The sequence below is a fragment of the Triticum aestivum genome, chromosome 5D, assembly GCF_018294505.1.
Source record: "Triticum aestivum cultivar Chinese Spring chromosome 5D, IWGSC CS RefSeq v2.1, whole genome shotgun sequence".
NCBI lineage: Eukaryota > Viridiplantae > Streptophyta > Magnoliopsida > Poales > Poaceae > Triticum > Triticum aestivum.
The window spans coordinates 402,120,060-402,192,148 of NC_057808.1; the positions used below are offsets into that span (position 1 = coordinate 402,120,060).

The 72,089-nt window shown below is 44.6% G+C and overlaps 2 protein-coding genes across 2 annotated transcripts; one reads left to right on the top strand and one right to left on the bottom strand.

Annotated features, from left to right (window-relative positions):
- The first annotated feature begins 21,246 nt into the window (after window positions 1-21,246).
- Window positions 21,247-23,954, top strand: LOC123122156 (dolichol-phosphate mannose synthase subunit 3). Its single transcript, XM_044542295.1, has 4 exons — window positions 21,247-21,543; window positions 22,723-22,844; window positions 22,986-23,093; window positions 23,477-23,954. Exons 2-4 carry the CDS (start codon window positions 22,743-22,745, stop codon window positions 23,534-23,536), a joined length of 270 nt encoding a protein of 89 aa, XP_044398230.1. The 5' UTR covers window positions 21,247-21,543; window positions 22,723-22,742; the 3' UTR covers window positions 23,537-23,954.
- Window positions 23,955-24,057: 103 nt separating this feature from the next.
- LOC123122155 (solute carrier family 35 member F1) lies at window positions 24,058-27,502 on the bottom strand. Its single transcript, XM_044542294.1, has 11 exons — window positions 27,225-27,502; window positions 26,731-26,825; window positions 26,283-26,340; window positions 25,963-26,160; window positions 25,770-25,846; window positions 25,603-25,685; window positions 25,302-25,353; window positions 24,881-24,949; window positions 24,704-24,790; window positions 24,497-24,561; window positions 24,058-24,383 (listed from the first exon to the last, which is right to left on the bottom strand). Exons 1-11 carry the CDS (start codon window positions 27,343-27,345, stop codon window positions 24,224-24,226), a joined length of 1,065 nt encoding a protein of 354 aa, XP_044398229.1. The 5' UTR covers window positions 27,346-27,502; the 3' UTR covers window positions 24,058-24,223.
- Between the last annotated feature and the right edge of the window lie 44,587 nt (window positions 27,503-72,089).

Here is a 72,089-nt window from a genome sequence, read left to right on the forward strand (position 1 = left end):
CGCGAGCCTCAACGCTCATTGGACCGCACACATCAGTATGTATGATTTCTAATAAGTTGGTTGCTCGCTCCACTGTTCCGGAGAACGGAGTCTTGGTCATTTTCCCATGACGCATGGTTCGCACGTGTCAAATGATTCATAATCAAGAGACTCCAAAAGTCCATCTGCATGGAGTTTCTTCATGCGTTTGACACTAATGTGACCAAGGCGGCAGTGCCACAAGTATGTGGGACTATCATTATCAACCTTACATTTCTTAGCATTCACACTATGAATATGTGTAACATCACGTTCGAGATTCATTAAGAATAAACCATTGACCAGCGGGGCATGACCATAAAACATATCTCTCATATAAATAGAACAACCATTATTCTCGGATTTAAATGAGTAGCCATCTCGCATTAAACGAGATCCAGATACAATGTTCATGCTCAAAGCTGGCACTAAATAACAATTATTGAGGTTTAAAACTAGTCCCGTAGGTAAATGTACAGGTAGCATGCCGACGGCGATCACATCGATCTTGGAACCATTCCCGACGCGCATCGTCACCTCGTCCTTCGCCAGTCTCCGCTTATTCCGCAGCTCCTGCTTTGAATTACAAATATGAGCAACCGCACCTGTATCAAATACCCAGGAGCTACTACGAGCGTTGGTTAGGTACACATCTATAACATGTATATCACATATACCTTTGGTATTGCCGGCCTTCTTATCCGCTAAGTACTTGGGGCAGTTCCGCTTCCAGTGACCGTTTCCCTTGCAATAAAAGCACTCAGTCTCAGGCTTGGGTCCATTCTTTGTCTTCTTCCCGGCAGCTTGCTTACCGGGCGCGGCAACTCCCTTGCCGTCTTTCTTGAAGTTCTTCTTACCCTTGCCTTTCTTGAACTTAGTGGTTTTATTCACCATCAACACTTGATGTTCCTTTTTGATCTCCACCTCCGCTGATTTCAGCATTGAATATACCTCAGGAATGGTCTTTTCCATCCCCTGCATATTGAAGTTCATCACAAAGCTCTTGTAGCTAGGTGGGAGCGACTGAAGGATTCTGTCAACGACCGCGTCATCCGGGAGATTAACTCCCAGCTGAGACAAGCGGTTGTGCAACCTAGACATTTTGAGTATGTGTTCGCTGACGGAACTATTCTCCTCCATCTTCCAACTGTAGAACTTGTCGGAGACTTCATATCTCTCGACCCGGGCATGAGCTTGGAAAACCATTTTCAGCTCTTGGAACATCTCATATGCTCCGTGCTGCTCAAAACGCTTTTGGAGCTCCGGTTCTAAGCTGTAAAGCATGCCGCACTGAACCAGGGAGTAATCATCACTACGTGACTGCCAGGCGTTTAGAACGTCTTGAGTTGCTGGGAAAACAGGTGCATCACCTAGCGGTGCTTCAAGGACATATGCTTTCTTGGCAGCTATGAGGATAATCCTCAGGTTATGGACCCAGTCCGTGTAGTTGCTACCATCGTCTTTCAGCTTGGTTTTCTCTAGGAACGCGTTGAAGTTGAGGGCAACATTAGCGTGGGCCATTTGATCTACAAGACATATTGTAAAGGTTTTTTTAGACTAAGTTCATGATAATTATGTTCATCTAATCAAATTATTAACGAACTCCCACTCAGACAGACATCCCTCTAGTCATCTAAGTGATACATGATCCGAGTCAACTAGGCCGTGTCCGATCATCACGTGAGACGGACTAGTCATCATCGGTGAACATCTTCATGTTGATCGTATCTGCTATACGACTCATGTTCGACCTTTCGGTCTCTTGTGTTCCGAGGCCATGTCTGTACATGCTAGGCTCGTCAAGTCAACCTAAGTGTATTGCGTGTGTAAATCTGGCTTACACCCGTTGTATGCGAACGTTAGAACCTATCACACCCGATTATCATGTGGTGCTTCGGAACAACGAACCTTCGCAACGGTGCACAGTTAGGGGGAACACTTTCTTGAAATTTTAGCGAGGGATCATCTTATTTATGCTACCGTCGTTCTAAGCAAATAAGATGTAAAACATGATAAACATCACATGCAATTAAATAGTGACATGATATGGCCAATATCATTTGCTCCTTTTGATCTCCATCTTCGGGGCGCCATGTTCATCATCGTCACCGGCATGACACCATGATCTCCATCATCGTGTCTTCATGAAGTTGTCTCGCCAACTATTACTTCTACTACTATGGCTAACGGTTAGCAATAAAGTAAAGTAATTACATGACATTCCAGTTGACACGCAGGTCATAAATAAATTAAGACAACTCCTATGGCTCCTGCCGGTTGTCATACTCATCGACATGCAAGTCGTGATTCCTATTACAAGAACATGATCAATCTCATACATCACATATATCATTTATCACATCCTTCTGGCCATATCACATCACATGACACGTGCTGCAAAAACAAGTTAGACGTCCTCTAATTGTTGTTGCAAACTTTTACGTGGCTGCTATAGGTTTCTAGCAAGAACGATTCTTACCTACGCCAAAACCACAACGTGATATGCCAATTTCTATTTACCCTTCATAAGGACCCTTTTCATCGAAACCGATCCGACTAAAGTGGGAGAGACAGACACCCACTAGCCACCTTATGCAACTAGTGCATGTCAGTCGGTGGAACCTGTCTCACGTAAGCGTACGTGTAAGGTCGGTCCGGGCCGCTTCATCCCACGATGCCGCCGAATCAAGATAAGACTAGTAACGGCAAGTAAATTGACAAAATCGACGCCCACAACAACTTGTGTTCTACTCGTGCATAGAAACTACGCATAGACCTAGCTCATGATGCCACTGTTGGGGATCGTAGCAGAAATTAAAATTTTCTACGCATCACCAAGATCAATCTATGGAGTTTACTAGCAATGAGAGGGGAGGAGTGCATCTACATACCCTTGTAGATCGCGAGCGGAAGCGTTCAAGAGAACGGGGTTGATGGAGTCGTACTCGTCGTGATCCAAATCACCGATGATCCAAGCGCCGAACGGACGGCACCTCCGCGTTCAACACACGTACGGAGCGGTGACGCCTCCCACGCCTTGATCCAGCAAGGAGGAGGGAGAGGTTGAGGAAGAAGGCTCCAACAACAGCACGACGGCGTGGTGGTGGTGGAGTGAAAGTTCTCCGGCAGGGCTTCGCCAAGCACACGCGGAGGAGGAGAGGTGTTGGGGAGGGGAGGGGCTGCGCCTTGGATGTCATGCTGCAGCCCTCCCCTCACCCTTCTATTTGTAGGGAGAAGGGGGAAGGGGGCCGGCCCCTCTAGATGAGATCTAGAGGGGGGGGGGGCGGCCAAGGGGGGAGGGAGCTTGCCCCCCAAGCAAGGGGGGCGCCCCCCTTTAGGGTTCCCCCCAAACCCTAGGCGCATGGGCCCTAGGGGGGTTAGCGCCCAGCCCACTAAGGGCTGGTTCCCTTCCACCTACAGCCCATAAGGCCCTCCGGGGCAGGTGGACCCTCCCGGTGGACCCCCGGAACCCCTCCGGTGGTCTCGGTACAATACCGGTATACCCCCGAATATTTCCGGTGACCGTATGGTGACTTCCATATATAAATCTTTACCTCCGGACCATTCCGGAACTCCTCGTGACGTCTGGGATCTCATCTGGGACTCCGAACAACATTCGGTAATCACATACAAACCTTCCTTATAACCCTAGCGTCATCGAACCTTAAGTGTGTAGACCCTACGTGTTCGGGAATCATGCAGACATGACCGAGACACCTCTCTAGCCAATAACCAACAGCGGGATCTGGATACCCATGTTGGCTCCCACATGTTCCACGATGATCTCATCGTATGAACCACGAAGTCGAGGATTCAAGCAATCCCGTATACAATTCCCTTTGTCAATCGGTACTTTACTTGCCCGAGATTCGATTGTCGGTATCCCAATACCTCGTTCAATCTCGTTACCGGCAAGTCACTTTACTCGCTCCGTAATGCATGATCCCGTGACTAACTACTTAGTCACATTGAGCTCATTATGATGATGCAATACCGAGTGGGCCCAGAGATACCTCTCCGTCATACGGAGTGAAAAATCCCAGTCTCGATCCGGGCCAACCCAACAGACACTTTCGGAGATACCTGTAGTGCACCTTTATAGCCACCCAGTTACGTTGTGACGTTTGGTACACCCAAAGCATTCCTACGGTATCCGGGAGTTGCACGATCTCATGGTCTAAGGAAATGATACTTGACATTAGAAAAGCTTTAGCAAACGAACTACACGATCTAGTGCTATGCTTAGGATTGGGTCTTGTCCATCACATCATTCTCCTAATGATGTGATCCTGTTATCAATGACATCCAATGTCCATGGTCAGGAAACCGTAACCATCTATTGATCAACGAGCTAGTCAACTAGAGGCTCACTAGGGACATGTTATGGTCTATGTATTCACACATGTATTACGATTTTCGGATAACACAATTAAAGCATGAACAATAGACAATTATCATGAATAAGGAAATATAATAATAACCATTTTATTATTGCCTTTAGGGCATATTTCCAACACCCCCTCCCCGTATATAAAGGAGTGGAGGAGGGGGAGGGCCGGCCCTCTCTATGGCGCGCCCTAGGAGGAGTCCTACTCCCACCGGGAGTAGGATTCTCCCCCTTCCAAGTAGTAGGAGTAGGAGTCAAGGAAAGGGAAGAGGGAAGAGAAGGAAGGAGGGGGCGCCGCCCCTTCCCCTAGTCCAATTCGGACTAGTCAATGGGGGGGGGGGGGCGGCCTGCCTCTCCCTCTCCCCTAAAGCCCAATAAGGCCCATATACTTCTTCCCCCGTATTCCCATAACTCCCCGGTACTCCGAAAAATAGCCGAACCACTCGGAACCTTTCCGATGTCCGAATATAGTCGTCCAATATATCGATCTTTACGTCTCGACCATTTCGAGACTCCTCGTCATGTCCCCGATCTCATCCGGGACTCCGAACTACCTTCGGTACATCAAAACACATAAACTCATAATATAACCGTCATCGAACTTTAAGCGTGCGGACCCTACGGGTTCGAGAACAATGTAGACATGACCGAGACACGTCTCCGGTCAATAACCAATAGCGGAACCTGGATGCTCATATTGGCTCCACATATTCTACGAAGATCTTTATCGGTCAAACCGCATAACAACATACGTTGTTCCCTTTGTCATCGGTATGTTACTTGCCCAAGATTCGATCGTCGGTATCTCAATACCTAGTTCAATCTCGTTACCGGCAAGTCTCTTTACTCGTTCCGTAATGCATCATCCCGCAACTAACTCATTAGTCACATTGCTTGCAAGGCTTATAGTGATGTGTATTACCGAGAGGGCCCAGAGATACCTCTCCGACAATCGGAGTGACAAATGCTAATCTCGAAATACGCCAACCCAAAAAGTACCTTTGGAAGCACCTGTAGAGCACCTTTATAATCACCCAGTTACGTTGTGACGTTTGGTAGCACACAAAGTGTTCCCTCGGTAAACGGGAGTTGCATAATCTCATAGTCATAGGAACATGTATAAGTCATGAAGAAAGCAGTAGCAACATACTAAACAATCGAGTGCTAAGCTAACGGAATGGGTCAAGTCAATCACATCATTCTCCTAATGATGTGATCCCGTTAATCAAATGACAACTCATGTCTATGGCTAGGAAACATAACCATCTTTGATCAACGAGCTAGTCAAGTAGAGGCATACTAGTGACACTCTGTTTGTCTATGTACTCACACATGTATTATGCTTCCGGTTAATACAATTCTAGCATGAATAATAAACATTCATCATGAAATAAGGAAATAAATAATAACTTTATTATTGCCTCTAGGGCATATTTCCTTCAGTCTCCCACTTGCACTAGAGTCAATAATCTAGTTCACATCGCCATGTGATTTAACACCAATAATTCACATCACCATGTGATTAACACCCATAGTTCACATCGTCATGTGACCAAAACCCAAAGGGTTTACTAGAGTCATTAATCTAGTTCACATCGCTATGTGATTAACACCCAAAGAGTACTAAGGTGTGATCATGTTTTGCTTGTGAGATAATTTTAGTCAACGGGTCTGTCACATTCAGATCCGTAAGTATTTTGCAAATTCTATGTCTACAATGCTCTGCATGGAGCTACTCTAGCTAATAGCTCCCACTTTCAATATGTATCCAGATTGAGACTTAGAGTCATCTGGATCAGTGTCAAAAACTTGCATCGACGTAACCCTTTACGATGAACCTTTTGTCACCTCCATAATCGAGAAACATATCCTTATTCCATTAAGAATAATTTTGACCGCTGTCCAGTGATCTACTCCTAGATCACTATTGTACTCCCTTGCCAAACTCAGTGGTAGGGTATATGATAGATCTAGTACAAAGCATGGCATACTTTGTAGAACCTATGGCTGAGGCATAGGAAATGACTTTCATTCTCTTTCTATCTTCTGCCGTGGTCGGGCTTTGAGTCTTACTCAATTTCACACCTTGTAACACAGGCAACAACTCTTTCTTTGACTGTTCCATTTTGAACTACTTCAAAATCTTGTCAAGGTATGCACTCATTGAAAAAACTTATCAAGCGTCTTGATCTATCTCTATAGATCTTGATGCTCAATATGTAAGCAGCTTCACCGAGGTCTTTCTTTGAAAAACTCCTTTCAAACACTCCTTTATGCTTTGCAGAATAATTCTACATTATTTCCGATCAACAATATGTCATTCACATATACTTATCAGAAATGTTGTAGTGCTCCCACTCACTTTCTTGTAAATACAGGCTTCACCGCAAGTCTACATAAAACTATATGCTTTGATCAACTTATCAAAGCGTATATTCCAACTCCGAGATGCTTGCACCAGTCCATAGATGGATCGCTGGAGCTTGCATATTTTGTTAGCACCTTTAGGGTCAACAAAACCTTCTGGTTGCATCATATACAACTCTTCTTTAATAAATCCATTAAGGAATGCAGTTTTGTTTATCCATTTGCCAGATTTCATAAAATGCAGCAATTGCTAATATGATTCGGACAGACTTAAGCATAGATACAAGTGAGAAACTCTCATCGTAGTCAACACCTTGAACTTGTCGAAAACCTTTTGCGACAATTCTAGCTTTGTAGATAGTAACACTACTATCAGCGTCCGTCTTCCTCTTGAAGATCCATTTAATCTCAATGGCTCGCCGATCATTTGGGCAAGTCAATCAAAGTCCATACTTTGTTCTCATACATGGATCCCATCTCAGATTTCATGGCCTCAAACCATTTCGCGGAATCTGGGCTCATCATCGCTTCCTCATAGTTCGTAGGTTCGACATTAGAGATTTGGCTAGTTCATAAAGAAAAGGATATCCACCATTTATTTGTTCGAGCCAAGTCATGTGGATTATCTTCATATTATCTATCCAATGTTCCTCTTTGCGGTAACTTGTATTTACATTGCTTACATTGGAAGTTGCTCGCCCCGTGCATGCTTAGGTTTTGTATCTAGCATGTGCATCTATATGTTGTGTTTCTTAGTATGCTTGATTTGTGTTATCTAGCATGTGTAGGTTGCATTGCACATTATATAGTGGTGTTTGCTGTTTTGAGCCTGTATTGTATCTTGATTGGCTCTTGCAAGATATTAGTGGATCATCACATTATGGGGGAGTGTTTTGTTGTGTGCACATCACAAACCCAAAATGTGAATATGAGAAATGCCACATAGTATTGATATTCAATCTTATCTAGTCACTATGTGGTATGTCAAGCTCATTCGAAATTCAAATTCTCAGAGTATCCACTAATTATCTCTTGTTGGTTGTTATTTACCTTTGTTGCGTGCTTCGTCGCGGTGTCCTGTGAGGTTCTTCAGTAAGTTTCTGGACACCCCGTGTGCACGGGGTCTCTGACCCCCGTGCGCACGGGGTACCACGAAACTTACTGGACACCCCGTGCGCACGGGGTCCTGGACCCCCGTGCGCACGGGGTGGGTGAAAATAACTGGACACCCCGTGCACACGGGGGCCTAGACCCCCGTGCGCACGGGGAGGTGGTTTTTCTCTGGACACAGCGTGCGCACGGGGCTGACCTAGCCCGTGCGCACGGGGTCCTATGGGCAGAAATGTCCACCCGGCCAAGTACGCTTTATTTATCTTTCTTTGCTTTGGAGTTGTTGATGATCCTGTGCATCTTCGTAATCTACCCCCGAGTGTTAATTCCAAATACCATTTGTATTCTCTTACAATTAGTATTCCCTCATGTGGTAGAACCTTATGATCATCTTCTTCTCGGCTTGTGCTTCAACTTGCCTTATCTCACTGCTTGTGCTATCTTTTATCTACTTGAGTAAGATAAGCCTTTGAGCATGTGTGTATTGTATATCCTATATGCTCTTTGGTTTTTGCTTAGTTCATATGTTGTACTTTGTGTGCGGTCCTGTGTGGATTCGTCACTTTGATATAATTTGGACAACTTGAATACTTTGTGATATTATCGGAGTATTCTTCGGTTAAGTGTTCTTTTGTCCAAATCGTATCTCTCTGGATCTTGGTAGGCATGAGCATGCATATTTATTTATATTCTTCTTCATGCCTTGCTTGCTACTTGATCCTCTATGTAGGGTAAACTCCATAAAATCATTAATGGTTAAAAGTGTGCATGAACTTCAAGTTCATATCCTTTTGCACATATTTAATGTGGAGTTTGCCCTATATATTGTGGTTGTCCTAACTACTTCGGACCCAATATGTTTGGGGACCAAATTGTACCTTAATGTGCTTTAGGTACTGTGGAGAAGCATTGGATGCTTGGCTTATTCACAAGGAAGGTGGAGACACCATGGAAAATTATTAGAGCCAAGCTTGGTTGATTCTTTGATTTGAGGGAGAAGATAAATGAAAACCCGATTCGGTTGTAAGTGTTTCATTCTCATCAATTCAACCCGGTTAACATAATTTGGGTCTTTTTGTTGGATATGCATCAAACTCCCACACTTACTGTATTCTCAATAAATCCACGGGATGTATTGAGGAAATGGTGAATGTGGAGTGTGATGAGAATAACAGCTTCCATGTGGAGCAATTTGTTTCAAGTGTTGTAGGTGATGAGGCTCCTTCCCAAGCTACAAGTACAATGGGGATTGGTCATATTCTTCCACAAGAAACACCCTTTGTCCATGTAGAAGAAGGAGTAAGAGCCCCTCTTGTGGATCCACCACAAGGGAAGTCATCACCCCCAACACAAGAACAAGATGCTATGGGAGATCATTTACCTATCCAAGAACAAAATCAAGTCCCTCATGTTCATGGGCTAGATCAAGGGCCCCTTGAACCAATGCTCTCTCGGTAACAAGTACTTACTTCATGCGTTTGTTTAAATTAGAGTCAACATTGTGTATGTTGCATCATGGCATGTTTAGTACTTGTTGAGTTTGTGTTTCTTGCAACAGCTTAAACCTCCTTATTGCATCTATGAGACTTTTGAGAAGAAGCATATCATGGGGATCTATAAAACCATGCTCATGGTTCACTTATCCCAAATATGCCAATTAAGCAATTTATTGCATACCAATTCCTCAAAGTGCTCTTATGTGCAATATTGATAAAATTGCAAGAAACAATCTTTTTGGTTGTGGTATTTGCTCTCATGCTTAGTAATTCATTTTTATGCAAATGAGATCAGTTTGCGCCATGTGCCTTGTGCCATGTGCCATGTGACAAAGCCCTATGCTAAGATCAAGTTTGTATAAATAATGGATTCATTCTTGGATATCATGTTCTTATCTTTTGTATCTTTTTGTGTGTGCAAGTTTCTTTGTGGATGCTCATCTTGATGATTATTGGCCACGTAAGAAACTTATACACATGAGAAAGTGCATATCCCTCTTTGATATCCTTTCGTTTCCTTGTCGGTCCTTGGAATTGTCTCTTTTTATTCTTTGGTGGATCCGGTAAGAGGTTGAGTAGTGAGTGCTTGTATGTATTGCATATATCATTGCACTCATGAGTTGTTGGATATATTTTGGACCCTTGCTTAGTCAAGTGATGATCCTATTTTGTGCACGTTGTATCCAAGTAGAAAACTAAATAATGCACAAATAATGGGGAGCTTCTCTATGTTCTTTAGAACACTCCTATGCTCATATCATAATATCTTTTTGGTGCATTTTATGGATCCTCAATATAGTGTGAATTTCTTCTTTTGTTCGTAACTGGATATGTGCATTTGATTCCACTCACAATATGAGAAATGCACAAGTTAAGGAGGAACTCATACTATATTGGTCTTCTAGATTTTTTCTCCATTTTGGCACTTGTTGCCAATGGGGGAGAAGTTTAGAGGGTTTAGGTGAAGTAGGTTGGTTCATGCATATCTACATTTGTTGTGGTTGTTGCATGGATGTGTATATAGAGGAAACTCCACCAAGTTCTTCCATGCATATATTGTGGGGGAGTTTGTTCTATATAGTGTGGTTCTACTAGCATCAAATTCTTGTGTAGTATTTCGATGCTAGTACAACCGGTTTTGATAACATCAACTATCTTTGTGATATTTGAGGCTATCAAAACCACCTCAAGTATTCAATTTATTCTCGGATAGATTGCATACTTGTTTTAAATTCATTATATAAACCCTCTTGTTGAGATTGTCATCAATTACCAAAATGGGGGAGATTGAAAGGGCATGTAGCCCCTAAGTGTGGTTTTGGTAATTGAATGACAATCTCTATGGACTAATGTTTTCAGTGAGATATATTTGAAGGTTTTGTCCATAGATGGTGCCTCAAGGATATTGGATGGAATCAAGGATGAAGTCCATATATATGAAGATAATGCCTCAAGGATATTGGATGGAATCAAGGATGAAGTCCATATATATGAAGATAATGCCTCAAGGATATTGGATGGAATCAAGGATGAAGTCCATATAGATGAAGTTATATTTGCTCTAAGCTTTGGTATTAAATGACAATTCCTATGGAGCATCAAGTGCATTGGATCTTATATGAAGATATGTTCCATAGTGATGCTTGAAGTTCTTTGGGTTGTTATGTGAAGATTGCCATCAAAGCATCCGAAGAAGTCCTCATGGTATCCCTCTCTGGATACCCCATGCACACGGGCTTATACCGTGCGCACGGGGTCGAGTGTCAACTCTCTGGATACCCCGTGCTCATGGGGCCTAGGTGTTGGCTCTCGAGATCCCATATCCAGTGAGGTTTCAAGTTGGTCTTCGGGTACTTCTATTGAAGCCATCAAGATTTGTTTCAATGCCTAATCTAATTATGTTCATGATGGAGTTCATTGGAGGATCTCAAAGACTGATATATTTGGGCTTCTGAGGATCAAGGCTTGAGAGAGTAATCAAAGAGAAGAATTCAAGTTATGGTTTCAAGACAAGATCATGGTGTGCTCATGTGTTGGCTTTAGGTTGATCAAGTCTTGAAGCAAACAACTAGAGTGAAGAATTCATTGTGCCTCTCAAGATATTATGATGGAGGGCTTTTAAGGATCAAGGGCTTGAGAGAATAATCAAAGAGAAGAATTCAAGTTATGGTCTCAAGACAAGATCATGGTGAGCTCATGTGTTGGGTTTTGGTTGATCAAGTCTTGAAGCAAGCAACTAGAGTGACGAATTCATTATGCCTCTCAAGAGTTTGGGATGGAGTTTTTAGAAGGGCAAGTGGTGACCAAGATGATATTCATAGTGGAACTTGATATGGTCATGAAAGAGTCTTTGGTGATATTGTCTTGAAGCAATGAAGTGAAATGAAGAGTTCATTGTGGCTTTCAAGAAACCAAGATGGAGCTTGAAGTAAAGATGTTGGTTGACCAAGATGAAGCTCGAAGAGTATATCTAAGTGGTCAACTCACAAAGCACAAACAATGTACCACGTGAGATCAAGTGATCTAGTGGTATGGTAAGTAATTGTGAATTGTGCTTTGTTACCTAACCCATGCTATATGTTTGTTATGTCTATGTGTGTTAGGTGTTTCTCATAGGCTTGCATCAAAAGGAAAGATTTCAAGTAGCCTATGTGAGGATGACATCAAGTGGTGATGGTCATCGGGTTCGAGGTGTCCAAGTGCAAGATGAGAAGCCGGAGGTTATATGCTTTGAAGCTTGTGGTCCACATCATGATAATGCACATGTGAAGATGGGCTTAAGTTAAGGCTTCCCTCATTGCATCATGAGGAAGCAATTCGAGTATCTTCACCAAGTGGTCATGGACAAGAAAGGGATTCCAACTTGAGGCAAGCATTAAAGTCATCATCAAGCTCAAGTTGAATGTGCAAGGCAAAGGTATTCCTTAGCTAGGTTTTCCTAGTTTTGCCGGTCTCATAGTGCTTGGTGGGAGACCGGATTATAGGTTTGATAGCCGTACTATCAAGAGGGACTCTCGGGCAAGTAGCTTGATCACGTCGCATGTAGAGAGCTCAAACCTTTGCATTACTTGCATCATTCTTTCTTGTTAATCTTGGGTGGTTCTCTATGTGAGGACCTTGGGCTTTTCCATAGCTTCAAAATGAGCCCAAGATCATCGAATTCGGAGTCCGTATGCCAAAGTTATCAACGTTTTAGTGGGCTGCTGCTGGCTGTCCTGGGGACTCCGTGTGCACGGGGTATTTGACCCCCGTGGGCACGGGGCCCCATGTGCACGGGGCTTGTACCGTGCGCACGGGACCCCGTGGGCATGGGGTCTAAACCCCCGTGCACACGGGGTGCCCAGGAAATGCCCGTTGGAGCCCCAACGGCTAGTTTCTGAGTTTGGCTATTTAAGGGCCCTTTCCTCCCACCGGTTGGGGGTTGGTTCTTACACTTTCAAAACACCATTTTGAGCCTCTCTACACCTCTCCCAAAGCCCTTTCTCCCCTCTATGTGAAGGGGGATTTGTGGATGGATTTGTGAGCCATTTGTTGATCATATCCATTGCATCCCCTCTCCTCAATCTCCTACTTTCAAAAGTGCATCTTGTGAGATTGAGAGTGTGTGTTGAGCATTTGTTGCTTGGCATTGCATTGCATTTGTTGCATTGGTTTGAGCTCCCCACATCGATTAGTTCGAGTGAGAGTCCGTGAGTTTATTACTCTTGGAGGTTTCGGCCTCCTAGACGGTTTGGTGATATTCATTGTGAAGATTGTGAAGAGGCCTATGTGGCCAAGGTTCCCCCGGAAGCTTCCTCTTGTGGTGTGCTCCGGGGAAGGGTGTTGAAGTGGCCTAGGTGGTCAAGTTCCTCCGGAAGCTTCCTTGCTTGTGGTGTGCTCCGGAGAAGTTTGTAAAGGTGTGGTGGTCGCCTTCAAGACCAACCCCGAGTGAATCGAGGCTCATCCGTTGGGGGTGACTCGAAAAGGAGAATACGGTGAGTCACTTGGTGACGCCCCGGAGATTTGGCTTCGGCACCGCTCTAACGGAGATTAGCACTCTCACGAGTGTGAACTTCGGGATAAATCCGCGTCTCCGACTCACTTGTGGTTATCTCTTACCCACACCCTTTACTTACCGCAATTCATACTTGCTCATATTGATATATCTTGTGCTAGTTGAATTGTTTAGTTGTTCCTACATTTCCATATCTTGTGATATAGTTTGTGCTTGCTAGCTTCCTTAAGTGCCTATCTTGTTTAGCATAGGTTGTTGGTGCACTTAGTTGAGCCTAGCATATTTAGGATTTGTGCTTGAAAGGTATCCGTTTAGTTTAATTCCGCATTAGGATAAAGCCAAATCCGTAACAGTTTTAAAATGCCTATTCACCCCCCCTCTAGTCGTCATCTAGATCCTTTCAATTAGCTTCCTCACTAATTGGTGTAGTAGTCACAGGAACAGATTTCTGTGATGAACTAATTTCCAATAAGGGAGCAGGTACAGTTACCTCATCAAGTTCTACTTTCCTCCCACTCACTTCTTTCGAGAGAAACTTCTTCTCTAGAAAGGATCCATTCTTAGCAACGAATATCTTGCCTTCGGATCTGTGATAGAAGGTGTACCCAACTATCTCCTTTGGGTTTCCTATGAAGACACATTTCTCCGATTTGGGTTTGAGCTTATCAGCATGAAACCTTTTCTTATAAGCATAGCAACCCCAAATTTTAAGAAACGACAACTTTGGTTTCTTGCCAAACCACATTTCATAAGGTGTCATCTCAACGGATTTAGATGGTGCCCTTTTAAACATGAATGCAGCTGTCTCTAATGCATAACCCCAAAACGATAGTGGTAGATTGGTAAGAAACATCATAGATCGCACCGTATCTAATAAAGTACGGTTATGACGTCCGGACACACCATTACGCTGTGGTGTTCCAGGTGGCGTGAGTTGCGAAACTATTCCGCATTGTTTCAAATGAAGACCAAACTCGTAACTCAAATATTTTACCTCTGCGATCATATCGTAGAAACTTTTATTTTCTTGTTACGATGATTCTCCACTTCACTCTAAAATTCTTTGAACTTTTCAAATGTTTCAGACTTGTGTTTCATCAAGTAGATATACCCATATCTGCTCAAATCATCTGTGAAGGTCAGAAAATAACAATACCTACCGCGAGCCTCAATATTCATCGGACCACATACATCAGTATGTATGATTTCCAACAAATCTGTTGCTCGCTTCATTGTTCCGGAGAACGGCGTTTTAGTCATCTTGCCCAAGAGGCATGGTTCGCAAGCATCAAGTGATTCATAATCAAGTGATTCCAAAATCCCATCAGCATGGAGTTTCTTCATGTGTTTTACACCAATATGACCTAAACGGCAGTGCCACAAATAAGTTGCACTATCATTATTAACTTTGCATATTTTTGGCTTCAATATTATGAATATGTGTATCACTACGATCGAGATCCAACAAACCATTTTCGTTGGTGTGTATGACCATAGAAGGTTTTATTCATGTAAACAGAACAACAATTGTTCTCTAACTTAAATGAATAACCGTATTGCAATAAATATGATCAAATCATATTCATGCCCAACGCAAACACCAAATAACACTTATTTAGGTTCAACACTAATCCCGAAAGTATAGGGAGTCTGCGATGATGATCATATCAATCTTGGAACCACTTCCAACACACATCGTCACTTCACCCTTAACTAGTCTCTGTTTATTCTGCAACTCCCGTTTCGAGTTACTAATCATAGCAACTGAACTAGTATCAAATACTTAGGGGTTGCTATAAACACTAGTAAAGTACACATCAATTACATGTATATCAAATATACCTTTGTTCACTTTGCCATCCTTCTTATCCGCCAAATACTTGGGGCAGTTCCGCTTCCAGTGACCAGTTCCTTTGCAGTAGAAGTACTTAGTCTCAGGCTTAGGTCCAGAATTGGGCTTCTTCACTTGAGCAGCAACTTGCTTGCCGTTCTTCTTGAAGTTCCCCTTCTATCCCTTTGCCCTTTTCTTGAAACTAGTGGTCTTGTTAACCATCAACACTTGATGCTCTTTCTTGATTTCTACCTTCGTCGATTTCAGCATCGCGAAGAGCTCGGGAATTACTTTCGTCATCCCTTGCATACTATAGTTCATCACGAAGTTCTACTAACTTGGTGATGGTGACTAGAGAATTCTGTCAATCACTATTTTATCTGGAAGATTAACTCCCACTTGATTCAAGCGATTATAGTACCCAGACAATCTGAGCATATGCTCACTGCTTGAGCTATTCTCCTCCATCTTTTAGCTATAGAACTTGTTGGAGACTTCATATCTCTCAACTCGGGTATTTGCTTGAAATATTAACTTCAACTCCTGGAACATCTCATATGGTCCATGAAGTTCAAAACGTCTTTGAAGTCCCGATTCTAAGCCGTTAAGCATGGTGCACTAAACTATCAAGTAGTCATCATATTGAGCTAGCCAAATGTTCATAACGTCTGCATCTGCTCCTGCAATAGGTCTGTCACCTAGCGGTGCATCAAGGACATAATTCTTCTGTGCAGCAATGAGGATAATCCTCAGATCACGGATCCATCTTTCAACATAATTTTTCTCTAGGAACATATCAAAATAAACACAGGGAAGCAACAACGCGAGCTATTGATCTACAACATAATTTGCAAAATACTATCAGGACTAAGTTCATGATAAATTTAAGTTCAATTAATCATATTACTTAAAACTCCCACTTAGATAGACATCCCTCTAATCTTCTAAGTGATCACGTGATCCATATCAACTAAACCATGTCCGATCATCACGTGAGATGGAGTAGTTTCAACGGTGAACATCACTATGTTGATCATATCTACTATATGATTCACGCTCGACCTTTCGGTCTCCGTGTTCCGAGGCCATATCTGTTATATGCTAGGCTCGTCAAGCTTAACCTGAGTATTCCGCGTGTGCAACTATTTTGCACCCGTTGTATTTGAACGTAGAGCCTATCACACCCGATCATCACGTGGTGTCTCAGCACGAAGAACTTTCGCAACGGTGCATACTCAGGGAGAACACTTATACTTTGATAATTTAGTGAGGGATCATCTTATAATGCTACCGTCAATCAAAGCAAGATAAGATGCATAAAAGATAAACATCACATGCAATCAATATAAGTGGTATGATATGGCCATCATCATCTTGTGCTTGTGATCTCCATCTCCGAAGCACCGTCATGATCACCATCGTCACCGGCGCGACACCTTGATCTTCATCGTAGCATCGTTGTCGTCTCGCCAATCTTATGCTTCTACGATTATCGCTACCGCTTAGTGATAAAGTAAAGCATTACAGGGCGATTGCATTGCATACAATAAAGCGACAACCATATGGCTCCTGCCAGTTGCCGATAACTCGGTTACAAAACATGATCATCTCATACAATAAAATTTAGCATCATGTCTTGACCATATCACATCACAACATGCCCTGCAAAAACAAGTTAGACGTCCTCTACTTTGTTGTTGCAAGTTTTACGTGGCTGCTACGGGCTGAGCAAGAACCGTTCTTACCTACACATCAAAACCACAACGATAGTTCGTCAAGTTAGTGTTGTTTTAACCTTCTCAAGGACCGGGCGTAGCCACACTCGGTTCAACTAAAGTTGGAGAAACTGACACCCGCCAGCCACCTGTGTGCAAAGCACGTCGGTAGAACCAGTCTCGCGTAAGCGTACGCGTAATGTCGGTCCGGGCCGCTTCATCCAACAATACTGCCGAACCAAAGTATGACATGCTGGTAAGCAATATGACTTATATCGCCCACAACTCACTTGTGTTCTACTCGTGCATATGACATCTACGCATAAAACCAGGCTCGGATGCCACTGTTGGGGAACGCAGTAATTTCAAAAAATTTCCTACGCACACGCAAGATCATGGTGATGCATAGCAACGAGAGGGGAGAGTGTTGTCTACGTACCCTCGTAGACCGAAAGCGGAAGCGTTAGCACAACGCGGTTGATGTAGTCGTACGTCTTCACGATCCGACCGATCAAGTACCGAACGCACGGCATCTCCGAGTTCTGCACACGTTCAACTCGATGACGTCCCTCGAACTCCGATCCAGCCGAGCTTTGAGGGAGAGTTCCGTCAGCACGACGGCGTGGTGACGATGATGATGTTCTACCGACGCAGGGCTTCGCCTAAGCACCGCTACGATATAATCGAGGTGGATTATGGTGGAGGGGGGCACCGCACACGGCTAAGAGATCAAGAGATCAATTGCTGTGTCTCCAAGGGGTGCCCCCTCCCCGTATATAAAGGAGTGGAGGAGGGGGAGGGCCGGCCCTCTCTATGGCGCGCCCTAGGAGGAGTCCTACTCTCACCGGGAGTAGGATTCCCCCCTTCCAAGTAGTAGGAGTAGGAGTCAAGGAAAGGGAAGAGGGAAGAGAAGGAAGGAGGGGGCGCTGCCCCTCCCCCTAGTCCAATTCGGACTAGTCAATGGGGGGGGGATTACCTCTCCCTCTCCCCTAAAGCCCAATAAGGCCCATATACTTCTTCCCCCGTATTCCCGTAACTCCCCGGTATTCCGAAAAATACCCGAACCACTAGGAACCTTTCCGATGTCCGAATATAGTCGTCCAATATATCAATCTTTACGTCTCAACCATTTCGAGACTCCTCGTCATGTCCCCTATCTCATCCGGGACTCCGAACTACTTTCGATACATCAAAACACATAAACTCATAATATAACCGTCATCGAACTTTAAGCGTGCGGACCCTACGGGTTCGAGAACAATGTAGACATGACCGAGACACGTCTCCGGTCAATAACCAATAGCGAAACCTGGATGCTCATATTGGCTCCCACATATTCTACAAAGATCTTTATCGGTCAAACCGCATAACAACATACGTTGTTCCCTTTGTCATCGGTATGTTACTTGCCCGAGATTCGATCGTCGGTATCTCAATACCTAGTTCAATCTCGTTAGTGGCAAGTCTCTTTACTCGTTCCGTAATACATCATCCCGCAACTAACTCATTAGTTATAATGCTTGTAAGGCTTATAGTGATGTGCATTACTGAGTGGGCCCAGAGATACCTCTCCGACAATCGGAGTGACAAATCCTAATCTCGAAATACGCCAACCCAACAAGTACCTTTGGAAGCACCTGTAGAGCACCTTTATAATCACCCAGTTACGTTGAGACGTTTGGTAGCACACATAGTGTTCCTCCGGTAAACGGGAGTTGCATAATCTCATAGTCATAGGAACATGTATAAGTCATGAAGAAAGCAGTAGCAACATACTAAACGATCGAGTGCTAAGCTAACGGAATGGGTCAAGTCAATCACATCATTCTCCTAATGATGTGATCCCGTTAATCAAATGCCAACTCATGTCTATGGTAGGAAACATAACCATCTTTGATCAACGAGCTAGTCAAGTAGAGGCATACTAGTGACACTCTGTTTGTCTATGTACTCACACATGTATTATGCTTCCGGTTAATACAATTCTAGCATGAATAATAAACATTTATCATGAAATAAGGAAATAAATAATAACTTTATTATTGCCTCTAGGGCATATTTCCTTCAGGGGGGCTGGCCCCTGCTCATCCTCCCTTGGCTCCGCCACTGCCTCCGGTGGAATACTTCAACTTCTAAATACCACATAATTTCTCGGTTTGCTTTAGAAAAGAAGAAGTCATGACCTCTTTCAAATACTATATTAAAAAACACGGATTGATGATACTATGGTTTATAAATTTTTACTAGTATTTGTTCATGTCAAACACATTAAAATTCTAAAAAGTTAATTGTTGAACTACTCTTTTTTGCTACTGTTTTGAATGACTCGGAAGTCGTCGCGCCACAATTTTCGTCGACCGTTCACACTAAGCAAGAAGTGGGGCACGATGTGGGCTGATGATGCGCACGCGGCCGCTTTGTGCTGATTCCTGCATCAACAAAGATTAAGTATTGGGTGCTAGAATAAAACTCCAGACCTCAAGGATTGTGAGAAGGGGTAGCAACCACTCGGACTAAGCCACTTGTTGCGATGAAGTGATGGGGTGTGTTGTACTTGTATCCATGTCCAACGTTGAATGGTTATCGAGAGAAACGAATACTATGCCACCTATAGAATTTGAACTTCGGTCTTTTTCTTTTTGTCTCATGTGTTCCATGTGATGAGATTTAGTTGCAAGAGGATATTTTACATGATGACTTGGGGACAAGGTGGATGTCGGTGATTCTCACCAAATTCAATGGTTGGGGTCTACTATTCGTTGTGGTTCCTTAGTTGAACAAAAACAACCAAACTAGACAAACAATGATTTTGTTTGTTGTTTTTATAATCGAGACTTGAACTTTGACCCCAGAAAGTTGTTGAAACATAGCTCCGGTAACTTCTCTGTGAATAGCATAATAATTTACGCATTACAAACCAGATAACTTAAGTACAAACATAGTGGTAATTTTGATCCTGGGAGTAAAAAATGTTGTTTGAAACTCGAATTCTAGAGGAGGTATTGTATATTCTCACTGTGACGCTCAAGAGATGAAATAAACAACAACACAAAGCTCTGACAAAACCATGAGGTTAGCCCAGGTGGTTAGACTACTCACAGTGGAGAGTAACTTCGAGCAGTAACATGCATATGTTACTAGTCTATGTTACTACCTCCATAGTGGGAGTAACATATGTGTGGTGTCATGCAACACTTAATATATTAGATTGTAGATTCATCTTGTCTTAGTATGTGCGATATTAGTCATAGTATGAGTAACTAGCTCGGTTACTCGATTCATCTCTCTCCCCATTAAATCATTGCCACATAAGCAAATGTGGTGAGTTGGAGTTTATGTTACTGCTGAAGTTACTTTCACTGTGGGTAGTCTTACTCGAAGCTGAGGTTTGAAGTTCAGACTCCATGTTCCAAGCGTCATATAAATAGAACGTTAGACAATTATGAACTCCATTGAGCTTTTAAATGTATATATATACATTTTAAAGTCTAGATCTGCATAGTTTGCTTCGTATGTACTAGTTTGTATTGAAATCTCTAAAGAGTCTTATATTTGGAAACAAAGAAAATAAATAGTGTACATCATTCTTCAAACATTCAAATCAATTGGTTGTCCCAGCTGGTCAGGTCAGGCTTGAAAACGCATGAATCTCAAGTCTTAATTCCATAAACACCTTCAATAATCAAACTCAGTTTCCCTTTCACTTGATTGATCACAAACATTCGAATATTGGACCTCAGTTTTCCCAAGGGATTCATCATCTGTACCTTCTGCAGCCGCGAGGTCAGGCTTTGTGATGTGTTACAGGGACGCGAAGGAGGACCAGGTCGGCGTCCGTGCTGACGACCTTGGGTGCCAGGGACAGGCCGTCGGGCTCCGGGCACGCGGCGGAGTCGACGAAGAAGTGCGAGAGGACCGGCGGGCGCGCGCCGCAGAGGGTCACCGCGATGGGATGGCCGGTGCTGGTCGTGGACGTGGCGGTGGTGGCGTTGCGGGCGGGGCCGAGGCGGCCGAAGAGGTCAAGCAGGACGGAGCTCGGGATGGCGTCGCCCTCGCGGACCTCGAGGAAGGCGGCGGCGGCGGCCATGGGGTCCGATCGATCAGTCCACGATCCAATGGCGGTGGATTTTGGGGGACTGGGGAGGGTTATGATTTTTCCTGTCCGAACTAAATAAGTTTTTTTTCTCACCCGCAGAAAAAAGAACTAAATAAGTTTTTTTTCTTCTTTTCCTTTTTTTAGGGAAATTTTCTTCTTTTCCTGCTGGGCTGATGGGCTCAATCCGAACGACTCTGCAACGGTCTGAGCCCGCATCCGTTTCATGCAGGCCCGGCCCCGCAGCGAGCAGAGCCCAGAAAGCCTCGCCGCCGTCGCCGCGTCCCCGACAACCACCTCTGCCCATCGGTCGCCGGCCGCGGGGAGACACCAGCGCTGTACGAGCCGGGCAGCCACACGCGGATCCAGCGCGGGACGGCTTCACCTCCGGGCTCGCCCTCGCCTCCGCCCCCGAACCAGCTCCGACGCCTCAACCTCGGCTCCTCGTCACAGCTCGCCGTCTCCCACCCCAAGGTCGACGAGATCTCACTCCTCGCCGTCAGCACCACCACAGTCCACAGGCGTCAGCCCCGTAAGCGATCTCCCTCCTCCCCCGTCTCCTCTTGATTCTTGGTTAACTTGGGTTGGATAGATCCGCCTGGTGTACTAGCGTCTGCACTTTTGCCTCTGATGGAATTAGTGCTTTTGTACGATTTCTTGATCTGGTTGCAGCTAGGGAGTAACTTTGGTGCTCAATTGTTGTTGGATTCATGTTCCTGTTCTAATGGGCAGCACATAATCTTTTTTTGTAGATTTACAATCTTGACATCTATTCAATTTCTGCTAGATAGCTAAAGCGTGTAGTTTGTTTATGTATAATCCAATGTAATCATGTACTGCAAATGTGTTATATATCTAATTTTTTTTATAAACTTCTTCTCCTTTATTCGTTCATAAGTAAAGTAGCATCGTTTACAAGTAAAGGGATAACCTCATCAGGGGCGTTATCCATCCAAACACTCGAGAAGAAAACCTAGCTAACCTTGCTAGTTCATGAGCTACTCGATTACGTTCCCTATTACAATGATCATAAATCACATGGGAAAAACCTAATGACATGAAATAACAGTCGTCTATAATGGATGAAGCGACTGAAGAAGAGTAGCCTTGGCTCAACGCATTCACCACCTCCACGCTATCCGAATTCACTTCAATCTTACTGCATCCGACGGTATTAGCAAGATTCAAACCAAACCTCACTGCAATTGCTTCTGCTGTGAACGAGTCGAAGCAAAGGTCCCATCTTTTCATTAGCAGCCGCTATAAATTTCCCCCTATGGTCCCGGATAACTGCTCCAAATGTTGCTGCGAGTGTGTCACTATCAAATCCCGCGTCAACGTTTAATTTCACGTAACCATACTTTGGTTTCAACCAAGCATCTGAACGGACGTGAGCCTTTGGGCTATAAGAGATGGTATAATTTGCTACTAAGCCTCTCACTGACATATTGATTTGATATGCGCTTTGAGTTTCTTTGTGTTATATATCTAATTAATTAGCTCAGAACTTAACCAACTATATTTCCTAGAAACTGTATTGTACATGTACCAGTGAGGCAGTGACACACATCGTGTCTCAGTTCGGCCAGTAGGCAAAATATGAAAATAATGGATGCTGCTACAGTTTACCTGACGGTCTACTGCCTGCTCTAGGAAATCAGGACGTAAACTGGCCGCCCTAGTTCTCATTTGCTCTTTTGATTGATGGCAGACAAGCGCTGCGTTCCCTAGATGAAGCACATATTCAAGATCATCGCGGTGCTGGCAGCAATCTCCGCCGTCTGGGTTGCGCTCCTTGAAACCTCGACAGTCCCTCGCAGTTTTACTTGGTTGGTGAGTGTCATCAATTTTTGTCACTTCTAATGTCTTGAAGAAGAGAGGCTCCTTTTAATTAAGATGTTTGCATCTGGCTTTTGTTGTTATAGCTTCCCGCCTTTTAATTAAGATGATTGCATCTGGCTTTTGTTGTTATAGCTTCCCATCTACTTGGTAGTGGCGCTTGGATGCTACGGCCTTTTCATGGTTGGATATGGGCTCATGTTCTTCCCAACCTGCCCTCAAGAAGCGGTGTTACTACAGCAGGTAGCTGACATAGTCCTAGCAGCCTAATTTTCCGTTTTGTCTACGCAGTCTTATTTCCATTTTGAAAACCAATAGTCTCTAGAACTTGCATCCTTTGTTATTTCCCGTTTTAGTTTCACACCTGTGCACTGTCTATTATATATCCTTTTCTCTTGTTTTTCTGCTGGCATAACGAGATTCAAGGTATTCTGCACAAAGAAAAGAACAGAAACTCTGAAAACTTCATAAGTTTATTTGTACCTTATGCGTATCATTGTATGAATTTTCATAATGGTCACTGCAAATAAACCAAGCCACCTGATTTCCGAACTTTTAAGTTTTCTGTAGATCACATGTTTGGTTTCTTCCCATTTGTAATTCTTTGAGCTCGACCAACTATGCAGGATATTGTGGAGGCAAAGGAATTCCTATCAAAAAGAGGTGTTGATGTGAGCTCTGATTGAGGTCAATACCAATGATCTATGTTTCATGACCAGTTTGAAGCTTCCTGGATACCATATAGAAAAAATATGGCATTTCACCATGTCTAGATATTTGTTACTAACGCAGTTTTTGTGAGTGGCATGTTACAATTCTAGATTTTGTTAGTTCAGTGGATGGCTTGTCACGATACTAGTTATGTCAGGAAAACAGTGTGAGAACAACTAATTAATGGTTTGTTAGCAAGTCCATCAGTGTTCAAGACATGTCTGCTATTTTAGCAATCTGGTTTTCATCACTGGATGTGTATCCATTTTTTCTGCGCGGTATCATCTTTGGTGATTAGCCTACCCCAACTTGTTTGGGGCTAAATACTTTGTTGTTGTTGTTGTAGTATCATCTTTGGCGATGGTTCGAATTGCGAGTTCCTTTCATGGTTCAGTCCCGGTGTGCGGAATTTTCTGTCCAGTTCAGATTTCTTTCGTTTGCTAAATCTGGAATGATTTCTTGAGTTTTTCAATTCGACAAAGTTCTGAACCCCTCGTGATTAGCAAAAGATCATTAAACTACCAATACCATTGTTGCTCCATGTTTACAAAACAATTGTAGAATGAACCAGTATACACCCTGTGCAGTGAACCTGTGTCAACTCATAATCCTATTTTATACATGTTCAGTCACATGCCAAGTTGGCAGCAGACAGTCGACTGCTACCTTGAGGTAGCTGCTTCCGACGGGGACTTGTTTGTGTCCGGTCCATCATCTTCTCCGGCACCGGGCACTCGCTCCGCCCCGTGGTTCTCTGTTGTGGCCTCCTCATCAATTGCGCCTGTGACCTGCGCCGTGTCCTCGGCAGCCTCCCTGGAGCCCCTGCTTGCAATAGTTCTAGTGGTCAGTTGTGAGCTTGTGACACTGTCAGGGTAGATGCGGGTAGTAGCTATCATGAATGTTTAGGGGGAAACACAAACTGAAGGAGACAGTACTTGTATGAGTAGATGATGAGACCAATTGCAGTGCCGGCGAAAGCAACAAAGTACATCCAATCGACCTGCAGGTGACCAAAATTTGTGCCCATTGGTTCAGTTAGAGCCTTTTTGAAACGCGTGAATTTCACAGTAAACAATTCAATTTTCAGCAGGAATCGGAAAAGAAAAATCTCTTGTCGCAAGATAGAATTGTTGTGCACAAACCTTCTCATGGTAAGCAAAGATACGAATTAGAACTGCCCACATGTCGGAGGTCAGAAGCGATAGGTTCAACATGGTTGCGCCGCATATCTGAAACAAACAAGATATGAACTGAATTCTACAAAAAAAATAAAAAATCAGGACAGTCATGAACTTGACAACAAGAGGATAGTGATCTACCTTCAAGATAATAGGCACTGTGGAGTAGAACAGGAACATTGCTAGTGCAAATCCAATAAAAGGGAGCACCTGAAAGGATACAGAAAGCCAGTGTGAAAAACTATAAAATTTTGATTAATATTGATCACCGTGGTGAATGTTTAATAGCATGCTGCAATGCCTTGAAATTTGCTGGCATCCACTGAAAGTTTGGATATTGTGAAGTGTCAGTTGGATGAAAGATGCTTAACATGTAACCTCTGATAAGATTTGGAAGGTTTTGTATGGCCCAACAACATTCCAACATGTTCTACTATTAGTTAGAATCTGAAGTTCAGACAAAGAAACTACTATTGTCCCTAAAAATTTATATTTGTCTATGGCTGTAGTCGGTTCACTGTAATGCCCCTAAATCAGAATGAACGAAGCTCAGGAGACTCACTGCGCTGGCATTCCATTCCGTTGATCTAAGTTCTTCCCGCTCAAGAATGCTTCTGTTGTAATGTCAAGGGTGTAGCATTCCAATTTCCAAATGCATTTTAGGTAATATAAAGTTCAGCGAAACGGTAAGATTTATAGTCGAAAACTTTCTGGTTTCACTGCCTCCTCAGTCTTCACATGGATATGTAGTTCCATATGTCGGACTGCCAACAAAATACAGTTTGCTTCTCTTATCTTTGAAATTAAGTTGAAGCACTACCGAAGAAAGTACAGTTCGTGATTGCGATAAGCCAAAAGGATACATCTGTATGCCGCTTATAATTGCTCCAAAAACACCTAGCATCGCAATCACCTCAATCCTGCTGCTTTTCTTGACAATATACTCCTGAAATGTTGTAGAAACAAAACCTTCAATGTATTTTTCACCCATTACATACACTTGCGCTGACAGGTGAGATTTCGTTGATACCTCGGTGACATTGCTGACGGCGTAAAGCGTGGCCCCGGCGATGACAAGCATATCGCCTTTCAAGGGGCTGGGTCCTTCTGCAGGGCATTCCAAGATCATGTGATGTTAGAACTATTTACATGAGTTGGAGTTGTAAGCTACCAGCGGCGTAATCCCCTCAATTGTGATAGTTGTATGATATTATTGTTCTTACTTGATTTACGTTCAGAGGCGTGCACATCGGAGAACACCACCAGCACGACGCCGGCCACGCAGATCCCCACGCCGAACAGCTTCCTCAACCCGTACTTGGTCTTGAGGAAGATCCAGGTGAGGAAGAGGACGCAGGGGATCGCCCAGCAGTCCAGGAGCATCACGCTCGTCAGGGACGTGTACTGGTAAGCCTTCACGACTTTTATGAACAGTTAACAATGCAAAGCAAATTTCAGCATCTTAATTACACATCGTGATGAAAAACTAAAGGAACTGGGAGGACATCATTCATCTCAGTAACGGTAAGTGCATCGGTCGTACCGATGTAGTTAGCCTCCACGTCGACGATGCTGAGGATCAAGTAGTAGTACCATTTCACCTGCAGAAAACAGAATGTGGAAGAAAACGTTCGTTTTCAGGGTTCTGCTGATAGGAACATTCACGGTTTTTGCATCGTTGCGTCTCGCCGCAAGGACAGCTTGGTGATGAAGGAACAGCATGAACAACTTGTGAAGAGCAGCAGAATCAGAATAGGCATAGCTATCCCTGTCCTGGGCAGCAGGGGGGATTAGATGCACTAAACGCGCATCGCACACGCAAAAACAAAATCAGGGAAATCCACTAGGATTATTGGAGATTTCATTTTACTAGAGCATAAGAGCTGGGTATAGCAAATTATGGCTGTTATTCACTTGTCAGGATTAAAATCTGAACCAAGTTAGCATCGGAGCATCTCTTTTGGACAGTAAAAGGCCGCACCGAGACGTACCGTCAGAAGTTGCCGTTTGTAGATCATAATTCCTCCGTAGACAAGCGCGAGGAGGATGTAGTTGAGCAGGGACTGCGACGTCGGCGCGTTGACGCCTGAAAAATGCAGACATGATCATAACACTGCAAGCCTCCACTCACAGTTTAACCATCTTCCATTTTTGCTCACAGAGGAGCAGAGAACAGAAGCAAATGAGAATAAGCGATGAGCCAAATGCTCGTGTTACACTAGAATTTTTCTTTTGGGCCGAAACACATGAGAACTGGAACCAATAATTGTTCCTTTTGTTCAGACGTTCTTTCAGAGTGGCGTGCTAGAATTCATTACATGTTGTCACGAAATTATGAATGGTGACAGAGGCAATTCCCTGTCAAGCCAGGTCCTAACTAATGCCAAATACCAAGAAAATTCATAACTAGACCAGGCAAAATGGTATTGCAGAGGGACAGCGGAGTAGACGGCGGCGCACCGGCTGTCCGGCCGGGCGTACGTACCTCGGCGGGCGAGCTCGGAGGAGGAGAAGCCGGTGGAGGTGATGAGCAGCGAGACGAACTGCCCGAGCGCGAGGCCCACGAGCACCTCCCGCCGGAGCCACCTCGGCGCCGGCAGCGCCATTGCCGGCTAGCTAGCTGGGTGCCTGCCCTGCTCTCGTCTTCTTCGCCAACGTCGCCGTCCGCCCACTCGTGTCGTATAGCAAAGCTGATGGCTTAAACAACAAAGCTGCTTGCTAATGTATGCACACGGACGACTTGGTTAGCGTCTCTGTCTCGTGGGCCCTATGCGCTGCCTGTGGCACAAAGCCGCCGGTTTTTTGGTTTTGTTCCCACGGATAAAAAAGCTCTTCCCGGCAGAGTTCATGCGAAATCATCTAGTACTATGTAGTAGCAATTCTTTTGAATATATCATAGATATTTACTTTGTATTTCATAGTACGACTAAATTTCAGTAGTATAACAATTTTTTTGCAGATCATCTTGCGATCACAAAAAGTGATATAGTCCAGGAGGGCATAGAAGAATACGAAGTAATTTCTATTCTCTCACAAAAACTTGCAGGTGCATGCCACACTTTTTTCAGGATTTTTTGGAACTTGGAAAATATGTTTTCCAAATTTTCTAAACTAACAAAAGAGTGCAAGCTAGCCCAGGAGCACAAAATTCACTCTCTTATTACAGAACTGGTGCCTTCTTGCTTTTTTAGATGATAGAAAGATCAACCTTGGGCTCTTGCGCCACGCAGTTTTTGCAACACAGGTTTATCCAGACAATGCCCAAGATATTAGAGCCGGAAACATATCACCAAATATCAACAAAATGATATTCTTTTGCTCGTCTAAAAAAAGATATTCTTTTGCTGTCATTCTCAGTTATAGTTGCGTTTAGAGTTGTAGGATATTATCTTTTTCTTGCAGAAAGACGAGATTATGGACTACCGTACATTAGACCCATTGCTATCTGCCATGGCGTCACGGTCTGAGTATCAGAGAGGGAACCATATCTTCTACTTCTGCATATATGTGTACTTTCCCCCCCTCTCTAATAAGTGATTCGTAAGTTGACATTGTGTTGCTTGTGTTGTTTAATTATTAATGCTGCATATATGCGTACTATGTTATACTATATGTTTTTATTTAAATTGTTGTTGCGAAGTCAATGCATAAAAAGTCAGCAACTAATGATGGAAACTTTGCAATCAGTTGTACGTTCAGTGTTTCTTCGGATAGAAGTGCATGAAGGGCACTCTCAGGCAATGTACGTCATCACGTGCGTTTATATGTGTGGTCAACTATTGATTACGTCGCTTTAGTTAAACTGATTTGTTACCCCTAAAAAATGGTTTGTGATTATGCTCTCTTCTCTAGTCTAAAGAACATAGATGCAATTCTCCTTCTAAATTGCATGAATGTCTCGATAGATTAAGTGAATTTTCGATGTGTTACAACTGACTTATGTTAGATTTTGAGATTTTTATACTTCCAGACTACAAATGGCGCGTCATTGCGGACCAACAAATTAAATTGCCTTAACATGGGGATGGCAAAATGAAAGAAACCGCCAGATCCGATATTAGCGGAAAGGGCGATTCCTCTATGACATTTACGTTGCCGATGGCCGATACGGCAGCCTCGCCGGTCTCTCCCGTTGGTCTATTGCTGCGGGTTTGGGAAGGGAAGCCAACATGCACAAGCATCATCCTGCATCATTGAGGAAGCTGCACCATTTAGAGGCCGATCCGAGGAATTGCACCTCCGTGGGCGCTGCAACAAGACATGCCTCAACGTTGGGCAGGGGCTGCTAGCGGTGCGACCCCTCGTCCTTCCCGTCACCTCATCTCACTACAGCGTTGTGCGAGCCGGACCCATTGGACAAGGCCCATGGCCAGGAGCTCCAGCGGACTAGCGGTAGTGAACTCTATTAAACCTTGATGTTGTAGAGCTCGTTAGAAACGAACCCGCCCCCCAACTTCAAATCCCTAACGTCTACACCTTATGCTTTGTAATCCCAGTCGTTTTTAACCTTGAGGCCGTTTTAGGAGTGGATTTGATGATATGGCAGGGGGAGGCCAAGTTTTCTGACTAAGATTGGAATAAATTTGGAGATTACGAGTCAATGCTTGTTAACGAAATGACTGTGAAAATTGGAAAAAACTGACGGGCTCTTGCAAAATATGTTGGAGGCAAAATATCTGCAGGATAAGACTTTGTCTGGGTGGTCAGCTGATGCTGGTGGTTCACAGTTCTAACAAGGGTTAATGAATGTTAACCATGCATTCCGATCTCGGGCGAGAAGAGTGTTGGGAGATGGAGCAAACACTCTTTTTTGGGAGGATGTTTGGCTGGAAGATATGACTTTAGCTTAGAGGTTCCCTAAGTTATATGCTATATATCTCCTTTAACAAATTTATCATTGTCCAGTATGCTAAGAATAGAGAATTAATGGAGTGAGTTTGAATTTAGGAGAACTCGAGCGACAGTGGATTGAACTAAAAAGGTTGTTGGATGAGGTGGAGTTATGTTGCAGTAAATATGGAGTCTCTTGGACCTTAAATAACAATGACAATTTTGTGGTGAAAGAGCTATACTTGCATTTGAAAGCTTGTGCTTTGGTGGGATAAAGATTTATCTGCAAGCTGAAGATGCTACATAAGATTAAAATCTTTTTGTGCTTGACGCTGAAAGATAGTATCCTGACTAAGAGAAAAGTGATTCTCCCATGCACGGGAGGTTCGGTGCATGCATCCATCGTTGGTTATGTCGGAGATCCAAGTGCATGCAAAATATGCTTCGTTGTATACGTATAGACTATGCCGTTCGCATTAATATAGCATCGTATCATGTCAGTCACCAATCCATTTTATGCCATGCATGTGTCTCGCTTTCTCTCTCTTCCTGCTCACAACGGAATATGACACATGTCTGACAATACCTCTCCTCTCTTCCTCTCAAATCCACCATTTTCAGTCTTCCTTTTCACAATTTAGATGGTTCATATCTTTAAAATCAAAGCTCATTTTTTTTGAAGTTTTTGTATATTTGAACTAATGATTAAAGTAGTTTTTAAAATGAATTTGTAATGAGTGAAATACAAATAAGAAATGAGTGATTTTTTAAAATTAGTGATTTTTTAATTAATCAAAATTAGTTTTTTAAATGAGTAAAAGCAGTGTTTACAATGAGTAAAATCAACATTTTATAGTAATCAATTATTTTAAATGAGTTAAGTATTTTCTTAAATGATTCAAGTCAGTTTTTTTTAAAATGAGTGAAATATGTTCATGGATTTTAAACTCATTTAAAGTATATTAAATATTGATCTTGTTTTAAAGATCATGTCGTTAGGAATTTAAATATAGAAAAATATTTTAATTTGGAATCTATATTCAAAAGATATCAACGAGTTAATATCTCATAAGAACATAAAATGCTAGCTTTTGTATAGATAGAGTGGACTTTTGCATTACTGGGCCCATGTATCACTATTAACGTGGACGTATAATTCCTAGATGTATGGATGGGGTATTGTATAAAGAAGGTTCCTAATCCTACAGAAGATGGTCAGGAATCGAGCTCTGCAACTGAGGCGGCAACCGAAGCTGTAGCTGAAGTGCTTGCTAAGCACACTAAGAAGCCGAGGTTTCTTCAGCATGTGGGGATCCAACACGTCCAGGTGAGATCCAGTGCTATCAACCGTGAAGTATAATTGGCAGCGTAGAAGATGAATGTTGAGCTTTGGGCGCGTGTTGACACCTTGACCAAGAAGTTGAAGGAATCTGAAGAAGAAAGGGCCAGGCAAGATGAGGAGTACATGAAGCGAGACGAGGAGAACAGGAAGAAGCAAGCTGAGATGGATGCAAAACTAGACTTATTGCTAAGTCAGATGCCATCAAGATCAGCTGAAGGGTAAGTTGTTTGTCCAAAAAGCTGCTGGAAGCTATATGAATGTGGGATATGCTGGTGGAACCTAGCTTGTTATTTTGTCAGCCTTTTTTTATGCAAACTGCATACTGTTCGATGCAAACTAGTTCCATGTTGGTGCTTGATGGTTAGTGGATCTCGAGATGTAAGCTGAATGCTATGCTGGATGTGTCATGGAGGACCAGTACCTGTGTAATGTGACTTGTGCTTTGTAATGCTGTGCCTCTTTTCTGTCTTAATATTTGTATACAAATTATGAATAGTTGTCAGTGCTAAATTGTTTCGTGTAAAAATTACAAATGGGCTTCGTTGGGTAAACCTAACATTGATGGGCCGGATGAAGTAGGACTGGAAACATATTCTAGGTAAAAAAAACATAACTGGCGCATAAGATTAATGGGCTGATGTGCTTGTTGGACCACCGGAAATGGCTAACATAAACAGTGAAAAAAATAGTTCGAACCAAAACAAATGGGCCAAAACTTACTGGGCTGAAGGCTACATGGGCCCAGGCGGCGCCACATCAGACCCAGACTGGAGTGTTGATGCCACGTCATCATGTAAATCCGTGACGGAAATGTCTGTCACAGAGGCCCAGGCCTGGGGCGGGCCGGGCGGGCTTGGGGGCCGATCGATGACGGTAAATGACCGTCATAATTTGGCCTAAATCCATGACAGACGAAAAATCCGTCATGGTTGGTCGGGTGGACAAATTATGACGCGATATACATGATGGACACGCTCATCGTCACCGACGGTCATTGATGACAGTTTCTAGGCTCTCGGTGACAGACAAGGGCAGTCACAGATTACCATATTTCTTGTAGTGTGTCAAGGGAAAGCATTAGATAGTACGTTTGACCATGGCCGGATCATGCACGGAACCTCCCGTGCATGGGAGAAAATCCATTCTCATCCCGACTAAGGATATTCTTCTCAAAAGAGGTTGGGCATGCAATGATCAGTGTCATTTCTTTGAGAAGAAAGAGAGCATTAAACATTTATTTTTGAATGCAACCTAGCCAAACTGATTTGGCAGGTGGTGGTTTGTGCCTTTAACCTTGGTAGAAACCCTTATGATATTTTTGATCTTGTTGGAGCTTGCGATCGGACTTTCACCAAGAACTAGAGAGCTCTGGTGGTAATTGAAGGGGTCGCTATTTGTTGGACGTTGTGGAAGACTAGAAACTAAGTTTGCTTTACCGAAAAAGGCTTTCGCCCCGCTTTATATTATAAAGCAAACCGCCCAAGCCAAACTTCCAACAAGGTTCACATACACACACAAGTCTCACACAGAAAGAGGTGGCAAAGGGTTAATGCCGAGGGCACAACTCAACAAGCCTGAAAACAGAAAAAACTCTCACACACAGCAGCCCAAACACCAGGACTAGTCGGGCTCCGGAGGAGGAGGCGGCAGCGGGGGCGCCAAGCGGAAGGCCATCGATCGAAGGTCGGTGAGGAGAGTGTTGATGGCGTCCCGGTCCTGTGGGCGGCTAAGCGGCCGCCAGAGCTGCAAGTAACCACACATTTTGAAGATCGCGTCAGTCGCACGTCGAAGAGGAACTTTCTGAATCACAAGCTTATTGCGGATGGTCCAAAGCATCCAGGCAAGGACCCCAACGCATAGCCATCTAATATGGCGGTAGCGGGGGGGGGGGGGCGTGGATTTCAGCAAGCAAGTCTGGGAAGTTGGTGTTGCACCACTGTCCACCGACCGTCCCGCGGAAACCGGACCAAAGGAACTGGGCTGTGGAGTAAGAGAAGAAGATGTGGTTAGCATCCTCCACCGTGCTGCACCGGGGGCAAATCCCATCTCCAGGTCCATTACGCTTAAGGACTTCAACCCGAGAAGGGAGGCAGCCCCGGATCCACTGCCAGAGGTAGGCGAATGTCCCAAATCAGGCTAAAGGGCTCGGGGGCCGACGAAGGGGCGATGGCCGAGTAAAGGGACTTAGTGGAGAAGTAGCCGGAGGCTCCAGTCGCCAAGAGATGGAGTCAGGGGCGCCCTCGACATCCATCGGGAGAAGGGCGATGTCCTGGAGGAGAGCATCCCAAGCGGCCACCTCAAGCGGGCCAAAGGGGCGACGGAAGGCGAGGCGCCCTAAGTCAATAAGGGCCGTCTCGATGCTACCTCTTGAGCATGCATTGGTTTTCCCTTGAAGAGGAAAGGGTGATGCAGCAAAGTAGCGTAAGTATTTCCCTCAGTTTTTGAGAACCAAGGTATCAATCCAGTAGGAGACTACACGCAAATCCCTCGTACCTGCACAAACAATCAAGAACCTTGCAACCAACGCGATAAAGGGGTTGTCAATCCCTTCACGGCCACTTGCAAAAGTGAGATCTGATAAAGATAATAAGATAAATATTTTTGGTATTTTTGTTGTATAGATTGAAAAGTAAAGATTGCAAAATAAACGGCGACAGAAATAGCTAGTTGATGGGAGATTAATATGATAGAAAATAGACTCGGGGGCCATAGGTTTCACTAGTGGCTTCTCTCAAGATAGCATAATCTACGGTGGGTGAACAAATTACTGTCGAGCAATTGATAGAAAAGCGCATAATTATGAGAATATCTAGGCATGATCATGTATATAGGCGTCACGTCCGTGGCAAGTAGACCAAAACGATTCTGCATCTACTACTATTACTCCACACGTCGACCGCTATCTAGCATGCATCTAGAGTATTAAGTTCATAAGAACAGAGTAACGCATTAGGCAATATGACATGATGTAGAGGTATAAACTCAAGCAATATGATATAAACCCCATCTTTTTATCCTCGATGGCAACAATACAATATGTGCCTTGCTGCCCCTGCTATCACTGGGAAAGGACACCGCAAGATTGAACCCAAAGCTAAGCACTTCTCCCATTGCAAGAAAGATCAATCTAGTAGGCCAAACCAAACTGATAATTCGAAGAGACTTGCAAAGATATCAAATCATGCATATAAGAATTCAGAGAAGAATCAAATATTGTTCATAGATAATCTTGATCATAAACCCACAATTCATCGGATCTCGACAAACACACCGCAAAAAGAATTACATCGAATAGATCTCCAAGAGAATCGAGGAGAACTTTGTATTGAGATCCAAAGAGAGAGAAGAAGGCATCTAGCTAATAACTATGGACCCGAAGGTCTGTGGTAAACTACTCACACATCATCGGAGAGGCTATGGTGTTGATGTAGAAGCCCTCCATGATCGATTCCCCCTCTGGCAGAGTGCCGGAAAAGGCCCCAAGATGGGATCTCACGGGTACAGAAGGTTGCGGCGGTGGAAATAGGGTTTCGTGGTGCTCCTCGATGTTTTCAGGGTATATGAGTATATATAGGCAAAAGAAGTAGGTCGGTGGAGCCACGAGGGGCCCACGAGGGTGGGGGGCGCGCCTACCCCCCTGGGCGCCCCCTCCTACCTCGTGGCCGCCTCGTTGCTTCCTTGACATCCACTCCAAGTCTCCTGGATTGCGTTTGTTCCAAAAATGATCCTCGCGAAGGTTTCATTCCGTTTGGATTCTGTTTGATATTCTTTTCTGCGAAACACTAAAACAGGCAAAAAAACCAGCAATTTGCACTGGGCCTTCAGTTAATAGGTTAGTCCCAAAAATAATATAAAAGTGCATAATAAAGCCCATTAAACATCCAAAACAGATAATATAATTGTTGGAAATATGCCCTAGAGGCAATAATAAATGGTTATTATTATATTTCTGTGTTCATGATAATAGTCTTTTATTCATGCTATAATTGTATTGTCCGGAAATCGTAATACATGTGCGAATACATAGACCACAACCTGTCCCTAGTAAGCCTCTAGTTGACTAGCTCGTTGATCAACAGATAGTCATGGTTTCCTGACTATGGACATAGGATGTCATTGATGACGGGATCACATCATTAGGAGAATGGTGTGATGGACAAGACCCAACTTAAGCATAGCATAAAAGATCGTGTAGTTTCGTTTGCTAGAGCTTTTCCAATGTCAAGTGTCTTTTCCTTAGACCATGAGATCGTGCAACTCCCGGATACCGTAGGAGTGCTTTGGGTGTGCCAAACGTCACAACGTAACTGGGTGACTATAAAGGTGCATTACGGGTATCTCCGAAAGTGTCTGTTGGGTTGGCACGGATCGAGACTGGGATTTGTCACTCCGTGTAAACGGAGAGGTATCTCTGGGCCCACTCGGTAATGCATCATCATAATGAGCTCAATGTGACTAAGGCGTTAGTCACGGGATCATGCATTGCGGTACGAGTAAAGAGACTTGCCGGTAACGAGATTGAACAAGGTATTGGGATACCGACGATCGAATCTCGGGCAAGTAACATACCGATTGACAAAGGGAATTGCATACGGATTGATTGAATCCTCGACACCGTGGTTCATCCGATGAGATCATCGTGGAACATGTGGGAGCCAACATGGGTATCCAGATCCCGCTGTTGGTTATTGACCGGAGAGGCGTCTCGGTCATGTCTGCATGTCTCCCGAACCCGTAGGGTCTACACACTTAAGGTCCGGTGACGCTAGGGTTGTAGAGATATATGTATGCGGAAACCCGAAAGTTGTTCGGAGTCCCGGATGAGATCCCGGACGTCACGAGAGGTTCCGGAATGGTCCGGAGGTGAAGAATTATATATAGGAAGTCCAGTTTTGGCCACCGGGAAAGTTTCGGGGGTTATCGGTATTGTACCGGGACCACCGGAAGGGTCCCGGGGGTCCACCGGGTGGGGCCACCTGTCCCGGAGGGCCCCGTGGGCTGAAAGTGGAGGGGAACCAGCCCCTAATGGGCTGGGGCGCCACTTTGGGCCTCCCCCCCATGCGCCTAGGGTTGGGAACCCTAGGGGGGGGGGAGTTCCCCCTTGCCTTGGGGGGCAAGGCAACCCCTTCCCCCCTTGGCCGCCGCCCCCCTTGGAGATCCCATCTCCTAGGGCTGCGCACCCCCCTTGGGGGCCTATATAAAGGGGGGGGGGAGGGAGGGCAGCAGACGACAGCCTTTGGCGCCTCCCTCCTCCCCTGCAACACCTCTCTCTCTCTCGCGCAGAAGCTCGGCGAAGCCCTGCCGAAGAGCCACTACATCCACCACCACGCCGTCGTGCTGTTGGATCTCCATCAACCTCTCCTCCCCCCTTGCTGGATCAAGAAAGGAGGAGACGTCGCTGCACCGTACGTGTGTTGAACGCGGAGGTGCCGTACGTTCGGCACTCGGTCATCGGTGATTTGGATCACGGCGAGTACGACTCCGTCATCCACGTTCATTGGAACGCTTTCGCTCGCGATCTACAACGGTATGTAGATGCACTCCCTTCCCTCGTTGCTAGTAGACTCCATAGATGCATCTTGGTGAGCCTAGGAAAATTTTAAAATTATGCTACGATTCCCAACAGTGGCATCATGAGCCAGGCCTATGCGTAGTTACTATGCACGAGTAGAACACAAAGAAGTTGTGGGCGTTGATGTTGCCAATTCTTCTTGCCGCTACTAGTCGTTTCTTGTTTCGGCGGCATTGTAGGATGAAGCGGCCCGGACCGACCTTACACGTACGCTTACGTGAGACAGGTTCCACCGACTGACATGCACTAGTTGCATAAGGTGGCTAGCGGGTGTCTGTCTCTCCTACTTTAGTCGGAACGGATTCGATGAAAAGGGTCCTTATGAAGGGTAAATAGAAATTGGCAAATCACGTTGTGGTCATACGTAGGTAAGAAATCGTTCTTGCTAGAAACCTACAAACCACGTAAAAACTTGCAACAACAATTAGAGGACGTCTAACTTGTTTTTGCAGCAAGTGATATATGTGATATGATATGGCCAGAAGATGTGATGAATGATATATGTGATGTATGAGATTGATCATATTCTTGTAATAGGAATCACGACTTGCATGTCGATGAGTATGACAACCGGCAGGAGCCATAGGAGTTGTCTTTATTATTTTGCATGACCTGCGTGTCATTGAATAACGCCATGTAATTTACTTTACTTTGTTGCTAAACGGTTAGCCATAGAAGTAGAAGTAATCGTTGGCGTGACAACTTCATGAAGACACAATGATGGAGATCATGATGATGGAGATCATGGTGTCGTGCCGGTGACGAAGATGATCATGGTGCCCCGAAGATGGAGATCAAAGGAGCATGATGATATTGGCCATATCATGTCACTATTTGATTGCATGTGATGTTTATCATGTTTTTGCATCTTATTTGCTTAGAACGACGGTAGCAAATAGGATGATCCCTTATAATAATTTCAAGAAAGTGTTCACCCTAACTGTGCACCGTTGCGAAGGTTCGTCGTTTCGAAGCACCACGTGATGATCGGGTGTGATAGATTCTTACGTTCGAATACAACGGGTGTTGACGAGCCTAGCATGTACAGACATGGCCTCGGAACACACGCAATACATTTAGGTTGACTTGACGAGCCTAGCATGTACAAACATGGCCTCGGAACACGGAGGACCGAAAGGTCGAGCATGAGTCGTATAGAAGATACGATCAACATGGAGATGTTCACCGATCTTGACTAGTCCGTCTCACGTGATGATCGGACACGGCCTAGTTGAGTTCGGATCATGTTTCACTTAGATAACTAGAGGGATGTCTATCTGAGTGGGAGTTCATTAAATAATTTGATTATATGAACTTAATTATCATGAACTTAGTCTAAAAATCTTTACACTATGTATTGTAGATCAAATGGCCCACGTTGTCCTCAATTTCAACGCGTTCCTAGAGAAAACCAAGCTGAAAGATGATGGCAGCAACTATACGGACTGGGTCCGGAACCTGACGATCATCCTCATAGCAGCCAAGAAAGATTATGTCTTAGAAGCACCGCTAGGTGAAGCACCAATCCCTGAGAACCAAGACGTTATGAACGCTTGGCAGCAGCGTGCTGATGATTACTCCCTCGTTCAGTGCGGCATGCTTTACAGCTTAGAACCGGGTCTCCAAAAGCGTTTTGAGAAACATGGAGCATATGAGATGTTCGAGGAGCTGAAACTGGTTTTTCAAGCTCATGCCCGGGTCGAGAGATATGATGTCTCCGACAAGTTCTTCAGCTGTAAAATGGAGGAGAACAGTTCTGTTAGTGAGCACATACTCAGAATGTCTGGGTTGCACAACCGCTTGTCTCAGCTGGGAGTTAATCTCCCGGATGACGCGGTCATTGACAGAATCCTCCAGTCGCTTCCACCAAGCTACAAGAGCTTTGTGATGAACTACAATATGCAGGGGATGGAAAAGACCATTCCCGAGGTGTATTCAATGCTGAAATCAGCTGAGGTAGAGATCAGAAAAGAACATCAAGTGTTGATGGTGAATAAAACCACTAAGTTCAAGAAGGGCAAGGGTAAGAAGAACTTCAAGAAGGACGGCAAGGCGGTTGCCACGCCCGGTAAGCCAGTTACCGGGAAGAAGTCAAAGAATGGACCCAAGCCCGAGACTGAGTGCTTTTATTGCAAGGGAAGTGGTCACTGGAAGCGGAACTGCCCCAAATATTTAGCGGACAAGAAGAAGGCCGGCAACACCCAAGGTATATGTGATATACAAGTAATTGATGTGTACCTTACCAGTACTCGTAGTAGCTCCTGGGTATTTGATACCGGTGCGGTTGCTCATATTTGTAACTCAAATCAGGAACTACGGAATAAACGGAGACTGGCAAAAGACGAGGTGACGATGCGCGTCGGGAATGGTTCCAAGGTCGATGTGATCGCCGTCGGCACGCTACCTCCGCATCTACCCACGGGATTAGTTATAAACCTCAATAATTGTTATTTAGTGCCAGCTTTGAGCATGAACATTGTATCTGGATCTCGTTTAATTCGAGATGGCTACTCATTTAAATCTGAGAATAATGGTTGTTCTATTTATTTGAGAGATATGTTTTATGGTCATGCCCCGCTGGTCAATGGTTTATTTTTGATGAATCTCGAACGTGATGCTACACATGTTCATAGTGTGAATACCAAAAGATGTAAAGTTGATAACGATAGTCCCACATACTTGTGGCACTGCCGCCTTGGTCACATTGGTGTCAAGCGCATGAAGAAGCTCCATGCAGATGGACTTTTGGAGTCTCTTGATTACGAATCATTTGACACGTGCGAACCATGCCTCATGGGTAAGATGACCAAGACTCCGTTCTCCGGAACAATGGAGCGAGCAACCAACTTATTGGAAATCATACATACCGATGTGTGCGGTCCAATGAGTGTTGAGGCTCGCGGAGGATATCGTTATGTTCTCACTCTCACTGATGATTTAAGTAGATATGGGTATGTCTACCTAATGAAACACAAGTCTGAAACCTTTGAAAAGTTCAAGGAATTTCAGAGTGAAGTCGAGAATCAACGTGACAGGAAAATAAAATTCTTACGATCAGATCGTGGTGGAGAATATTTAAGTCACGAATTTGGTACACACTTAAGGAAATGTGGAATAGTTTCACAACTCACGCCGCCTGGAACACCTCAGAGAAATGGTGTGTCCGAACGTCGTAATCGCACTCTATTGGATATGGTGCGATCTATGATGTCTCTTACCGATTTACCGCTCTCATTTTGGGGTTATGCTTTAGAGACTGCCGCATTCACTTTAAATAGGGCACCGTCTAAATCCGTTGAGACGACACCGTATGAATTATGGTTTGGGAAGAAACCTAAGCTGTCGTTTCTAAAAGTTTGGGGATGCGATGCTTATGTCAAGAAACTTCAACCTGAAAAGCTCGAACCCAAATCGGAAAAATGCGTCTTCATAGGATACCCTAAGGAAACTATTGGGTATACCTTCTACCTCAGATCCGAAGGCAAGATCTTCGTTGCCAAGAACGGGTCCTTTCTAGAGAAGGAGTTTCTCTCGAAAGAATTGAGTGGGAGGAAAGTGGAACTTGATGAGGTGATAGTCACCCCTTCCGAACCGGAAAGTAGCGCAGCACGGGAAAATGTTCCTGTGGTGCCTACACCGACTGGGGAGGAAGTTAATGATGATGATCATGAAGCTTCAGATCAAGTTACTGAACTTCGTAGGTCCACAAGGACACGTTCCGCACCAGAGTGGTACGGCAACCCTGTCCTGGAAATCATGTTGTTAGACAACGGTGAACCTTCGAACTATGAAGAAGCGATGGCGGGCCCGGATTCCGACAAATGGCTAGAAGCCATGAAATCCGAGATAGAATCCATGTATGAAAACAAAGTATGGACTTTGACTGACTTGCCCGATGAGCGGCGAGCCATAGAAAACAAATGGATCTTTAAGAAGAAGACGGACGCAGATGGTAATGTGACCATCTACAAAGCTCGACTTGTCGCTAAGGGTTATCGACAAGTTCAAGGGGTTGACTACGATGAGACTTTCTCACCCGTAGCGAAGCTGAAGTCCGTCCGAATCATGTTAGCAATTGCCGCATACTATGATTATGAGATATGGCAGATGGACGTCAAAACGGCATTCCTTAACGGCTTCCTTAAGGAAGAGTTGTATATGATGCAGCCGGAAGGTTTTGTCGATCCTAAGAATGCTAACAAAGTATGCAAGCTCCAGCGCTCAATCTATGGGCTGGTGCAAGCATCTCGGAGTTGGAACATTCGCTTTGATGAGATGATCAAAGCGTTTGGGTTTACACAGACTTATGGAGAAGCCTGTGTTTACAAGAAAGTGAGTGGGAGCTCTGTAGCATTTCTCATATTATATGTGGATGACATATTATTGATGGGAAATGATATAGAATTCTTGGAAAGTATAAAGGCCTATTTGAATAAGTGTTTTTCAATGAAGGACCTTGGAGAAGCTGCTTACATATTAGGCATCAAGATCTATAGAGATAGATCAAGACGCCTCATTGGTCTTTCACAGAGTACATACCTTGACAAGATATTGAAGAAGTTCAGTATGGATCAGTCCAAGAAGGGGTTCTTGCCTGTATTGCAAGGTGTGCAATTGAGCACGGCTCAATGCCCGACCACGGCAGAAGATATAGAAGAGATGAGTGTCATCCCCTATGCCTCGGCCATAGGGTCTATTATGTATGCCATGCTGTGTACCAGACCTGATGTAAACCTTGCCGTAAGTTTGGTAGGAAGGTACCAAAGTAATCCCGGCAAGGAACACTGGACAGCGGTCAAGAATATCCTGAAGTACCTGAAGAGGACTAAGGATATGTTTCTCGTTTATGGAGGTGACGAAGAGCTCGTCGTAAAGGGTTACGTCGACGCTAGCTTCGACACAGATCCGGATGACTCGAAGTCACAGACCGGATACGTGTATATTTTGAATAGAGGAGCAGTAAGCTGGTGCAGTTGCAAGCAAAGCGTCGTGGCGGGATCTACATGTGAAGCGGAATACATGGCAGCCTCGGAGGCAGCACAGGAAGCAGTCTGGATGAAGGAGTTCATTACCGACCTAGGGGTGATTCCCAATGCGTCGGGCCCGATGACTCTCTTCTGTGACAACACTGGAGCTATTGCCCTTGCGAAGGAGCCCAGGTTTCACAGGAAGACCAGGCATATCAAGCGTCGCTTCAACTCCATTCGTGAAAGTGTTCAAAATGGAGACATAGATATTTGTAAAGTACACACGGACCTGAATGTAGCAGATCCGTTGACTAAACCTCTCCCTAGGGCAAAACATGATCAACACCAGGACGCAATGGGTGTTCGATTCATCACAATGTAACTAGATTATTGACTCTAGTGCAAGTGGGAGACTGTTGGAAATATGCCCTAGAGGCAATAATAAATGGTTATTATTATATTTCTGTGTTCATGATAATAGTCTTTTATTCATGCTATAATTGTATTGTCCGGAAATCGTAATACATGTGTGAATACATAGACCACAACCTGTCCCTAGTAAGCCTCTAGTTGACTAGCTCGTTGATCAACAGATAGTCATGGTTTCCTGACTATGGACATAGGATGTCATTGATGACGGGATCACATCATTAGGAGAATGATGTGATGGACAAGACCCAACTTAAGCATAGCATAAAAGATCGTGTAGTTTCGTTTGCTAGAGCTTTTCCAATGTCAAGTATCTTTTCCTTAGACCATGAGATCGTGCAACTCCCGGATACCGTAGGAGTGCTTTGGGTGTGCCAAACGTCACAACGTAACTGGGTGACTATAAAGGTGCATTACGGGTATCTCCGAAAGTGTCTGTTGGGTTGGCACGGATCGAGACTGGGATTTGTCACTCCGTGTAAACGGAGAGGTATCTCTGGGCCCACTCGGTAATGCATCATCATAATGAGCTCAATGTGACTAAGGCGTTAGTCACGGGATCATGCATTGCGGTACGAGTAAAGAGACTTGCCGGTAACGAGATTGAACAAGGTATTGGGATACCGACGATCGAATCTCGGGCAAGTAACATACCGATTGACAAAGGGAATTGCATACGGATTGATTGAATCCTCGACACCGTGGTTCATCCGATGAGATCATCGTGGAACATGTGGGAGCCAACATGGGTATCCAGATCCCGCTATTGGTTATTGACCGGAGAGGCGTCTCGGTCATGTCTGCATGTCTCCCGAACCCGTAGGGTCTACACACTTAAGGTCCGGTGACGCTAGGGTTGTAGAGATATACGTATGCGGAAACCCGAAAGTTGTTCGGAGTCCCGGATGAGATCCCGGACGTCACGAGAGGTTCCGGAATGGTCCGGAGGTGAAGAATTATATATAGGAAGTCCAGTTTTGGCCACCGGGAAAGTTTCGGGGGTTATCGGTATTGTACCGGGACCACCGGAAGGGTCCCGGGGGTCCACCGGGTGGGGCCACCTGTCCCGGAGGGCCCCGTGGGCTGAAAGTGGAGGGGAACCAGCCCCTAATGGGCTGGGGCGCCACTTTGGGCCTCCCCCCCATGCGCCTAGGGTTGGGAACCCTAGGGGGGGGAGTTCCCCCTTGCCTTGGGGGGCAAGGCAACCCCTTCCCCCCTTGGCCGCCGCCCCCCCCATTGGAGATCCCATCTCCTAGGGCTGCGCACCCCCCTTGGGGGCCTATATAAAGGGGGGGGGAGGGAGGGCAGCAGACGACAGCCTTTGGCGCCTCCCTCCTCCCCTGCAACACCTCTCTCTCTCGCGCAGAAGCTCGGCGAAGCCCTGCCGAAGAGCCGCTACATCCACCACCACGCCGTCGTGCTGTTGGATCTCCATCAACCTCTCCTCCCCCCTTGCTGGATCAAGAAAGGAGGAGACGTCGCTGCACCGTACGTGTGTTGAACGCGGAGGTGCCGTACGTTCGGCACTCGGTCATCGGTGATTTGGATCACAGCGAGTACGACTCCGTCATCCACGTTCATTGGAACGCTTCCGCTCGCGATCTACAACGGTATGTAGATGCACTCCCTTCCCTCGTTGCTAGTAGACTCCATAGATGCATCTTGGTGAGCGTAGGAAAATTTTAAAATTATGCTACGATTCCCAACAATAATAGCATGGAACAATAAAAAATTATAGATACGTTGGAGACGTATCAAGCATTCCCAAGCTTAATTCCTACTCGTCCTCGAGTAGGTAAATGAAAAAAACAATTTTTTTGATGTGGAATGGTACCTAACATAATTTTCAATGTAATTTTCTTTATTGTGGCGTGAATGTTCAGATCCGAAAGATTCAAGATAAAAGTTTAATATTGACATAAAAATAATAATACTTCAAGCATACTAACTAAGCAATTATGTCTTCTCAAAATAACATAGCCAAAGAAAGCTTATCCCTACAAAATCATATAGTTTGGCCATGCTTCATTTTCGTCACACAAAAATGCTCTCAACATGCACAACCCCGATGACAAGCCAAGCAATTGTTTCATACTTTAGTAATCTCAAACATTTTTCAACTTTCACGCAATACATGAGCGTGAGCCATGGACATAGCACTATGGGTGGAATAGAATATAATGATGGGAGTTGTGTGGAGAAGACAAAAAAGGAGAAAGTCTCACATTGACGTGGCTAATCAACGGGCTATGGAGATGCCCATCAATTGATGTCAATGCAAGGAGTAGGGATTGCCATGCAACGGATGCACTAGAGCTATAAATTTATGAAAGCTCAACAAAAGAAACTAAGTGGGTGTGCATCCAACTTGCTTGCTCACGAAGACCTAGGGCAATTTGAGGAAGCCCATCGTTGGAATATACAAGCCAAGTTCTATAATGAAAAATTCCCACTAGTATATGAAAGTGACAAAATAAGAGACTCTCTATCATGAAGATCATGGTGCTACTTTGAAGCACAAGTGTGGAAAAAGGATACACTAGTAGAAAAAGGGCCATTTGTCCCGGTTCGTAAGGCCCATCTGTCCCGGTTGTGGAACCGGGACTAAAGGGTCGTTACTAAAGCCCTAGGCCTTTAGTCCCGGTTCTTACACGAACCGGGACAGATGGGCCTCCATGTGGCCACTGCAGCGAGCCCAGGCAGGTGGGCCTTTGGTCCCAGTTGGTGGCACCAACTGGGACCAAAAGGCATCCACGCGTCAGCAGCTGGCAGGAGCTAAGGTTTTTTTAAAGGGGGTGGTTTAGGGGTTTTGGGGGTTAATTTAGGTTGTTAGCTAGCTAATAGAGAGAAGTGTCCTCTCTTATCTCCGTGCTTGGTTTACCAACGCTACCGCTATGCCTAAACATGGCTTAGATTGAAGTGAAGGCAACATGTGGTGCATGTCGAAAGTAATACTAATCCTAACTTGATCAAGTTTGGATTGTACTACTTTCGACATGCACCACATGCATGTTGCCTTCACTTCAATCCAATCCATGTTCATTTCACCCACTGATATATAATAACTCTTCATGCTCGCATCATGCATCATCATAATAACAAGTCCTACTAATCATCATCATACAACTTCTACTTGTTATTAATAACAAGTCATACGATCATCATCCTCATAGTCATCGAACCAACCCTACTTAATTGTTCTTAGCACATGATCATCAGTATTAGGTAGGACCTAAATACCCTCTTTAAGGTAAAATACCATAAAACAATATAGACCCTGACTCTCCATTATGGAGAATGGAGATCATCCTGTCTCCAATTCTTGCGCTTCGCTTCCTTTTGCTTCCAAGAACCTCCTTACGACTATCCATACATTTTTTCCATTCTTTGATTTTCATGTCTCCACTTATTTTAGAAATCTGGTATGGACAGTTGAGATTCGTAGGATGACCTGGCTGTATGTTCAAAACATCAAGGCTACCATTCTGATACATCAAATGAGGCACACAAGCCATCGGGATTCTTTGTTGAAAAACATAGTAATAACTTCATAGTTAGCAATGATGTACTAGTTTTAGAAGTATGCAAAAGATGCATGGACGTCGTAATAGTAAAAAATCTTACCAGGGTATCTCCATGGAAGTTACCGTAGTTCAACACGTGCACTAGTGGCATGTATTGACCATAATGTTGAGGAGTTTGATTGTAGATATTGTAATTCTCAAGATCAGTACAAAATGCGATCATATGATTTTTCTCCTGATAAGTTAATTCGGAGCCTTCGGTGTAGTAGGTTCTGTCTACCATCTTCCGCACATTCTTTGAAGAATGAAAATAAGCTGTCAATGGAAATAAGCTGTCAACTATTTTGAAATAAACAATATAAATTAGCTAATAACTATGTTTGAGAAACTCACATAGCGGTAGAAATGGAGGCGTATCAACAAGGACCCAAATGTCCATATTGTCTTGCTCAATTTCAGGATCACCAAGATCCATGGTGACAAGCATATCCTCATAAAAACCATACATCTTGCAAAGTGCTTCCCATTTTTTGCAACCAAAATGGGTTACGCTCTCAGAATTATACAGATTTACTTCAAAATCCATACCATGATGGGTCCTTAGGTGAATTTTCTTTGTTTCGAAACTTTCATGGTCTTCAAAACCCATCCTCTCCAAGACATAGTGTCTTGCATGGCATGGGATAAGCTAGTCGAATTGTAAAAGATGAAAAGTACATGTTGAAATATTTGAAGTCGTGCTTAATTACGAAAAAAACACTTGTCGTCGTTGCGTACCATTTCAACATCGAAGGTCTCCTCGAGCTTAATGTTGAAGCGCCGATCTTCGTCCAGGTGAGGCCTGTCGCACAGACCTCGGTCGTCGTGGCACGAGTCGCACTCCCCCGGGAGACTTTTGTCGTCCGAGTACGACATTTCCTATGTTCATAATTTAAAGATTAAACTTGCACAATTAAATATATGTACTACAAAAACTAAATTAGAACATTATTATTTATCACGGGTTGACTATCGGTCCGTCGAGTCTTTTCTTGAAAACTCTCAGCTCACGTGGTGTATATATTCGACCGCCGGTGATGGTAGCTCCTCCTTTCGTTCCCGAGTGCATTACACCAAATTGTCTAGAACACGGGAACGAAGGAGAAGCTACCCCCACGATAACAGTCGGGATTCTTCGTCCTCTCATATATGGTGGAGACTCTCCCTCACTGATTCCTCTCTGACATTTGCGACCGTCGGTGATGGTAGCTCCTCCTTTCATTCCCGAGTGCATTACACCAAATTGTCTAGCAATCGGGAACGAAGGAGAAGCTACCCCCACGACAACAGTCGGGATTCTTCGTCCTCTCATATATGGTGGAGACTCGACAGACTTAAGTCAACCTGAAATATCGTTTAATTATATGGAGATTTGGCTGGTCTCACCTCGAGGTCGGAGGGGGGTCGGTGACGGGGACGACGGCGGGGATGATGGAGGGGGCTCCTAGATTTATGCAAAAACATAAACCCTATAAGCTATCAACTAATCAAATGCATACGCCTTGCATAGTGCTCTCCAATTTTAGCATTCAAAGTAGGAGTAGTTTTCCAATTTGAGCATTCAATAAGCAAAACCAAATCGTAAAATAAAGTAGTATTCAAATTAGCATGCATTCAATTATAAGCAAAACTACATCATCTCTTGCGTTTGTACATCGTCGAATATTATCACTAATACACCTCGAATAGTATCATACATATAGCATCGCTAATACAGCTAGAACCGTAGCGCCCGACGGGTATCGGTGCGGGCGGTGGACACCCAAAGAGAAGGAACCATCACAGGATCATAGCTCCAGTGAGATCCCTGAAGAACCTGCCAGGTATTGTCGAACCTGCCCTCCAACACAACCATGTAGCGACGGACATGCTCGTCCTCCTCGCTGACACGGTGACGTACCACCTCTGCGGTGTCCGGAAGCCTCGGCACCGTCACTGGCCCACGCGACCGCCACCAAACAAGGTTCGGGTCAATGACGGGCTGGCTCCTCACCAACCTACGCCCCCCAGAAGGTAGCACCTCCCAATACCAGCCCGGCGGAGCCTAGTCCCGGACATGGCCCCTCTGATCAAGCAGGCCTCCTCCGCCGAGTCGACGACGTGGATGCGGGATAGGCATCGTCGACGTCAATGCGGGAATAATTGCTTGAACTAAAAAATAAACTAGTTCTATTAATTTTCTTGCTAAATATAAACTACTTCTATAGTAAAATAAAGTAGTTTTATTAAATCAACTAGTTCATCTACTAAGCACTTACTATAAATAAAATAAAGTAGTACTTACTAAAAATAAACTACTTCTATATATAGTAAAATAAAGTAGTTTTATTAAATCAACTAGTTCAACTACTAAGCACTTACTATAAATAAAATAAAGTAGTACTTACTAAAAATAAACTACTTCTATATATAGTAAAATAAAGTAGTTTTATTAAATCAACTAGTTCAACTACTAAGCACTTACTATAAATAAAATAAAGTAGTACTTACTAAAAATAAACTAGTTTAACTAGTTCTATTATTTTTCTAACTAATTATATTAAACACTTTCTAAGTAGTACTTACTAAAAGTTATCGGGGAGGGGGGGGGGTATATCGACAACGACATACCCGATAAAAAATAAGAAGAGGAAGAAGAAGAAAAAAGAGAGGAGAAGAAGAAAGGAATGGAGGAGGAGATCAAAGAAAAAAAAGAAAAAAAAGAGGAGAAGAAGAAAAAATAGAATTCTTCTTCTCCTCTATTCCTTTCTTCTTCTCCTCTTTTTTTCTTCCTTTTCATCTTCTTATTTATTTCTCCTCCTCCTCCTCCTCCTCTTCTTCTTCTTCTTCTTCTTCTTCTTCTTCTTCTTCTTCTCCTTCTTCCTCTTCTTATTTTCCTTTTTCCTCTCCTGCTTTTTCTTCTAAATATGAACATATACATAAATGACTTTGATCATACACAATTTTCCTATACATACACAATATGAACATATACATAAATTGACAAAGAAAATTCTATGAACAAAAAAATCATAAAAATTCTATGAACAAAAATACAACAGAAAAAAATCATAAAAATTCTATGAACAAAATTACAACAGAAAAAAATCATAAAAATTCTATGAAAAAATTGACATATTCTTTGCATATGAACATACAAACATTTGCATATTCAACAATAATATCACCAAAAAAATCTATGAACAGAAAAAAATTCTAACTTTTGCATATTCTTTTATGAACAAATTACAACAACTAAATTAACTGCATATCTAAACTACACATCTAAATTAATACAAATACACATCTAAACTTAATTAGGAAAATGCATATGCAGAGGGCGCCCGGCGACGAGGAGAATGAGCTCACTGCAGGGGGGCGGCGACGAGGAGGCAGGGCAGAACGACGGCGACGAGGAAGCAGGGCACGACGATGGCGATGGTGGGGTAGGGCGCGGCGACGGGCGACGAGGAGGCAGGGCCGGTAGCTTCGGGGCAGGGGTGGCGCGGGGCGGCGACGGCGTCAGGGCGGCGCGGGACAGCGTCGGAGGTAGGGGCGACGACGATGACGGCGAGGCAGAGGGGCAGCGGCATCGTCGGGGCGGGGAAGACGAACTGAATGAAAATTTTCACAAGTCTTGCTTATATAGACGGAGCATTGGTCCCGGTTCGTGGCACGAACCGGTACCAATGCGCCGTTTAGTCCCGGTTGGTGGCACCAACCGGGACCAAAGGTCTCTTTTCAGCAGCCAAAGGGTGGGAAGCAGAGGCCTTTGGTCCCGGTTGGTGGCATCAACTGGTACCAAAGGCGGGCATTGGTCCCGGTTGGTGGCACCAACCGGTACCAAAGGTGGGCATTGGTCCCGGTTCGTGCCACGGACCGGGACCAATGGCCTTGCACAGCGGCGTGGTGGTGGGAGTTTAGTCCCACCTCGCTAGTTGAGAGCGCCGAACACCTGTTTATAAGCTCCGCTGGCTCCTCTCTCTCGAACTCCTCTGAACTGCAGGCCTATGGGCCTAATCTGACACTGCTTTGCTTGTGGGCCCGCTGGGCCTTCTGCGGGCTTGAATCCTGGCCCAACTAGCTGGGTTTCTAGTCGTATTCAGGCCGTGGTGGCCCAGTAGGTGGCATTTTTTTATATATTTGCCAGTTTTTTGTTTTCTTTGTTGCTTTATTTTTATATTTTTTTCTACTTACAACAAAATACTTACTGTTGCTATTTTATTTATTTTATTAAGGTTTATTTATTTTATTTTATTATACTTTATTATATTATATTATATTATATTTTGTTTCTACTTATTTATTTCATAAAATTTTATTTTATTTTGTTTCTACTTATTTATTTTATTTTGTTTCTACTTATTTATTTCATAAAAGTTTATTTTATTTTATTTATACTTATTTATTTTATTTTATTTTTTGCTTTTTGTATTTATTTTATGAAAATTCTTTTTGCTTTTAATGTTTTGAACAGAAAATACTTTGATAATTTTAGTTGCATAAATTCTATATAATTTTAGTTTCAATAATACTAGAGGTTTACAAAAGCTTTTTAGTTGCTTAGCTTCAGGCCTTGAGGAAGTGGTGTAGATTGCACGGAGCTATCAGGGTTTCGGACAAAAACTACACATAGTTTCGTGCAGTCTACACTATTTCCTCAAGGCCTGAAGCTAAGCAACGTGCAGGTGAGCATTGTGCCTCTTTTTTATTTTTAATAACTTATTACAACTCCGGACTTCTTGTGTGTTCAAAATGCAACATTCAAAGCCACATCATCAATTTTCAACCCTTTGTGACTTCATTTGTTATTTTTCATGCATTGACTGATTTTTTTGAGCTATAAGACCATGAAATTGAAAATCATTTCAAATGAACTATGAAAAGGTTGAAAGTTGGCATGGTATCATCATTTCACCCACATAGCATGTGCTGAAAAGTTGAGAGGGTTACGTCAAAAACTGGATTCACTTCGTGTACAAAACAGACAATCTGTTTCGAGATATCAGGGTTTCATACGGAAACTCGTCTGTTACAAGAGGCATTTCAAATGAACTACGAAAAGGTTGAAAGTTGGCATGGTATCATCATAATAGTTGTGGAGAGAAAGTCTTCACTATTTCTTCGCTTGTGTCCTTTGCTTATTGCGCCGTAACCATGGATAACCTTCATCGTTTATCAGGATGCTTGGGTCAGCCTTGACTTTGAAGGGAGGGATTTCATGAAACTTTTCATAATATTCAGACATGTCTGTCTTGCCCTCCACTCCCACGATGTCCCTTTTTCCTGAAAGAACTATGTGGCGCTTTGGCTCAAGCTTTGGCTCATCATATGATGTAATCGCTTCCTTATCTTTTCTTTTTCTCGGTTTGGTAGACATGTCCTTCACATATATAACCTGCGCCACATCATTGGCTAGGACGAATAGTTCGTCAGTGTACCCAAGATGTTCAGATCCACTGTTGTCATTCCGTACTGTGGGTCTACCTGTAACCCGCCTCCTGACAGATTGACCCATTTGCACTTAAACAATGGGACCTTAAAATCATGTCCGTAGTCAAGTTCCCATATGTCCACTATGTAACCATAATATGTGTCCTTTCCCCTCTTGGTTGCTGCATCAAAGCGAACACCGCTGTTTTGGTTGGTGCTCTTTTGATCTTGGGCGATCGTGTAAAATGTACTCCCATTTATCTTGTATCCTTTGTAAGTCAATACAGTCGAAGATGGTCCCCTGGACAATGAGTACAACTCATCACAAACAGTGTTGTCACCTCCGAGACGTGTTTCCAACTAACTGCTGAAAGTCCTGATGTGTTCACATGTAATCCAGTCGTCACACTGCTCCGGGTGTTTGGAGCGCAGACTGTTCTTGTGTTCATCGACATACGGGGTCACCAAGGTAGAGTTCTGTAGAACTGTGTAGTGTGCTTGAGACCAAGAATGCCCGTCCCTGCATATTATTGAGTCCCCTCCAAGCGTGCCTTTTCCAGTCAGTCTCCCCTCATACCGCGATATAGGGAGACCTATCTTCTTAAGGCCAGGAATGAAGTCAACACAAAACCCAATGACATCCTTTGTTTGATGGCCCATGGAGATGCTTCCTTCTGGCCTAGCGCGGTTACGGATATATTTCTTTAGGACTCCCATGAACCTCTCAAAGGGGAACATATTGTGTAGAAATACGGGGCCCAGAATGACAATCTCGTCGACTAGATGAACTAGGACGTGCGTCATGATATTGAAGAAGGATGGTGGGAACACCAGCTCGAAACTGACAAGACATTGCGCCACATCACTCCTTAGCCTTGGTATGATTTCTGGATCGATCACCTTTTGAGAGATTGCATTGAGGAATGCACATAGCTTCACAATGGCTAATCAGACGTTTTCCGGTAGAAGCCCCCTCAATGCAACCGGAAGCAGTTGCGTCATAATCAAGTGGCAGTCATGAGACTTTAGGTTCTGGAACTTTTTCTCTGGCATATTTATTATTCCCTTCATATTCGACGAGAAGCCAGTCGGGACCTTCATACTGAGCAGACATTCAAAGAAGATTTCCTTCTCTTCTTTGGTAAGAGCGTAGCTGGTAGGACCTTCATACTGCTTTGGAGGCATGCCGTCTTTTTCGTGCAAATGTTGCAGGTCCTCCCGTGCCCCAGGTGTATCTTTTGTCTTCCCATACATGCCCAAGAAGCCTAGCAGGTTCACGCAAGGGTTCTTCGTCACGTGCATCACGTCGATTGAAGAGCGGACCTCTAGGTCTTTCCAGTAGGGTAGGTCCCAAAATATAGATTTCTTCTTCCACATGGGTGCGCGTCCCTCAGCGTCATTCAGAACAGCTAGTCCGCCGGGACCCTTTCCAAAGATTACGTGTAAATCATTGACCATAGCAAGTACGTGATCACCGGTATGCATGGCGGGCTTCTTCCGGTGATCTACCTCGCCTTTGAAATGCTTGCCTTTCTTTCGACATTGATGGTTGGTCGGAAGAAATCGACGATGGCCCAGGTACACATTCTTCCTGCATTTGTCCAGGTATATACTTTCGGTGTCAACTAAACAGTGCGTGCACGCGTGGTATCCCTTGTTTGTCTGTCCTGAAAGGTTACTGAGAGCAGGCCAATCGTTGATGGTTACAAACAGCAACGCGTGCAGGTTAAATTCCTCCTGTTTGTGCTCATCTGTGACGCCCCCGATTTGACCGTACACTAATCATGCACGCAAATGTGTACGATCAAGATCAGGGACTCACGGGAAGATATCACAACACAACTCTACAACATAAATAAGTCATACAAGCATCATAATACAAGCCAGGGGCCTCGAGGGCTCGAATACAATTGCTCGATCATAGACGAGTCAGCGGAAGCAACAATATCTGAGTACAGACATAAGTTAAACAAGGTTGCCTTAAGAAGACTAGCACAAAAGTAGCAACGATCGAAAGGGCAAGGCCTCCTGCCTGGGACCTCCTAACTACTCCTCGAAGCAGAACTCCATGTAGAATCATCCTCGGGATCTCTAGCTCCTGGAACTCCAGCATCTGGTTGCGACAATCAGGTATAGGAAGGGGAAAAGAGGGAGAAAAGCAACCGTGAGTACTCATCCAAAGTACTCGCAAGCAAGGAGCTACACTACATATGCATGGGTATATGTGTAAAGGGGCCATATCAGTGGACTGAACTGCAGAATGCCAGAATAAGAGGGGGATAGCTAATCCTGTCGAAGACTACGCTTCTGGCATCTCCATCTTGCAGCATGTAGAAGAGAGTAGATTGAAGTCCTCCAAGTAGCATCGCATAGCATAATCCTACCCGGCGATCCCCTCCTCGTCGCCCTGTTAGAGAGCGATCACCGGGTTGTATCTGGCACTTGGAAGGGTGTATTTTATTCAGTATCCAGTTCTAGTTGTCATAAGGTCAAGGTACAACTCCGGGTCGTCCTTTTACCGAGGGACACGGCTATTCGAATAGATAAACTTCCCTGCAGGGGTGCACCACATAACCCAACACGCTCGATCCCATTTGGCCGGACACACGTTTCTGGGTCATCCCCGGCCTCGTAAGATCAACACGTCGCAGCCCCACCTAAGCACAACAGAGAGGTCAGCACGCCGGTCTAACCCTATGCGCGCAGGGGTCTGGGCCCATCGCCCTATGCACACCTGCACGTTGCGTACGCGGCCGGAAGCAGACCTAGCCTAGTGGCGTTCCAGTCCAATCCGGCGTGCGCCACTCAGTCGCTGACGTCACGAAGGCTCTGGCTGATACCACGACGCCGGGATACCCATAACTACTCCCGCGTAGATGGTTAGTGCGTATAGACCAAATGGCCAGACTCAGATCAAATACCCAGAACTCGTTAAGCGTGTTAAGTATCCGCGAACGCCGACCAGGGCCAGGCCCACCTCTCTCCCGGGTGGTCTCAACCTGCCCTGCCGCTCCGCCACAAAGCAATAGTCGGGGGCCGTTAGGAACCCAGGCCCACCTCTACCGGGGTGGAGCCACCTGTCCTTTCAGCCCCCTCATCAGAATCACTTGCGGGTACTCCTCGAGCCGACCCGACTTTAGTCACCACATGTGTCATGTATATAATGTATATAGTATATACCCGTGATCACCTCCCGAAGTGATCACGGCCCAGTAGTATAGCATGGCAGACGGACAAGAGTGTAGGGCCACTGATGGAACACTAGCATCCTATACTAAGCAGTAGGATAGCAGGTAAGGGTAACAACTGTAGCAACAATGACAGGCTATGCATCAGGATAGGATTAACGGAAAGCAGTAACATGCTACACTATTCTAATGCAAGCGGTAGAGAGTAGAGTAGGCGATATCTGGTGATCAAGGGGGGGCTTGCCTGGTTGCTCAGACAAGAAGGAGGGGTCATCGGTGACGTAGTCGACCACAGGGGCATCAGCATCGTCACGGGGTCTACCGAAGAGAAGAGGGGGGAGAAACAGTAAATACATAGCAAGCAAGTGCATAACAGGACAACAGGCAGAGCTAGACGTGTTCTAACACGGTATGAGGTGATACCGGTGAAGGGGGGAAACATCCGGGAAAATATCCCCGGTGTTTCGCGTTTTCGGGCAGATGAATCGGAGGGGAAAAGTTGCGTGTTCGTTATGCTAGGGATGCGTGGCGGACGAGCGGGCTGCGTAACCGGATTCGTCTCGTCGTTCTGAGCAACTTTCATGTACAAAGTTTTTTCATCCGAGCTACGGATTATTTTATATTAATTTATAAAGATTTAAATTATTTCTAGAATTAATCGAATTAATTCAATTAGAAAATTAATTATGACGTCAGCATGAGGTCAGCATGATGTCATCAGTCAACCATCTGTTGACTGGGTCAACAGACGCGTGGGTCCCGTTCGTCATAGTCTCAGGTTAACTAAACAGTAGTTAGTTTTTATTAATCGAATAATTAGTTTTAATTATTTAATTAAACAGATTAATTAAGTTAATTAACTAATTTTTTTAATTATTTTTATAACTTTTTTTAATTCCTCTTTTTTTTAAACAAGTTTCCGGGGGGGCCACTGTCAGTGGCCCTAGGGCCAAACGGGGCGGTTCGGGCGCTGGTGCCCGACAGGGCGCCGGGGGGGGGGCGCTGGCGAGGCCGTGGTGGTGCGCGGGCGGAGGCGCGGCCGGCCGCGGCGCTGGGCGCGAGCCAGCAGCGCGGCAGATGAGCGGGGCGAGCCGCGGGGCGCCGGGCCTGGATGCGTGGGGGGCGGGGCGTGCGTGCATCGGGCGCGGTCGGGGCGTGGCGACCGCGGGACGCGGCGCGGGGAGCGTGGCGTCGGGCGCACGAGCGGCGGCAGGTGGCCGCGGTGACCGAACGGGGAAGGAAAGGGAAGAGGAAGAGAGGCCGGGGGCCTCACCGCGGGGCCGTAGGGACAGGGCAGCGGTGCTCGGGGAGGACGACGGGGACGGTTCGACGCCGGGGAGGAGTCCGGCGAGGAGGCGTGGTCGAGGCGGAGGACGAAGACGGGCGGCGGGGTCCAGCAGCGTCGAGGTGGGGCGTCGGGGTGGCGCCGGGGACGAGCGCCGGCGCCAGGGGCGCGGGGCGGCACCGGGCGGCGTCAGGCTCGGCGAGGCGGCGCCGGGCGTCGGCGATGACGACGGGATCGGGGGCGGCGCGTCCAGATCGGGGAGAGGGGGGGCGCCGGCAGGGCGCAAGGCGAGGCGCGGGGCGACGTCGGGGCGAGGCGGGGAGGCGAGGTCGTCCGGTGAGGACCGGCGGTGGCGCGGGTGCAAGGCATCGGGGGCGGCGCTTGCCACCGACGGGATCCGCGGGGGAGGGAGAGAGAGGTGGGTGAGATCGAGGGGAGTGGGGGGGGGAGCGAGTGGTGGAAGTGGGGGGTTAGGGTTTCGGGGTAGTGGGGTTAGGTAGGTAGGGGGTGGGCCGGCCCATTCGGGCGGCTGAGGCCAGCTGGGCCACTTGGCCCAGCGCGGGGGGGGGGGGTGTCTTTTCCTTTTTTTTTGATTGTCTTCTGTTTTTTTCTGTTTGTGTTTTCTTTTATTTATTTCCTTTTTACTGTTTTATCTCACTTTCTATTTACTATAGTTTTATGAAATGCTAAATTAGTTCCTAAAATAGTGTTACTACTTATTCTATTGTCACAATAACTTGGGCTCCCAAATAAATTAGTTTAATATTTTATATATTATAAAAAGCATTTAATTATTGGTTTTAGCTGCTGTTTTGCTCATTTTAGAGTATTTACACGTTTTATAAAAGTGTGGTTCCTCCTCCATTATTACTTAGGATTTATTTGTTCCAATTTGAACATTTTAGTTTTGATGTTTGAAAACTTTTATCGTTTGCCTTGATTTTGAATTTTGAATTTGAACGGGATTGAATCATCGGGAGAATAACAACAGTGATCGTGGTGATGTGGCCCCATTAGCAGGGAATTACTGTAGCCTAATTATCCGGGCGTCACAATTCTCCTCCACTACAAGAAATCTCGTCCCGAGATTTAAGAGGGGTGTAAGGGGGAAAGTCCTGGTTACGAAATTCTAACGATTCTTCTCGGTCTTGGTTGCTCTTCTCGAAGAGGTCGATCCATTACGTTGAGGTCTCCATTTTCCTGCTTCAGGTCATCATGATGAAGCTGGCATCCTTCCTTCGGGAATTCCATCGTACTTACGAAGGACAAGGGGTACTTCGGAATAATAGGCCTCTGAGCGGTTGACTATCTGGTTGATAACGTCGGGGAAGGTGGCGGAAAGTAACTCTCGAATGGAAATTTAAGACAATATCGAGAGCAAAGTAAGGGGGTATAGTGGGGAAGTTTCGAGCGGGCAGGCAATCGTTCGAAGCCTGAAACAAAGTGTGAAAGGGGTTCGAAGCAATCGGAATAAGTATTATGTCTGATGCCAGTATAGATCAGTAGGACGGTGGTCCGTGAATTACATACGAGGCCACGCGCGAAGAATAAATTTGGGAACAGGGGGTGCACAGGAGAGTCAGGTTTCGATCCTGTGGAACTGTGGGTTATGGGCCCACCATGTGGGTTAAAAGTAGGAAGGGTAGCAAGGCATGTCAGAGGGTAGCCTGTCAGTTATATGTCAGCAACATCGTCGGTACCAAGGGCGAGGGACGAAGAGAACCATTTTCCTGCTCGTTGAAACGAGGCGGACCATTAGGCAAAGTTCTCGTCCATCGGTGGTTACCGAAATGTCACCAACAATAGTAACAGGGTCTTACTGACAGAGTTGTACACCGAGGTGTTTACATAAGCAGGAGAATATTACTGCTTAGATCATATAGATCACGAGAAAGGTTAAACCAAACAATGGAAAGGAAAATACGATTATCAGATTAAACAGAAGAATGGAAAGGAAAATGTGTTTAAACACATATTTCAAGGGTATATCCTTCCCAAGGACAAGCAGAGCATGATATCCATGACATGATATAATGTAGAAAAATCTTTAGGTACGGGAGAGAATTTTCATGACATTACCCATACAGCGGTGTTTGGATAATTGCGCAGGAAACATTTAGCATTGTGCTTCAAATGTTCCCGTTGAAAATCGGAGTACCATAGACATGCTTCGAGATAGCATTGACATGGTCAACAGGTGAAGATCAGACTTTGGAAACAAAAAGGATCCATCAGGAACAACTTATAGAATAAGTCTTACAATTTCCTCATGGAAGAATAGCTAACCTTGCTAAAAAGAAAAACTTATAACAATAGGTCCTCCCGCCAGGTGTGCTGGGTATCATCACCTTATTGGGTCATAGTAGACCAGTGTTATAACTCTTGGAAAAATGTTCCAACCATCATATATGACCGAGATTCAGATATGAACGGTGTTTGGATACCTCAGACTCAGGATGCCTGAGAAGAAAGGTGCAAAACAAATTGACGAGACGACATTGTAAGATCCTCGGGAAATGAACTATGGAAGCGAGTTCTGAACAAGGGTCCATCATTAAATCAAGGGGAGGTGAGGAGGTGACTGATTAACTCAGCGACAATCCGTTGAGATCTCCAAAAGATGGATTTCCCCAACTATGTCAACAAGGAGATAACATAGCTAGATCGAATGTCTTAATGACGTATGCTCGAGGAAAACATACACAGTTAAACATTGGTTGAAAGGTGCATCCGAAATATGGGCTAGGTAGCACGATCAATGTTCGAATGATGATTCATTAAGCCATAGACGTAGACTGAAACTATAGGCCAATAACTTCAAAGCATTAGGGTTGCTAGAAGTTTAGAATTTACACATCACAGACCATTTGTCGGTATTTCGTTTAGAAACAACACGGGGATCAGATAACAAATAGAGATGGCGAGAAGTATTACTATATCAAGAATTCTCAAGAGGTGGAGAAATTCTCACAATATCCTTGACATAAAAGATGGTAATACTCCAAGGTAGAACACAACATAGGCTGGTTAGCAAGGAGCTCCATAATTTGATCAAGTTTGTGATGAAAGGAATGAAAGGTTGTTGTCGATGGTAACTCAAATTACCAAGGAACGAGGATGGCACTTATCATCAAGAATTCCATTGATATCCTGGAAGGAGTCAAAATGTTGATGATGTTCACGGCAAATTTTGTCAAGAGGCTCCACGAAGATGTAATCGATCGGCGATGACATCAAGTCAAAGGAATGATGAAGCGATAGGTTAATGGAACCAAGGGGAAGGCACAAACTTGAAATCAAGCCTGTTGTTCAAGGCGAACTAATATGACGAGGAAGATCGACGTAAGCTTAGCTCATCACCGAAAGTTGTGTTCCGGGAAGGACCGGGTAGCACAGTTAAAAGTTTGCACGATAATGATATAGCCGATAAGGCTAGGAATGACTTGAAGGATTATTACACTCGTAAGCAACAAGAATTACTTAGAGTTATTGAATCGGAGTGCGGAATCGATTCGCTTATCGGTGTTCTCGAGTGACTAATAACTCAGAGCCCGTGGAAAATTGGGATCAGTGAGAATGTAGCACTTGATGAAGAACTCATAAGAAGTTATGCAGTTCCATGATAATCTCGAGATACCAGGGGGGTAATACTCGACGACAAACCAAAGTAGAGGTTGGACTGGGGTATTGCCCTTACAAAAGACAAGTGCTTAAACTTGTACGAGAAATGGTATTTAAAGGAGAACATGGTCGGAACCACGATTGCAAAAGGATCAATACACAGATACTAGACGATATCATATCAAGGAAATAGTTACTATTACAAGAAGCTTCTAAGATAGGATCTACATCGTGTCCATGGGCATGAACACAAAGTTCAAGGTCGACTCCCACTTCTCCAATGCATAACCTTTCATTAACTTCTCGCATTCGATAAAGGCATTAGAGTTGAAAGTTTTACCTGGTGAAATACCAGATGAGTATGGCCCGTGAAATCTTTCGGGCTCACATAGATTAGGTAAGGCATTGGTTCAACCCATCGAGGCATCTTAGGAACATATACCACAATTTTTTTTGAGTAATTAACACAAGCTCGAATGTAGAGCATGGTTCACAAAGCAGAGGATACAATATACCAAAGGCATCATGTATCCGAGGAAAAGCTCACAAGCTTATTTAATATGAAGGACATTGTCGGATAAAAATCCGAGAAAAGGGTCTGGTGGTCCACAAGGGATCGGATGTGAGCATCAGTACTCAACCAGAGGAAGAAAGAATGCCAGGAGATCAGGTTATAGAAACAACTGACTAACTCAAAGCTCACATGTAAAGGAATTATAGTTTCCAATCAAAGGATCAGAAGCAAATGCTCTGATTAAGGATGGATAACTTGAGTAAGCTTAGGGGTACAAACGACGACAATTTGATTGGTCGAGATCCAGCTCATGTTAAAAATGACGTCTGAGCCGGAAGGATGAATTCTAGGATCTGATTGAGGATTGCGAGCATTCGCAACAAATTGGATCAACGGACTCAAAATGATAATGGCAAGAGATGCCAATAATATTACGAGACTTAAGATTAATCATAATGCAAGTAAGCAAGAATTTCAAGAGCAAAAAGGCTCCTGAAGATTTTCGAAGATCGAATGATATTAGGAACACTTTTGTGAAATACTTGAATCAACTGGGGATGAGCGGATACTCGGTAAGTGCGAGAATTATTCGTAGGGGTATTCAGGTGACAAAGAACTGTATAGCAGTAAGCTCAAAGGATTCTTGGAACAACGGAGAGCGGTTCGGGGCATCTTGTATCAACAAGATCAACTTGGAATAAAATTAAGAACGACGGGTGTAAGTATTTATCCATAGATCAGTGGTAGGGAATTGCAAAAGCAACGTGCACAAAGTCTCGAGAACATTGGAGAATATTTGAGGGCACCTTGTAATAACAAGGGCAACTGGGGATGAAGGTATGAACGATAAAAGTATGTATTTATCCATAAAGATTTATCGGTGATAGGGATCGCAATGGCGAAGGGCACAAGGGTCTCGGGAAAGCATCAGAGAGTGTCTTCAGAATCTTCTGGTGTAGCAGGCGATCATCTGTAATAAGGGGCTCTCCGGGTGAAAGTGATAACGAGATCCTAATGTTAGATTTAGCAAAATTCATTTAACCCGAATAGAAGAGAGATCAGAGTCCCAGAGTATAGACAAGGAGTAAAAGATCCTAATACCACCCAATGGCGACGTGGGCCCGTAAGCCACACAGCCATGTTAGTAAAAGTTTTTCAATGATTAGACTTGACTTCGGCCAAGGAGTTGGAAAGGGGGATTCCTACAGGCAGTTGGCTCTGATACCAACTTGTGACGCCCCCGATTTGACCGTACACTAATCATGCACGCAAATGTGTACGATCAAGATCAGGGACTCACGGGAAGATATCACAACACAACTCTACAACATAAATAAGTCATACAAGCATCATAATACAAGCCAGGGGCCTCGAGGGCTCGAATACAATTGCTCGATCATAGACGAGTCAGCGGAAGCAACAATATCTGAGTACAGACATAAGTTAAACAAGGTTGCCTTAAGAAGACTAGCACAAAAGTAGCAACGATCGAAAAGGCAAGGCCTCCTGCCTGGGACCTCCTAACTACTCCTCGAAGCCGAACTCCATGTAGAATCATCCTCGGGATCTCTAGCTCCTGGAACTCCAGCATCTGGTTGCGACAATCAGGTATAGGAAGGGGAAAAGAGGGAGAAAAGCAACCGTGAGTACTCATCCAAAGTACTCGCAAGCAAGGAGCTACACTACATATGCATGGGTATATGTGTAAAGGGGCATATCAGTGGACTGAACTGCAGAATGCCAGAATACGAGGGGGATAGCTAATCCTGTCGAAGACTACGCTTCTGGCCATCTCCATCTTGCAGCATGTAGAAGAGAGTAGATTGAAGTCCTCCAAGTAGCATCGCATAGCATAATCCTACCCGGCGATCCCCTCCTCGTCGCCCTGTTAGAGAGCGATCACCGGGTTGTATCTGGCACTTGGAAGGGTGTATTTTATTCAGTATCCAGTTCTAGTTGTCATAAGGTCAAGGTACAACTCCGGGTCGTCCTTTTACCGAGGGACACGGCTATTCGAATAGATAAACTTCCCTGCAGGGGTGCACCACATAACCCAACACGCTCGATCCCATTTGGCCGGACACACTTTTCTGGGTCATGCCCGGCCTCGTAAGATCAACGCGTCGCAGCCCCACCTAAGCACAACAGAGAGGTCAGCACGCCGGTCTAACCCTATGCGCGCAGGGGTCTGGGCCCATCGCCCTATGCACACCTGCACGTTGCGTACGCGCCGGAAGCAGACCTAGCCTAGTGGCGTTCCAGTCCAATCCGGCGCGCGCCACTCAGTCGCTGACGTCACGAAGGCTTCGGCTGATACCACGACGCCGGGATACCCATAACTACTCCCGCGTAGATGGTTAGTGCGTATAGACCAAATGGCCAGACTCAGATCAAATACCCAGAACTCGTTAAGCGTGTTAAGTATCCGCGAACGCCGACCAGGGCCAGGCCCACCTCTCTCCCGGGTGGTCTCAACCTGCCCTGTCGCTCCGCCACAAAGCAACAGTCGGGGGCCGTCAGGAACCCAGGCCCACCTCTACCGGGGTGGAGCCACCTGTCCTTTCAGCCCCCTCATCAGAATCACTTGCGGGTACTCCTCGAGCCGACCCGACTTTAGTCACCACATGTGTCATGTATATAATGTATATAGTATATACCCGTGATCACCTCCCGAAGTGATCACGGCCCAGTAGTATAGCATGGCAGACGGACAAGAGTGTAGGGCCACTGATGGAACACTAGCATCCTATACTAAGCAGTAGGATAGCAGGTAAGGGTAACAACTGTAGCAACAATGACAGGCTATGCATCAGGATAGGATTAACGGAAAGCAGTAACATGCTACACTATTCTAATGCAAGCGGTAGAGAGTAGAGTAGGCGATATCTGGTGATCAAGGGGGGGGGGGCTTGCCTGGTTGCTCAGACAAGAAGGAGGGGTCATCGGTGACGTAGTCGACCACAGTGGCATCAGCATCGTCACGGGGTCTACCGAAGAGAAGAGGGGGGAGAAACAGTAAATACATAGCAAGCAAGTGCATAACAGGACAACAGGCAGAGCTAGACGTGTTCTAACACGGTATGAGGTGATACCGGTGAAGGGGGGAAACATCCGGGAAAATATCCCCGGTGTTTCGCGTTTTCGGGCAGATGAATCGGAGGGGAAAAGTTGCGTGTTCGTTATGCTAGGGATGCGTGGCGGACGAGCGGGCTGCGTAACCGGATTCGTCTCGTCGTTCTCAGCAACTTTCATGTACAAAGGTTTTTCATCCGAGCTACGGATTATTTTATATTAATTTATAAAGATTTAAATTATTTCTAGGATTAATCGAATTAATTCAATTAGAAAATTAATTATGACGTCAGCATGAGGTCAGCATGATGTCATCAGTCAACCATCTGTTGACTGGGTCAACAGACGCGTGGGTCCCGTTCGTCATAGTCTCAGGTTAACTAAACAGTAGTTAGTTTTTATTAATCGAATAATTAGTTTTAATTATTTAATTAAACAGATTAATTAAGTTAATTTTGTTATTATTATTTTTATAACTTTATTTTTTAATTCCTCTTTTTTTAAACAAGTTTCCAGGGGGCCACTGTCAGTGGCCCTAGGGCCAAACGGGGCGGTTCGGGCGCTGGTGCCCGACAGGGCGCCCCGGGGGGGGGGGCGTTGGCGAGGCCGTGGTGGTGCGCGGGCAGAGGCGCGGCCGGCCGCGGCGCTGGGCGCGAGCCAGCAGCGCGGCAGATGAGCGGGGCGAGCCGCGGGGCGCCGGGCCTGGATGCGTGGGGGGCGGGGCGTGCGTGCATCGGGCGCGGTCGGGGCGTGGCGACCGCGGGACGCGGCGCGGGGAGCGTGGCGTCGGGCGTACGAGCGGCGGCAGGTGGCCGCGGTGACCGAACGGGGAAGGAAAGGGAAGAGGAAGAGAGGCCGGGGGCCTCACCGCGGGGCCGTAGGGACAGGGCGGCGGTGCTCGGGGAGGACGACGGGGACGGTTCGACGCCGGGGAGGAGTCCGGCGAGGAGGCGTGGTCGAGGCGGAGGACGAAGACGGGCGGCGGGGTCCAGCAGCGTCGAGGTGGGGCGTCGGGGTGGCGCCGGGGACGAGCGCCGGCGCCAGGGGCGCGGGGCGGCACCGGGCGGCGTCAGGCTCGGCGAGGCGGCGCCGGGCGTCGGCGATGACGACGGGATCGGGGGCGGCGCGTCCAGATCGGGGAGAGGGGGGGGGCGCCGGCAGGGCGCAAGGCGAGGCGCGGGGCGACGTCGGGGCGAGGCGGGGAGGCGAGGTCGTCCGGTGAGGACCGGCGGCGGCGCGGGTGCAAGGCATCGGGGGCGGCGCTTGCCACCGACGGGATCCGCGCGGGGAAGGGAGAGAGAGGTGGGTGAGATCGAGGGGAGTGGGGGGAGCGAGTGGTGGAAGTGGGGGGTTAGGGTTTCGGGGTAGTGGGGTTAGGTAGGTAGGGGGTGGGCCGGCCCATTCGGGCGGCTGAGGCCAGCTGGGCCACTTGGCCCAGCGCGGGGGGGGTGTCTTTTCCTTTTTTTTTGATTGTCTTCTGTTTTTTTCTGTTTGTGTTTTCTTTTATTTATTTCCTTTTTACTGTTTTATCTCACTTTCTATTTACTATAGTTTTATAAAATGCTAAATTAGTTCCTAAAATAGTGTTACTACTTATTCTATTGTCACAATAACTTGGGCTCCCAAATAAATTAGTTTAATATTTTATATATTATAAAAAGCAATTAATTATTGGTTTTAGCTGCTGTTTTGCTCATTTTAGAGTATTTATACGTTTTATAAAAGTGTGGTTCCTCCTCCATTATTACTTAGGATTTATTTGTTCCAATTTGAACATTTTAGTTTTGATGTTTGAAAACTTTTATCGTTTGTCTTGATTTTGAATTTTGAATTTGAACGGGATTGAATCATCGGGAGAATAACAACAGTGATCGTGGTGATGTGGCCCCATTAGCAGGGAATTACTGTAGCCTAATTATCCGGGCGTCACATCATCCCACACACGTACACCGTTTCCATTCGACAGCTATAAAAGTTCTTCAACTAATGGCCTTAGGTACACATCAATGTCGTTGCCGGGTTGCTTAGGGCCTTGGATGAGAACTGGCATCATAATGAACTTCCGCTTCATGCACATCCAAGGAGGAAGGTTATACATATATAGAGTCACGGGCCAGGTGCTGTGATTGCTGCTCTGCTCCCCGAAAGGATTAATGCCATCTGCGCTTAAACCAAACCATACGTTCCTTGGGTCACCTGCAAACTCAGCCCAGTACTTTCTCTCGATTTTTCTCCACCGCGACCCATCAGCGGGTGCTCTCAACTTCCCGTCTTTCTTACGGTCCTCTCTGTGCCATCGCATCAACTTGGCATGCTCTTCGTTTCTGAACAGACGTTTCAATCGTGGTATTATAGGAGCATACCACATCACCTTCGCAGGAACCCTCTTCCCGGGGGGCTCACCATCAATATCACCAGGGTCATCTCGTCTGATCTTATGCCGCAATGCACTGCATACCGGGCATGCGCTCAAATCCTCATACGCACCGCGGTAGAGGATGCAGTCATTAGGTCATGCATGTATCTTCTGCACCTCCAATCCTAGAGGGCATACGACCTTCTTTGCTGTGTACATACTGTCGGGCAATTCGTTATCCTTTGGAAGATTCTTCTTCAATATTTTCAGTAGCTTCTCAAATCCTTTGTCAGGCACAGCATTCTCTGCCTTCCACTTCAGCAATTCCAGTACGGTACCGAGCTTTGTGTTGCCATCTTCGTAATTGGGGTACAACCCTTTTTTGTGATCCTCTAACATGCTATCGAACTTCAGCTTCTCCTTTTGACTTTTGCATTGTGTCCTTGCATCAACAATGACCCGGCGGAGATCATCATCATCGGGCACATCGTCTGGTTCCTCTTGATCTTCAAGAGCTTCCCCCGTTGCAGCATCATCGTATTCAGGGGGCACATAGTTGTCATCGTCCTCTTCTTTTTCGCTGTCTTCCATCATAACCCCTATTTCTCCGTGCTTCGTCCAAACATTATAGTGTGGCATGAAACCCTTATAAAGCAGGTGGGTGTGAAGGATTTTCCGGTCAGAGTAAGACTTCGTATTCCCACAATTAGGGCATGGACAACACATAAAACCATTCTGCTTGTTTGCCTCAGCCACCTAGAGAAAATTATGCACGCCCTTAATGTACTCGGAGGTGTGTCTGTCACCATACATCCGTTGCCGGTTCATGTGCGTGCATTATATATAATTATGTGTGTCAAAAGTAAGAAAATTAGACAAGTATCTATCTAAAGTAAGATTTTTTTCTTTCAAAAAGAAGATAAGAACAAGAGGCTCACCACGGTGGTGCCGGCGACGAGATCGGCGCGACGGCGGTGAAGACGGGGACGGGGCGTGACGGACCGCTAAATCTAGACAAATCTTGGGAAAAATGGAGCTCGGAGGTCGAGCTTCGAGAGGATAAAGCTTAACTAGTGTGGCTCGGGCATTTCATCAAACACCTCATGTGCATAGGAGGTGAGCTAGAGCACCCAAATGCCCTCCCTCGCCGGCCAGAAAAAACAGAGCACTGTGGAGTGCTCTGCTGTGGCGATGGGGTATATATAGGCAACTCATTTGTCCCGGTTCATGGCTGGAACTGGGACAAAAGCTCCCCTTCTGTCCCGGTTCTAGGCACGAACCGGGACCAATGTATGTGGGCCAGGAGCGAGGACCATTGGTCCCGCTTCGTTCCTAGAACCGGGACAAATGGGGCCAGACGAACCGGGACCAATGCCCATGAGGCCCTGGCCGGCCCCCTGGGCTCACGAACCGGGACGAATGCCCCCCATGGGTCCCGGTTTGTGTAGAACCGGGACTAATGGGCTGGCCAGGCCCGAACCAAAGCCCTGTTTACTAGTGATAGTAGCATTGTCCCCCTTTTTTGGGCCTTTTTTATTTGGCCTTTCTTTTTTTCCTTTTTTTATTTGGCCTTTTTTTCATGGGACAATGCTCTATTAATGATGATCATCACACTTCTATTTATTTACAACTCAATGATTACAACTCGATACTAGAAGAAAATATGACTCTATATGAGTGCCTCCGGCGGTGTACCGGGATGGGCAATGAATCAAGAGTGACATGTATGATAAATTATGCATGGTGGCTTTGCCACAAATACGATGTCAACTACATGATCATGCAAGGCAATATGACAATGATGAAGCGTGTCATAATAAATGAAATGGTGGAAAGTTGCATGGCAATATATCTCGGAGTGGCTATGGAAATGCCATAATAGGTAGGTATGGTGGCTGTTTTGAGGAAGATATAAGGAGGTTTATTTGTGATAGAGCATATCATATCACGTGGGTTGGATGCACCGGCGAAGTTTGCACCAACTCTCAAGGTGAGAAAGGGCAATGCACGATACCGAAGAGGCTAGCAATGATGGAAAGGTGAGAGTGCGTATAATCCATGGACTCAACATTAGTCATAAAGAACTCACATACTTATTGCAAAAATCTACAAGTCATCAAAAACCAAGCATTACGCGCATGCTCCTAGGGGGATATAGATTGGTAGCAAAAGACCATCGCTCGTCCCCGACCGCCACTCATAAGGATGACAATCAAAGAACACCTCATGTTTCAAATTTGTCACACAACGGTCACCATACGTGCATGCTACGGAACTTGCAAACTTCAACACAAGTATTTCTCAAATTCACAACTACTCAACTAGCACAACTCTAATATCACCATCTTCATATCTCAAAACAATCATCAAGTATCAAACTTCTCATAGTATTCAATGCACTTTTTATGAAAGTTTTTATTATACCCATCTTGGATGCCTATCATATGAGGACTAATTTTATAGCCAAAGCAAATTATCATGCTGTTCTAAATGACAGGACTCTCAAAATAATATAAGTGAAGCATGAGAGATCAATAATTTCTATAAAATGAAACCACCACCGTGCTCTAAAAAGATATAAGCGAAGCACTAGAGCAAAATTATCTAGCTCAAAAGATATAAGTGAAGCACATAGAGTATTCTAATAAATTCTGATTCATGTGTGTCTCTCCAAAAGGTCTGTACAGCAAGGATGATTGTGTTAAACTAAAAAGCAAAGACTCAAATCATACAAGACGCTCCAAGAAAAACACATATCATGTGGTGAATAAAAATATAGCCTCAAGTGAAGTTACCGATAGATGAAGATGAAAGAGGGGATGCTTTCCGGGGCATCCCCAAGCTTAGGCTTTTGGTTGTCCATGAATTTTACCTTGGGGGTGCCTTGGGCATCCCCAAGCTTAGGCTCTTGCCACTCCTTATTCCATAATCCATCAAATCTTTACCCAAAAACTTGAAAACTTCACAACACAGAACTCAACCGAAAATCTCATGAGCTCCGTTAGTGTAAGAAAGCAAACCACCACATTAAGGTACTGTAATGAACTCATTCTTTATTTTTATTGGTGTTAAACCTACTGTATTCCAACTTCTCTATGATTCATACCCCCCGATACTAGCCATAGATTCATCAAAATAAGCAAACAACACCCGAAAAACAGAATCTGTCAAAAACTGAACAGTCTGTAGTAATCTGTATCAAACGCAAACATCTGGAACTCCAATTTTTTTTTCCAAAATAGAAAGACCTCAATAATTTGTTTATTGATCTACTGCAATTGGAATCAGTATTTTATCACTTTCTGGTGATTTTTAACAATTGTTTTCGTGACCAGAAAGTTTCTGTTTTTTTCAGCAAGATCAAATAATTATCACCCAAGAAGATCCTATAGGTTTTACTTGTCACAAACACTAATTAAAACATAAAACCACATCTAACCAGAGGCTAGATGAATTATTTATTACTAAACAGGAACAAAAATCAAGGAACAAAAATAAAATTGGGTTGCCTCCCAACAAGCGCTATCGTTTAACGCCCCTAGCTAGGCATAAAAACAAGGATAAATCTAGGTATTATCATCTTTGGAATGCAAATCATAAGTGGCCCTCATAATAGATTCATAAGGTAATTTAATTTTCTTCCTAGGAAAGTGTTCCATGCCCTTCCTTAACAAAAATTGGAATCTAATATTTCCTTCCTTCATATCAATCGTTCTAAGGAAAGGTCTACCAAGAACAATAGGACATGTAGGATTGCAATCTATATCAAGAACGATGAAATCTACGGGCACATAATTCCTATTTGCAAAAATAAGGACATTATTAGTCCTTCCCATAGGTTTCTTAATGGTGGAATCCGCAAGATGCAAGTTTAAAGAACAATCATCAAATTCACGAAAACCTAACACATCACACAAAGTTTTTGGAATCGTGGAAACACTAGCACCCAAATCACACAAAGCATAGCATTCATGATCTTTAATATTAATTTTAATAGTAGGTTCCCACTCATCATAAAGTTTTCTATGGATAGAGACTTCTAATTCAAGTTTTTCTTCATAAGATTGTATTAAAGCATCAACGATATGTTTGGTAAAAGCTTTATTTTGACTATAAGCATGAGGAGAATTTAACACGGATTGCAACAAGGAAATACAATCTATCAAAGAGCAATTATCATAATTAAATTCCTTAAAATCCAAAATAGTGGGTTCGTTGCTATGTAAAGTTTTGACCTCTTCACCACTTTTACCAATTTTTGCATCAAGATCTAAAAACTCCGAATCATTGGGACGCCTTTTAACTAAAGTTGACTCATCTCCAGTCCCATCTTTATCAAGATTCATATTGGGAAACAAAGATTTAATAGGAGACACATCAATCACCTTTAGATCTTCATCATTATTATCATGAAAACTAGAAGAACACGCTTTCACAAAGCAATCTTTTTTAGCATGCATCCTAGCGGTTCTTTCTTTGCACTCATCAATGGAAATTCTCATAGCTTTGAGAGACTCATTGATATCATGCTTAGGTGGAATAGATCTAAATTTCAAAGAATCAACATCAAGAGAAATTCTATCCATGTTCCTAGCCAACTCATCAATCTTAGGCAATTTTTCTTCAAGCAAAGCATTGAAATACTTTTGTGAAATCATAAATTCTTTAATACTAGTCTCAAAATCAGAGGGCATCTTATTAAAATTTTCATAAGAGTTGTTGTAGGAATTACCATAATTATTAGAGGAATTACTAGGGAACGGCCTAGAATTAAAGTTTCCTCTATATGCGTTGTTACCAAAATCGTTCCTACCAACAAAATTCACATCCATAGTTTCATTATTATTCTCAATCAAAGTGGACAAAGGCATATCATTAGGATCAGAAGAAACACTCTTATTAGCAAACAATTTCATAAGTTCATCCATCTTTCCACTCAAAACATTAATTTCTTCAATCGCATGAACCTTTTTACTAGTAGATCTTTTGGTGTGCCATTGAGAATAATTAACCGTAATATTATCTAGGAGTTTAGTAGCTTCTCCTAAAGTGATTTCCATAAAAGTGCCTCCCGCGGTCGAATCTAAAAGATTTCTAGAAGCAAAATTCAACCCGACATAAATTTTTTGTATAATCATCCATAAATTCAAACCATGTGTAGGGTAATTATGTATCATTAATTTCATCCTCTCACAAGCTTATGCAACATGCTCATGATCAAGTTTCTTAAAATTCATAATATCGTTTCTAAGAGAGATGATCTTAGCGGGAGGAAAATACTTAGAGATAAAAGAATCTTTGCATTTATTCCATGAATCGATACTATTTTTAGGCAAAGAAGAAAACCAAGTTTTAGCACGATCTCTAAGCGAAAAAGGAAATAGCTTCAATTTAACAATATCATTATCCACGTCTTTCTTCTTTTGCATATCGCACAAATCAACGAAGTTGTTTAGATGAGTAGCGGCATCTTCACTAGGGAGGCCAGAAAATTGATCTTTCATGACAAGATTCAACAAAGTAGCATTAATTTCATGAGATTCAGCATCGGTAATAGGAGCAATCTGAGTGCTAATAAAATCATTGTTGTTGGTATTGGAAAAGTCACACAATTTAGCATTGTCTTGAGCCATCGTGACAAACAATCCAACACACAAGCACACAAAAAGCAAGCGAAAAGAGACAAACGAAAAAGGCGAATAAAATGGCAAGGTGAAGTGGGGAGAGGAAAACGAAGGCAAATGGCAAATAATGTAATGCGAGGATAAGAGTTTGTGATGTACTTGGTATGTCTTGACTTGTGCGTAGATCTCCCCGGCAATGCGCCAGAAATTGGCTAGTTGCTGGGAGATCAACTCTTGACTTGACTTGTGCAAATCTTCCCTGGCACGGCACCAGAAACCTTCTTTCTACCTCTTGAGCATGCGTTGGTTTTCCCTTGAAGAGGAAAGGGTGATGCATCAAAGTAGCGTAAGTATTTCCCTCAGTTTTTGAGAACCAAGGTATCAATCCAGTAGGAGACTACACGCAAATCCCTCGTACCTGCACAAACAATCAAGAACCTTGCAACCAACGCGATAAAGGGGTTGTCAATCCCTTCATGGCCACTTGCAAAAGTGAGATCTGATAAAGATAATAAGATAAATATTTTTGATATTTTTGTTGTATAGATTGAAAAGTAAAGATTTCAAAATAAATGGCGACAGAAATAGCTAGTTGACAGGAGATTAATATGATAGAAAATAGACCCAGGGGCCATAGGTTTCACTAGTGGCTTCTCTCAAGATAGCATAATCTACGGTGGGTGAACAAATTACTGTCGAGCAATTGATAGAAAAACGCATAATTATGAGAATATCTAGGCATGATCATGTATATAGGCATCATGTCCGTGACAAGTAGACCGAAACGATTCTGCATCTACTACTATTACTCCACACATCGACCGCTATCCAGCATGCATCTAGAGTATTTAGTTCATCAGAAGAGAGTAACGCATTAGGCAAGATGACATGATGTAGAGGGATAAACTCAAGCAATATGATATAAACCCCATCTTTTTATCCTCGATGGCAACAATACAATACATGCCTTGCTGCCCCTGCTGTCACTGGGAAAGGACACCACAAGATTGAACCCAAAGCTAAGCACTTCTCCCATTGCAAGAAAGATCAATCTAGTAGGCCAAACCAAACTGATAATTCGAAGAGACTTGAAAAGTTATCAAATCATGCATATAAGAATTCAGAGAAGAATCAAATATTGTTCATAGATAATCTTGATCATAAACCCACAATTCATCGGATCTCGACAAACACACCGCAAAAAGAATTACATCGAATAGATCTTCAAGAGAATTGAGGAGAACTTTGTATTGAGATCCAAAGAGAGAGAAGAAGCCATCTAGCTAATAACTATGGACCCGAAGGTCTGTGGTAAACTACTCACACATCATCGGAGAGGCTATGGTGTTGATGTAGAAGCCCTCCGTGATCGATTCCCCCTCCGGCAGAGCGCCGGAAAAGGCCCCAAGATGGGATCTCACGGGTACAGAGGGTTGCGGCGGTGGAAATAGGGTTTCGTGGTGCTCCTCGATGTTTTCAGGGTATATGAGTATATATAGGCGAAAGAAGTAGGTCGGTGGAGCCACGAGGGGCCCACAAGGGTGGGGGGCGCGCCTACCCCCCTGGGCGCGACCT

Bases quoted from the DNA above. Each gene is read 5' to 3' on its own strand.
- LOC123122156 (XM_044542295.1), top strand. From the start codon at position 22,743: ATGAAGCACATATTCAAGATCATCGCGGTGCTGGCAGCAATCTCCGCC. The intron at 22,845-22,985 runs GTGAGTGTCATC...TTGTTGTTATAG, and splicing joins CTCGCAGTTTTACTTGGTTG to CTTCCCATCTACTTGGTAGT. The intron at 23,094-23,476 runs GTAGCTGACATA...CCAACTATGCAG, and splicing joins AAGCGGTGTTACTACAGCAG to GATATTGTGGAGGCAAAGGA.
- LOC123122155 (XM_044542294.1), bottom strand. From the start codon at position 27,345: ATGGCGCTGCCGGCGCCGAGGTGGCTCCGGCGGGAGGTGCTCGTGGGC. The intron at 25,354-25,602 runs GTATCCTTTTGG...ACATTACAACAG, and splicing joins ATTATAAGCGGCATACAGAT to AAGCATTCTTGAGCGGGAAG. The intron at 24,950-25,301 runs GTGAGTCTCCTG...GTATCCTTTCAG, and splicing joins CGGAATGGAATGCCAGCGCA to GTGCTCCCTTTTATTGGATT.